The sequence below is a fragment of the Felis catus genome, chromosome C2 (genome assembly GCF_018350175.1).
Source record: "Felis catus isolate Fca126 chromosome C2, F.catus_Fca126_mat1.0, whole genome shotgun sequence".
Lineage (NCBI taxonomy): Eukaryota > Metazoa > Chordata > Mammalia > Carnivora > Felidae > Felis > Felis catus.
In genome coordinates this window covers 99,852,608-99,924,696 of record NC_058376.1, presented here as the reverse complement: position 1 = coordinate 99,924,696, position 72,089 = coordinate 99,852,608, and the positions used below count along the sequence as shown (strand labels likewise).

The 72,089-nt window shown below is 36.1% G+C and overlaps 2 long non-coding RNA genes and 1 pseudogene across 2 annotated transcripts; 1 reads left to right on the top strand and 2 right to left on the bottom strand.

Annotated features, from left to right (window-relative positions):
- Positions 1 to 14,212: 14,212 nt before the first annotated feature.
- Positions 14,213 to 22,736, bottom strand: LOC123380046. Its single transcript, XR_006585287.1, has 3 exons — positions 22,580 to 22,736; positions 21,558 to 21,638; positions 14,213 to 14,791 (listed from the first exon to the last, which is right to left on the bottom strand). It is a non-coding gene; the product is annotated as an uncharacterized LOC123380046 (long non-coding RNA).
- Positions 22,737 to 26,963: 4,227 nt separating this feature from the next.
- LOC111556424 lies at positions 26,964 to 27,057 on the bottom strand (annotated as a pseudogene).
- A 9,817-nt stretch (positions 27,058 to 36,874) lies between these two features.
- On the top strand, positions 36,875 to 68,611 carry LOC109491403. Its single transcript, XR_002745370.2, has 3 exons — positions 36,875 to 37,753; positions 63,601 to 63,797; positions 68,019 to 68,611. It is a non-coding gene; the product is annotated as an uncharacterized LOC109491403 (long non-coding RNA).
- The last annotated feature ends 3,478 nt before the right edge of the window (positions 68,612 to 72,089 follow it).

Genomic DNA, 72,089 nt, shown 5'->3' with positions numbered 1-72,089 from the left:
AAATAAACTTAAGCTTTAAATTGTTTTTAATTTCAAAACGATGAGCTATAACTTGTTTTACGGAGAATTTATTCTATCACAAAAATATATAAACCGTCATCAGTATGACTTATTATTAAATATACTACAAAACAATTTTACTTCAGAAATTATGGCAAATGAGCTGATGAAGAAATAAAGTTTCAGGCCAGGATTCCAAATGCTTTGGTATATATTCAAGAATTCAATAAATGCTGAAAGACCTTCTAGAAGCCATATATAAAGAATATTTTTCAAGAAATTCTAACATTTTTATGGAGTCTTTACCACAACAGTTAAGGTGGAGAAGGTTGTCAGTTGCACACAGAGAAGTCCAAAGGGAAAGAAGCTTGTAGCAATACTGATATTGCCAAGAGGTTAAACCTTTGCAGTTATCCCCAGATGATGTATCTAAGTAAAAAGGATATAGGCAAAAGTAAAAAATGGATGAACATTTTCTTCTCGTGATTTCTACTTTGAAAAAGTGATCATACAATTTCCAGATTGTAAAGAAACAAAGCACGTTTAAAGACTTTAAAAAATACAAACGAGGGACGTCTGGGTGGCTCAGTCGGGCTCTGTGCTGAGTCGGGCTCTGTGCTGAAGTCTCAGAGCCTGAAGCCTGTTTTGGATTCTGTGTCTCCCTCTCTCTCTGCCCCTCCCCTGCTCCTGCACTGTCTCTCAAAAATAAATAAACATTTAAAAAAATTTTTTTAAGTACAAACAAAAAACAAACAGAACCCTTCAGCCAGAGACATATTGCCTTACCTTACACCAAAATCTTCTGAATAAGTGTATATTTAATATTGTGCATGCAAGCTATGAAATGAAAATGGAAAGGAACTAGTATCACAATTTTCAGACATTTTTATTGTTCACAGGCTTTTGAAGCTTGAATTTCTTTCAAATACTTTTTTCCTCTGATCCTTTGGTGTACTGACATGCACTTAGGCTTCAGTAGTAATTAATTATATGAACGTAATTTTGGTTAATACCTTTACCTGACATTGAAGGAGGCCATATGACCTGGACCAGTGGGTAAACTGCCATTACTTTCCAAATTTGCTCCCCACTACCTTCACTTTTGATCACTATGTTGCCTTCATTAAGTCCTTTGTCCTGAAAGTGAGAAGCAAGATTTGGCTATGGAGATGGGGTGATATCTTGAGGAACACTCTGACTAAAAGCAGATAGATATAAATATGGGAATTCAAGAAGTGGTATAATCTGGGAAATTAGGATACTTGGGACAACTGATCCAGTGGATCACCCTGGCTTTTAAATGAGGCAAACCTCAGGGCACCTGGGTGGCTCAGTCGGTTAAGCATCTGACTTCAGCTCAGGTCATGATCTCGCAGTCCATGAGTTTTAGCCCCGTGTCAGGCTCTGTTCTGACAGCTCAGAGCCTGAAGCCTGTTTCAGATTCTGTGTCTCCCTGTCTCTCCCTCTGCCCCTCCCCCACTCATGATCTGTCTCTGAAAAATGAATAAATCTTAAAAAAAATTTTTTTTAAATGAGGCAAACCTCAACTTCTAAATATCTGTGGTATTATTTTTCAGAGCAAAAGTTGTAGTAGGTGATAAAGTGATTCATCACTTCTAAGAAAGATACAAGACAAAAGGAGATTGCCACTAACGGTACATTTGTTCTTACACCGAAAGCTTTCTATTTGCACCTGTGCAATCACGTGCTGATATGCCTCCATAAATGCATTTTTTTTTTCAGGTTTTGAGTTGGGTTGGATATTGTAGTAATGAACAATACAGGACTTAGTTTCTTTAGTTTTGTTATTTGTTTTATTGTGGTAAAATATATAACAACCATTTTTAAGTGTATGATATCAACTATATGTGCATTGTTATGCAACAGGTCTCTAGAACTTTTTCATCTTACAAAACTGAAGCTCTTTATTCTGGAACAACGTCCCCTTCCCACCTCCCCTCATGGCCCTGGCAACTACCAACCTACTTTTTGTTCCTAAGAGTCTGACGACGCAAGTACCCTGTATATGTAGAATCATGCAGTACTTGTTTTTTTGCGATTGGCTTGCTTCATTGAACATAATGTCCTCAAATTTCATCCATGTTTTAACATATAAAGAATTTTCTCCCTTTTTAAGGCTGAATAATATTCTATTGTATGTATATGTCATATTCTCTTTATCCACTAATTCATTGATAAATATTTATTTGCTTCCACCTCTTGGCTAGTGTGAATAATGCTGCAATGAACATAGTGTACAATGTTTGTTGAAATGAATTTTCTCTTACTAATTATGTGTTTTTTGAGGTAAGCTCACAATGTTGGGACATTATTTTTGACCTCAGTAAGAGACTTCAGTGAAATAATGTATGGGTATACAAGTAAAAAGGAGCAGTTATTAATAATTTTACTGGAAAAACAGATTATCAGAAAAAAACAGAACATTAAATGGTATAATCGAGGAAGGAAAATTTTATAGAAGATGAAAGAATATATAGTGTAAGACAAAGTTTGGGACTTAGGCTCGGATTGAAAGAGAGAAACTTCTTCAAAATTTGAGGCAAAGAAGTGCAGTTGAGTAGATATCTTCTTATTTAAGGATTTTATGCCTAGAATCCTCAATTTTCTTTCTTTAGAAGGCTAAATTATGTGTTTAAAATAAGGGTCATAGACTGTTGAAGAACATAAAAGAAATGAAGCAAATTTTCACTGAGCAGAATTGGAGAGGGAGCAGTTAAGAGACAGTTAAATCAAGCAATTTTATGACTCCATGGAAGTTAGAGACTGTGTGTGTGTGTGTGTGTGTGTGTCTATGTGTATTTGCTGTATACTGAGCTGTATGATTTTCTCCAAGGTTTCTCAGTGGTCAAGTTGCTGACAGAAATCTTGACTGTTCCATTTTTTTTTTTCATTTTTATGTATTTAAAAGTGTACTGACTACATATTATTTGTCAGGAACTGGATTTCACACAACATGCATACCAAAAAATGTAGTTCCTGTGTGTATCAGTTATGGTTCAACCAGAGAAGCAGGACCAATAAGAAAGACAACAAGTACAATTAAACTTCATGGGCATAGGTTGAAGCTTTTGTCTACAGGGGAATTTCTTCTCTTTCAGGGAAACCTCAGACCTCCTTTAAAGGCCTTCCAACTATTTCAGCCAAGTTCACCCAGCTTATCTAGGATAACCTCCCTTATTTAAATTCAACTGATTAGGAATTGCTTCACAGCAACACCTAGATTAGTGTTTAATTGAATCACTTGGGACTATAGCCTTGCCAAGTTGACATATCAAAAAACCAAAAACAACATTACACCACTTAAGTTTACTTTCTAGTTCAGAGTAAGATAGGTAGATAAATGATAATATTAGAGCATTCCATGTGGTCTTTGAACACAGACCATGGACATAAGGAAAGGAGGGGTCTGTTGATTAGGAGCTAGCTAGGAGAGGTTGGAAAGGGGGTGCAGGCAGACGAAGCACCTTATACAAAGATCCACAGAGAGCGTCTCTCATTCAGAGAGTAACAAGTAATGCAACTTATTTTAATTGTGACTGTAAGATGGGAATAGATGAGGAAGTCAGTAAGAAGCAGTTGAAGTAATATTATAAAGAACAATATATACTACACTAAGACCTTTGGATATTATCTTCAAAGTTATGCGAAGCATTCTGGTTTGTTATCTGATATAATGCACTTGGATTGTCAATGACAATGCTCTTTAAAGATTATATCCTCAATGGAACAGGTATTTTCTTTTTAAATGGTTTTAGAAACAAATTTGACATGATCAAATTAGCAACAACTTGGAGAAAAGAAAACAAATGTGGACAAGAATGAGGCCATTGGAAGTTATAATATTTCCAGTTAGAAATGATGTGGGAGTTTAAATACTATGAGAATGTTGAGACACAACAGGAACTGGTGAGTGATTGAATGTGGGGGCAAAAGAGAGAAAGAGGATAATTATATCCTCATTTCTGGCTCAGTTCAGTAGGTAAATAACTGTACCACTCACCAAAATAAAGGTATAGCAGGAGGAAAACTGAGGGGTGGGGGAAAGGTAAACGGGATGATAAATTTAGCATTAGACATGTGGAATTTGATCTGCTTGAGATGTATCCTAATGTCATGAATAGTCAGTTGAATATTTGAGTGAAAGCTCAGAAAAGAGGTCAGATATGAAGACATAGATCAGTATTTCTTTAACTGTGTTGTGCATAAAAGCACTAGATCTTGTTAAAATGGTGCTTCAGAGCCATATTCCCTAAATCACTGATTCTAGAGGCCCATGTCCAATGATTAAAAAGCAGCTTATAGACCAGTTTGAGTCATGTTTATGCAAATTTTACCGAAGATATCAACATACAGAAATATAACATTGCCAAAACTGTGGGAATTAGATGAATTCAGCTAGACAGAGTAGGAAATGATGAAGTAGTTAAGAATAGAACTTTAAAGAAGATGATTGAACAGAATAGCTAAAAAAGTTGATCCCTTGATGGCAACTGAGAATGGTAGGTAAGAGAAAGTTATGAGGAACATCAGAAACATGAGAAGGAGAGACTTTCAAGAATGAAAAAATCAAAGCCAGTGCCGAATGACACAGAGCATTCAAGAATTATATGTACCTATCAAATTTCATTTATCAACAAGCTCCTCAGAAAACCAATTTTTAATTAAGGCAAGTAATGGAGATAGTCTTTTAAAATAGCAATTTATTCATTCATTCAACAGTTATTTATTAGGTTCCTAATTTATTGAGGCTCTATTCTGAGCACTGGGATTGTAACAGAGAATAGGACATCTGAGCCTAATGTGGGAAATTAAAAAAAAAAATCAATAAATGTATGGTAGCCTAGATGGTGAGAAATGTTATAGAAAATAATAAAAGAGGGAGAAATATAGTGCCAAGAGAGGGAGGGGTACTATTTTATGTAGGATAGTTAAGGTAGCATCCCTAGTAAGGTGACATTTGAACAATGAGCCAAAGGAAGTGTAAAAACAAGTATCCAGATATCTGGATACAAAATATTACAGGAAAAAGAAACAGCAAATGTCAAGGCCCTTTGTTGTGTTCATGTGTAGAATGTTTCCGCATCAGCAAGGAGACCAGGATGGAGGAGAAAGAGAGTGGTAGGGGGACAGGATAGAGAGAAAGTAGGGTTCTCAAGAACATAAGGTCTTGCAGGCCTTTGCCAGTTATTTAAGTTTTGTTCTGAAGGAGATAGGTTACCACTGGGGAGTCTTGAAAATAGGAATAAAATTATATGACTTATGTCCTAATGAGATTACTCTGGCTATTGGTTGAGAAAAGACTATAAATGAGTAAGAGTGAATAAAGGGAGCCCCACTGGAAGTTAGTGTAATAATTCAATTTAAAAATGGTGGTTTGGGCTTAGGGTAGCAGTGGAAGTAGTAAAAAGTGATTGGAATTGCTTTCTATACTGAATATAGCACTGAATGCATTCACTGGTGACTTGAAGAAAGGTTATAAAAGAAAATCTTCCAGATAAGTTTAAGTATGTAAGCCTAAACAACTGAAAGGATTGAATGATTATTTGCTTAAATAATGGGGAAGAAGACTGTGGAGGGTGCAGCTTGGTCAGGGATTGTCCTGGATGGGGATGCATTAGGTGTTCAGTAAGACATGCTTATGTTTGAGGTGTTTGTTTAAACATCTAAGTAGTGGTGTTGAAAACAAAATTCTGTATGAGCCTAGGGTTAAGTGAAGAGATTGAGTTGGAGATAACCAGTTTGGGAGCCACCATCGTGTAGATAATATGAATCTGGAGCAAATCGCCTAGGAAGTTAGTGAAAGGGGAAAAGAAAAGAGCCTTGCGTCACTCCAATATTTAGAAGTCATAGAATTGAGTAGGAAACAGAAAAGGAGACTGTGAAGACAAGGGTGGAGATGTAGGAAGAAGATCTTGACCTACTGGCCTATTTCTATTGGCATACAAATGTTTTGGTATTTCTTCTTTTAAAAAACCTACACTCTTGGGGCACCTGGATGGGTTAGTCGGTTGAGCATTTGACTTCAGCTCAGGTCATGATCTCGCATTTGACAGAATTCAAGCCCTGCATCGGGCTCTGTGCTGACAGCTCAGAGCCTGGAGCCTGCTTCAGATTCTGTGTCTCCCTCTCTCTCTGTCTGTGCCCTGCTCATGCTGTGTCTCTCTCTGTCTCAAAAATAAAGATAAACATTAAAAAAAATTTAAGCCTACACTCTTTACTCATTTTCCTCCACCTCTCACTATAATTTTTTTTCTCATTTCTTTAAAGCAAAACTTTTTTTTTTAATTTTAGTTTGTTGATATTCAGTGCCATATTGGTTTCAGGAATAGAGTTCTGTGATTCATCATTTACATACAGCACCCAGTGCTCATCACAAGTGCCCTCCTTAATGCCCATCATCCATTTAGCCTATCCCCCACCCACCTCCCTCCAGCAACCCTAAGTTTGTTCTCTATCATTAAGAGTCTGTTGTGGTTTGTTTCCCTCTCTCCTCCTTTTCTCCCCTTCCCATATGTTCACCTGTTTTGTTTCTTAAACTCCATATATGAATGACATCATATAGTATTTGTCCTTCTCTGACTGACTTATTTTGCTTGGCATAATATATTCTAGCTCCATCCATGTCATTACAAATGGCAAGATTTCATCCTTTTTGATGGCTGAGCAATATTCCATTGTATATACTTAACATATCTTCTTTATCCATCCATTCATCAGTCGTTGGACATTTGCTCTCTCTTCATAGTTTCGTTATTGTTGATAATGCTGCTATAAACATTAGGGCACACGTGTCCCTTCACATCTGTATTTTTGTATCCTTTGGGTAAATACCTAATAGTACAATTTCTGGATCATAGGGTAGTTCTATTTTTAGTTTTTTGAGGCACCTGTATACTATTCTCCAGAGTGGCTGCACTATTTGCATTCCCACCAATAGTTAAGCAACGCTTCTTGAAAGAGTAATCTTTTCTCAATGTTCCAGTTTTTCTCTTACAATTCTCTCTTGAAATCACTCCAGTCAGGCATTTGTTCCCACAAACTAGCATAAATGCTCTTTTCAAGGTCACCAATGGCATCCTAATTGCTAAAATCAATGCTCAATTTTCTGTTCTCATTTAACTTTGCCCATCAGCAGCATTTGACACAATTACAAACTTTCCTTTTGAAATGTTGGCTTTACTTGGCACCTTGTCTACTCACCCTGCACAACTGACCAAACCTTTACTTGGTTTCCAAGATATCACTCTCTTCATATTTTCCTCATACTTCTCTAATAACTCATTTTCAGTCTCATTTATTGATTCATCTTCATTTTATATATCTAGATATATCTATATATACCTATATATAGATATAGATGTATCTATATAGATATAGCTATATATATATCTATATACATAGATATACATACATACATATCTATCTAGATCTATCTATCTATAGATATAGATCTATATCTATATAGATAGATAGATCTAGATAGATATCCAGATATCTATATAGATATAGATATATCTAGGTATCTAGATATATAGATATAGATATATCAATAGATACCTATCTAGATACCAATATATAGATATCTATATAGATATATATATAATATATTATGTTCCTCGGGACTTAGGCCTTGGAGTATTTTTTAATATCTCCATTCACTCACTACAGATGTAGTTTCACAGATCTTTCTGCTAATCACATCAGAATGTATATATCCATACTAGACATTTTCTTTGGACTATAAAATTCTTTATACAACTGCCTAATCAGTACTTCCACTTAAATTACTAATGGGCATCTTATCATAGTATATTCAATACTGATCTCATGATATCTGTCCCAAGTACATCCACCCTCAATCTTTCATATCTCAGTGACAACTCCGTTCTCTTGGTACTCAATAAAAAATCCAGACATCATACTTGACTCCTTTTCTCTCACTTCCTATATCTGAGATATTTAGTAACTCTCAAAATATCTTAAAATTAGGCCATTGTTCTGCTTAACATACTCATGGTTTCCCTTATATTCTGAATAGAATCTAAAATATTTAAATGATCTTATTAAGCCCACAAGGTCTGGCTTCCTACCATCTCCTTGCTCTCATTTACTCAACCTCAGCTCCGTTGACCTTGCTCTTCATCAAACATATAAGGCATGCTTAGGACCTTTGCCCTTGCTTTTCTAGGAAGTTCTTCCTTCAGATATCTACGTGATGTAGTTCCTAACTTTTTTTCAGACCTTTACTCAAGTATTTTCTGAAGAAGACCTTACCTGGTCACCCTGTCTAAAATTTCCTACGTTATTTTTCTCTTCAGTAAACTGATACATCATATGTTTTACTTAATACTCCTTGTTTATTACATTTTTATACAAACTAGAAGATCAGTTTCATATCTCCTGGATTTGGAACAGTGCCTGATGTGTAATAGTCAATAAATAGTTGCTGAAAAATGAAAATGAACTTGACCTCTTTTGCATCATCAGCACTTCCCTGTTTTCTAGATCATTCCATTAGCATATAAACATGATCTTAATATCTCTCATCTTGAAAAAAATATCTCTCACCTTGAATCTCTAACTTCCCCTAATTATCACCCACTTTTTCTGCTCCTTTAATAACAAAAACTTAATATAAAAATCTCTTTATAGTTACTATTTTCTCTTCCTAACATCTCATCTATGCCACACCTTGTTCAAATAAGGCTTCTAATGACACCTGTCCCCTTGCCTCTGATGACTTTTTTGTTGCCAAAAGAACATTCACATCTTTTGTATTCAAAACGCCTGGTAGCATTCAACAGAGTTGAACATTTCTCACATCTGGACATACACTCTTCTCTGGACTTATTGGATGATATGTTTGTAATTTTTATCTCATTTTTTGCTCCTCTGTAACAATCTGTTCTTTGATCTAATTTGCAGAACCTGCTTCACATGCCGGGCCTTCACCTCCAAAGAGTTCCTTCTTACCATTCAGTTCCCATCTCCAAAGTACGTCCTCAGATAAATTTTCCTAATTAAAATATTAGCCCCTCATTCTGTTAGCCAGCTTATTTCCTATCACTCTATTTTATTTTTTTTCTTTATGCTACTTATATTGTTGGCTTCTGATTTTTGTTGTTGTTGTTGTTCTTTCCTCTCTCTAGAATGAAAGCTATACTTGTCTCTACCATTTTACTAAAGCCTGAACATGGCACATAGTAGACTCTCAATAAATTAGGCAAATTTTCTATTTCAACTCTAGGATACAATTTAATTGAGGAGTGGAACAAGAACTCAGTTTTTAGAACATGGATTTGATCGGCAACCTCCAGGGTGACCCCCAATGATCCCGCCTCCTGGTATTTGTGCTCTGTGTAGTTCCCTCTGCTTGAGTGTGGCTGATTGATTGACTTGCTTTTAGTGAATGAGAGAAGGCAAAAGTAAAAAGTTGGTGCTTCTGAGATTAGGTTACAAACAGACTGTGACTTCTGTTTTGTGTTTCCTCTATTGCACATTCACTCACTTGCTCTGAGGGAATCTAGCTGCCATGTGTGAGAAGCACATATGGCAGAGAACTGATGTTTTCAGCCAAGAGTCGCTTAGGATATGAAGACTGACAACAGCCATATGAATGAGTTCAGAAGGGATCTTGCCCCAGTTGAGCTTTGAGATATCTCCAGCTTTGGAGTGCAATTTCTTGAGAGATGCTGATCCAGAACCACTGAACTAAGTAGTACACAAATTTCTGACCTCAAAGAACTGTGCAATAATAAATACACTTTGTTTTAAACAATGAAATTTTAGGAAATTTATTATACATATATAGTTAACAAATACAATGAGAAACACTTTAAGTATGGTGGGTTTGGGTACGATTTTTAGTTGGAGATATTCTGTAGTCACAAAACAGAATAAGGGAAGGAGATTAAAAACTCAGTTCAAAGAAGGTCACAGGATAAAAAATTGTTAAGGACACACTGTGTCTATTTTATTTACTTCTAAATATTGTCTTTTCACCACTTTTTAGATGTCAAGTTATTTTAAAAATTTTTTAAAGTTTAAAAAGTTTTTTTTTTTGTATTTATTTTTGAGAGAGGGAGAGACAGAGTGCAAGTGGGAGAGGGGCAGAGAGAGAGGGAGACACAGAATCCAAAGCAGGCTACATGCTCAGAGCTGTCAGCACACAGCTCAACACAAAGCTCATACTCAGGAAGCATGAGATCTTGACTTGAGCTCAAGTTGCACTCTCAATTGACTGAGCCACACAAAAAAAATAACGTTTATTTTTGAGAGACAGAGAGAGACAGAGCATGAGCAGGGGAGGGGCAGAGAGAGAGAGGGAGACACAGAATCTGAAGCAGGGTCCAGGCTCTGAGCTGACAGCACAGAGCAACGGGGCTTGAACCCACAAACTGTGAGATCATGACCTGAGATCATGACCTGAGCTGAAGTCAGACGCTTACCCAACTGAGCCACCCACGCACCCTGATGCCAAGGTATTTTTAAAAATACCTTTCAGGTTCTCTTTTCCCAGACCCTTACTTAGCTGTTAGTGTGATAGAAGGACAAGGACACTGGGAATGGAGCATCACTCTGAAGAAACAACAAATATTTATCAGATTGGCCAATAAATAGTATTGTACTTTATTTTTAATTAATTTTTATTGATGTGTAATTGACATACAATATCCTAGCAGTTCCAGGTATATATCATAGCAATTTGATATTTTTCTACATTACCAAATGATCCCCATAAGTCAAATTACCATCTGGCACCATACAAGATTAATTAGTGATACACTTTAACAAAACCTAAGGATTTCGAAAGCCTATCTTGTATAACGTAGTTTGTCTATATTAGGGTCCTGATAACAATATATATAAGTCTGATTCACAAACAGATATTATCATGGGATCTGAGTTAATTACAGTGTTTGGTTTCTGGTCAGAATAGATGAGATATTTCAACTGGTCTTCCAGTGTTCCTATAAACTTCATGTTTATGCAGGAAAATAAGCAGTTTGATTATACTTTGCCAAGATTACTGTTTGCAAAGTTAGCTTTCTGAAGGTATTGATACGTGTATATTTCAAGAATGTTAAATTATGAAAGTGAAAATTACATGACTTGTCAGTTCATTATGCTAGGAAGATTTGAAGGGTGAATTAGATTTTATAAAACATACTGAACACACTATTTTTATATTCACCATATCTTTAAGATACTTCGAATGTATTAAGAGAAAAAATCATTTTAATTTTGTCTCCAAAATGCAATTTTATTCTTGGGCTGATTCAGCAGAGTAGAAATAATTTTGACATCTGTAGGTTCTAGATGTAGTTTAATATAAGAATAAAAGCCCGTGTGGAAAATTTGTGTTTGAGGATTTCAAAGTTTATTGAAAGTATGAGGACTACTTTTACGACTGAGAAAGAGGCAGACATTTGGAACTGAACTGAAAGAATCAACAGAATAGGAATCCTCTACTCATATTGTTAATAGAGACTTGCCTGTGATATTACTCTTAAACACAGAGATAACATCACATCACCTAATCTAAGAAACTTCACTATGGTCACTGCTGAGATTGGATAATTAGTGGGATGGCAATTGTGGTAGTAGGGCTGGCAGAATTTTGAGATTTGCTCTTTTTCAACAACTCTTAAAGGGGCAACTCCTATGAATGTCAAATATCATTAAGTTGTTTATATTAAAAATAGAGGTTTCGTCAATAGTGGTAATCATGAAGGTATCTTGATTTTAAAAAACGATATAACCTCTTCTTGTGAAATGTGTAAGTTGTTCATGATTATGTCAGATATTAGCATTCATAGTAAAGTAGTTCTGTTCAGTTGAGGATTACATTAGAATTGATGCTCCATAGGGGTGCCTGGGTGGCTCAGTCGGTTGGGCGTCCGACTTCAGCTGAGGTCGTGATATCATGGTTCTTGGGTTCAAGCTCCGTGTCTGGCTCTGTGCCAACAGCTCGGAGCCCAGAGCCTGCTTTGGATTCTGTGTCCCCTCTCTCTCTGCCTCTTCCCGTTCATGCTCTGTCTCTCTCTCTCAAGAATAAACATTAAAAAAAAATTGATGCTATATAATAAACATTTGACTCCATCATTCTTTATGACTAGACCAGAAAGGTTATGCCTAGGGGTATAAATTTAAGACCCTCATTTAGTAGTGTGAAAATCCTAGGATAAGCATGGTAGGGCAAATGTGAATATCAGTTTTGCTAATATGAATTAGTTATTGCAAATTAACTGAGGTTCAGAACATATTAAGTTTTAAGAATATGAACTATTACATAAGAAGAAATAATATTTATATATTTATATTATGTACTTTTAAATACTTAGAATTTATTTTGATGATGGTGATCAAAATTTTATATATTTTCAGTATTAGGGTATATCTAGAAGCTAACAATACAATCTATCATAAAGTGCAGTAAGTGCATAGAGTGGTTATGACATTAAAAATCTCGGGGCGCCTGGGTGGCTCAGTCGGTTGAGCGTCCGACTTTGCTCAGGTCATGATCTCACGGTCTGTGAGTTCGAGCCCCGCATCAGGCTCTGTGCTGACAGCTCAGAGCCTGGAGCCTGCTTCAGATTCTGTGTCTCCCTCTCTCTCTGGCCCTCCCCCCATTCATGCTCTGTCTCTCTCTGTCTCAAAAATAAATAAATGTTAAAAAAATTAAAAAAAAATAAAAAAATCTAACTGAATATGGTATGCATACTGTGTTTCACAGTTGATACTTTGTTCATAATTACATTTACTTTTAAAACACTTTTGGCATTTCTCTTTTTGTAATTTTTGTTATTGTTGTTCTTGTTGCTGGGGTAGAATTTTTGGTAGATCTGAGTTAAACTCACCATTCGGGAATTGAATGTTGCATAGAAAGATTAAAGCAGCACTTTGAGCCATTGAGAGATACTCTAATATTATTAAGACAAAATATTTTAAGAGATGAAAGGATTATATAAAGTAAAATCATATCTATAGTTAGAGGAGAGTAAGAACTGTGGTTCCAGGGATTACTGTATAAACTTTAGTAGAAAAGGAATTTCCCTGTGGTTTAGAATTATTAAATTGTGTGAGTTATGGAGCGTCTGCATTTTCTTTGGAGTCATCTATCATTGGCCATGTCACGTATGGAATTTAATGATACCATGAGCCAAGTGGTGTAGTGTGTTCCTTAGGCCCGTTTTTCTACATTGTGGGACTCACAAGAATCAGATCACACTTAGAGATTTCTAATATAAAAATAATCTTTTTAAAAGCATTCCTTTAAATACATAAGTTTTTTTTTTTTCTATCATCTTCCTTGACTATGTGAAATGTCCTGTTTGAGCTGCCACTAATTTTGAAGGTGAGTCAGTCTTCTCTGAAGATTTACGTTTAATAATTTCCCACAACCCTGCACTAACTGAATCCGGAATGTTTAATGGAAAACATTTCATCTAAGATTTTATGACTTTGTACTGAACCACTAATTACTGGATCTATTTAGTACCGTATGCACTAAAGAATACAACTTAGGAAAGGCAAGATATATATATACAGATAATACATCAAAACTCTGGTATCAGAATTTGCCACCCACCTACAAGTTTGCCTCACAGAGTGGGAAAGACCTCCATCTGGCTTTTACAGTGCTCTTTTTCTTTCTTATTGAAACATCATCACAAATAACACTTCATTATATAATTATTTCTGGGTTCATATTTATTAAACAAGTGTTATTTTTTAAAAGTCCCAGGGAGGGGCGCCTGGGTGGCGCAGTCGGTTAAGTGTCCGACTTCAGCCAGGTCATGATCTCGCGGTCTGTGAGTTCGAGCCCCGCGTCAGGCTCTGGGCTGATGGCTCGGACCCTGGAGCCTGCTTCCGATTCTGTGTCTCCCTCTCTCTCTGCCCCTCCCCCGTTCATGCTCTCTCTCTCTCTCTCTCTCTCTCTCTCTCTGTCCCAAAAATAAATTAAAAAGTTGAAAAAAAATTAAAAAAAAAAAAAAAGTCCCAGGGATAATCAACAATGAATACAGAATTTCAGTTTTTAGGGGTCCTTCATATAAATCTCATCCTTTTTTTCTAATTTTTTAAAGTTTATTCATTTTTTGATAGACAGAGCATGAGTGGGGGAGAGGCAGAGACGGAGGGAGACACAGAATCCAAAGCAGGCTCCAGGCTCTGAACTGACAGCACAGAGCCCGACGTGGGGCTCGAACTCACGGACCGTGAGATCATGACCTGAGCTGAAGTTGGGCGCTTAACCGACTGAGCCACCCAGGCGCCCCACATATAAATCTCATCCTTAATTGTATCCCCACAAACACATATATTCAGTATGGAGTTCCCCCCACTTGATGAGTTTACCAGGAGGTCTACCTTTTAGAGATAGCTTTAGGATTTTGATAGAATGTTTCCAGGAAATTACCATATCTATAGATCCTTTTACCAGATGTAGGGATACCTGTGTAAGGTGATCATTTCTATTTTGTGTGTGGTCTGAAAATTGTGCTTATCTGGTTGGCATTTTCTGATGCTGCCACACCAATTCTTGATGCACAGTCTCGTAATTAGTTTCTATCCCTTGGGTTCAGGATGTCTTGTTGATGTCCTCTCGTCTGGTGACAGCAGCTACACAATGTCTCTTTGCATAAGAATACAGTTGTATAATAGGTTTTGTTGAAAATTTTCAACAGAAATGCTTTGCACATATCTGTCTTGCAAACTTTATTATTCACTCATTTTCTTTCTTCATAATCTGTTTCCATAAAGTGATCGCCTGTTACAATTGAAATCATTATTGTAATTATCACTGTTTTGAATCATCATAAGATATTCTGCAGCTACCAGATATTTAACTCATGATTATGCTAACAGTCACAAATTAGTATTAACATTATAGCATTTTTTATCTACTACCAGATAAGTAATTAACTACCAGTGTGACCTCAAACTAAACACTTCATTGTGCTTTTTATTTTATGGCCCCTGTTTTCAGCTTTTCCTTTTCTTTCATTTTTTTTTCCAGTCAGCTTTCCAAGAATGTGTCTTTATTTCCAATGCTGTCTTATCGAATATGTGAAATATTATCCTTGTGGAGAGTTTAGAAATGGAAATATCTGCACTTATTTTTCTCATTATTATATTTTCATTACTACTGAGAACTATAACATACCAAGAATCCATCAAATGCTTTCCTATTCTAGATTTTAGCAACCAAGTAAGGATGCTTCATATCATAATATTTTATTTCTCTTTTATTATATTTTATATACCCTATTGTATTATCATATTGAGGCTTATAGTTGTTGGATATATTTGAATTAGTTCTACTCTTAACAGACAACTCAGAGGAACAGCTACACACAAATATAAACAGAAACAAAACTTCTGAAATCTAAATTAAAAAGGTAGTTTATCTTAATAGTCACTTAAAATTTTTTTAATGTTTTATTTATTTTTGAGACAAAAGTGACAGAGCATGAGCAGGAGAGGGGCAGAGAGAGAGGGAGACACGGAATCTGAAGCAGGCTCCAGGCTCTGAGCTGTCAGCACAGAGCTCGAACTCACAAACCACGAAAACATGACCTGAGCTCAACTCAGGTGGGGCTGATGTGGGGCTCGAACTCACAAACCACGAAAACATGACCTGAGCCAAAGTCGGAGGCTTAACCAACTGAGCCACCCAGGCGCCCCTTTGGTAGTCATTTTTATTGCTAATAGTATTTTAAGAAGATGAATTGTTTTTAAAATTTGGGTTGTATGACTACAATTCTGACTGGAAAAGGTAAACTTCTAAAATATTCTGTGAATATATTGATGCATCTGCAAAAGTCATGCGGAAATAACTTACATAATCAATGATTACCATCCGTTAGTGAATAACTACCAAAGCATTTGATATAAAACTTCTTTGTGTGGCAAAACAATAGTACTGTACATACTTTCCCAAAGGGTATCATGTTTATTATTCTTAAATTTAATAAGAAATATTACTTTGAAGAATAAGTTGACTTTAAGTTTACATCAAATTAAGGCATCTGTCTTGTTTTGCAAAATCTGCATCTTTGTTTTTTCCAATTTCACTTATAATAGCTCCATATAAATTTACTATGAACTGGATAGTAACAGAGCAAAAGAAGTTTGATATTACACAAGGTGATTTTTTAAAAGTCAGCTTGCTAAACATTTAATTTAAAATGACCTGAAATATTCCAGGGATAAAAGGGGTCTTTACGGGTCATTAAATAGTTTCCAGACAGTACTGCAACTTAATCATCTTTAACAGATTGGTATCTTTTCTACTTTTATAGACCTCTTGAAAGAGAAGTTCTATATATTTAACAGTTCCCACTGTGAGAAATATTTAATTAATCCTAACCGAAAATGCTCATGTTTCAGTTTCAGGTGATGGTGATGATGATGAGTTTCAATCTTTTTATCATCTTATTACCATCTTCACTTTCCTATGAGAAATTGTTATCCTTTGCAGATTGACTTCTATTTTACAGATAGTATACATATGATATAAATTAATGTATATCATGTTTGTAAATTTCAGCCTGTTTATGGGTCATCGTCTTATTAGAAACCAGCTAAATATATTGTTACCACGTTTGAAGAGTATGTTTGGGATGGGCTGTTTTCAAAATGTTTAGCATACCTCAATTTTGTTTTTGGGAGCTCAAGGATACACTTAAAGAGAGAAAATCATCTTCCAACAGAATTGAAAAGTGAAGCTAAATTCTCTTCAAATTTAGTGAATATTTTCAGAGTTCTGTGAATTAAATTATGTGCATGTAATGTATACAAAATTTATTTGAAGGCTAAGTCTGGAAGCACCTCAAAATGCAGTCATTTGTTCACCTGAATATCTAAACATAAGGCACTGTAAGGAAACCTTTTATACTTAGAGAGAGACAGTGTCTATTAAAATGGTGTGACCATTGAGAGTGAAGTGGTGTTATTAACTGGAAAAGAGTGTGAAGGGACCTCCTGGGAAGCTGAAACTATTAAAAAGATGTGGTTTGTGGTTAATAAGGGCATATGAATAAACATGTAAAAATTCATTTAAATGTTCATGTGTGGTCTGTGCATCTTGCTAAAAATCATACCTTAATTAAAGAGAAGAAGAAATTAGGGACGGAAAAAATAAATAAGGGTTTGAAATCCAAGCTCCCAAAATCAAAGTCACAAAGGCAGAGGCTCAAAATTGCAGATGCTGATTTTTAACTGCACTGTGTATAATGGGAGGGCTCCCAGCAGTGCATTGTAAGCAGCCTCAGAGATTTGTTCATGTAATAATAGCTAATGATTTTTTAGAACAATAGCAATCCAGCTAGTGTGTGTGTGTGTGTCCACAAAAGTGTAGATATGTATATGCCTATTTTTATTGTGAAAATTATTGTACTTATTGCAAATAAAAAAGCACAGAGAAGCATAAAGTTTAGAACATTAAATTCAGTTCAAAATCATATTTCACAAAACATTACTCCAAAGTATTTCATCTCACTCTGTTTGCTTGAAAGCATCGATATATGCTCCAAATTACCTCACAGCTTCCACTTGGGAAATATTTAGTATATTGGATTATGAAATAAGTTACTTTTTTATTCATAACATTTTACAATATATAACCTATTACTTTTTTAGTGACCAGAGTTATTGTTCACATCATTAAAATCAAAAGGTAAAACAGGATTACATTTTATGGGTGAAATTTAGGGAATGTAGAGTAACTTATTAATATTTCAGCTTTCTTGAGGTATATTTGACAAAATTTTAAAGTGTACAATGTGATGATTGGTTATACATATACATTATGAAAAGATTCTCGCCATCGAGTTAACGAGCATATCTGTCACCTCACATATTTACCTTTTCATCCTTTTAGTGAGAATATTTAAGTTCTACTCTCTTCACAAATTTCTGGTACACGATACAGACTCTATTATCAACTAGATTCACTGTGATATATATCAGCTCCTCAGACCTTGTTTGTCTTATAACTGAAAGTTTGTAACTTTTTACAAACCACTCACAGTTTACCCCATGCTTCAGTTCCTTGGCAACCATCATTCTACTCTCTGTTTCTATGAATTTGACTTTTTTTTTTTTTTTAGATTCTACATACAAGTGATATAATGCAGCATTTGTATTTGTCTGGCTTATAGCACTTTGCATACTGCCTTCCAAGTTCATCCATTTTGTGTCAAATGCAAGATTTCCTTCTTTTTTAAGGCTGAATAATATTACATTATATATATGCGCCACATTTTCTTTATCAATTCCTCTGTTGGTGGACACTTAGCTTGTTTCCATACTGTGGCTATTGTGAATAATGTTGCAATGAAAGCGGATTATAAATACGGTCTTTGAGATAATATTTTTGGATATATTCCCAGAGGGGTATTGCTGGGTCATATGTTAATTCTATTTTTAATTTCTTGGTTAACCTCCCCATACTGTTTCCCATTTTGATAATACATCCCCACCAAGAGTATACAAGGGTTCCTTTTTCTCCACATCCTTGCTAGTATTTGTTAATTCATGCCTTTTTGATGAGACATTCTGACAGGTATGAGGGGATATCTCACTGTGGTTTTGAATTGCATTTCCCAGATAATTAGTGATGTTGGCCACCTTTTCATGTACCTGTTGGCCATTTGTATTTCTTGTTTGGAAAAATATCTATTAAGATCCTTTGCCTATTCTTTAATTAAGGTTTTGTTTGTTTGTTTGTTTGTTTGTTTTGCTATTGAGCTGTATAGCTCTTTGTATATTTTGGATATTAATTCCATAGTGAATATGTGGTTTGCAGATATTTCTTCCAGGAGTTTTATGGTTTCAGGTCTTACATTTAAGTACTCACTCCAACTTTGAGTTGTTTTTGTGTATGGTGTAAGATAGAGGTCCAATTTTATTCTTTTGCATATAGATATCCACTTTTCCCAATACCACTTACTGAAGAGACCGCTCTTTTCCTATTCTTGGCTCCTTTGTCAGAAATATGGGTTTATTCTTCAGATTCTGTGTCTTTCTCTCTCTCTCTCTGCCCCTCCCCCGCTCACACTCTGTCTCTCAAAAATAAATAAACATTAAAAAATTAAAAAAAAAAGAAATGTGGGTTTATTTCTGGGATTTTTATTCTGTTCCATTAATTTATGTGTCTGTTTTATGCCAATACCATATTGTTTTGATTACTTTTGTTTTGTAATAGTGTTTGAAATCAGGAAGTGTGATACCTCCAGCTTTATTCTTTCCAAGATTTATTTGGCTACCTAGGGTCTCTTGAGGTTCAATATGAATTTTAGGATCATTTTTTCTCATTCTATGAAGAATGCCATTGGAATTTCAATAGGGATTGAAATGAAACTGTAAGTCACTTTGTCGTATGGATAATATTAAGTCTTCCAATCCATGACCATGGACTATATTTCTAATTATTTGTGTGCTCCTCAATTTATTTTATCAATTTTTAAATAGTTCTCAGTGTACAGATATTTCACCTGCTTGAACTTATTCATAAGCATTTTATTCCTTTTGATGCTATAGTAGATAGGTAAATTCCTAGAAACACACAATCTATCAAGAATGAACATAAAGAAATAAAAAAATCTGAATAGACCTGTAACTAGTAAGAAGATCAAATCTGTAAACACAAATCTCCCCCCCAAAATAATCTTTTATATACTGAGATAATTTAATCCTTATATACCCTAACTGTGGGTATTATTTTAGGCTCCTGGTGAAACATAATTGGCAACCCAAACTAGTTTATACAAAGAAACACAAGCAAAATTTAAAAAAAAATAATAATTTTAAAAAACGTGTTCATTATAGAAATTGATTTTAAGTAAAACACTAAGAAATTCACCAATAATTTCACAAAATTCTTAGTGAAAAGGGAAGTAGTAGGGTGATGTACCTCAGAGCTTGAAAGTATCTTGGTGGAGATGGATGGAAAAAAATTCTGAGAGTATTCTCTCTGCATTACTACCTCTCATCTTTATTGATTTTGCTTTCTCCAAGAAGTCTTAGCATAACACCCAAAAATTAGAACCGATATAAACCTCCATCAACAGGTGAATGTAAGAACAAATTGACATAAATCCATACAAAAAAAAAAAACTACTCAGCAGTTAAAAAGGAACTAGCCACTGATAAATGCAATGTGGTAGGCTGAATAATGCCCTCCATCTTCCCAAAAGATGTCTAAGTCCAAATCTACTATGAATGTTTACTTATCTGTCAAAAGGGACCCTGAAGGTGTGATTAAGCCAAACCATAAGAGACTTAAAAACTGAGGGTTGATGGGGGTGGGAGGGAGGGGAGAGAGGGTGATGGGCATTGAGGAGGGCACCTGTTGGGATGAGCACTGGGTGTCATATGGAAACCAATTTGACAATAAATTTAATATTAAAAAAAAAAGACTCTTGAGAAGGTAAGATTACTCTGGATTATCTGGGTGGGACTGATATAGTCCCAGAAGTCCTTATTAGAGGGAAGCAGACCAGAGAAAGGAAGATAAAAAGAAAGATGTGACCACAAAAGCAGAGATTGGAGTGATGAGAGGCAAGAGATAGGAAATGTGGGCAGCCTCTAGTTTCTTAAAGCATTAAGGAGTAGATATTCCCCCTGGAAACTCTAAAAGGAACCTCTTATGCTAACAACTTGATTGTAGCCCCTTAAGACTGCTTTTGGACTTCTGACCTGCAGAACTGTAAAATAATAAATTTGTGTTGTTTAAAGCCAGTAAATTTGTGGTAATTTGTTACAACACCAATGGGATACTAATACATAAAACAAAATGGATGAACTTCAAAGGCATCATGTTAAGTGAGAGAGAACTTATAGATGGATCAAATAAATTTAGTGTTGGATTTTACATATGCATATGTCCATCCCTGTCATATCTAATCAAATGGATAGAGTAAGATCCATATCCATATGTTTCTGTTTGTTTTTTTTTCCTTTTTCCCCAAATGTGATTATCCCTGCCTTCTCCTTTGATTATAAAACTCATTTCCAATTTATATGCACCAATTTTACATTCTGAAGTTGAATGTTATATTGAGCCTGGTACTAAGAAAATGTCACCTGTATATTCAGGATAATTTTGTTTGTTTCTCTCTCTTTCTACTCAGCTCTTATTTTTTCTTCTCTAGTATATCTGCTTCCATTAGCCTGAAACTTTTTTTCTAATTCAGTGGTCTCTAAGACAATCCATTGGGTTAGATATAATACCTTACTATTTCTATTCATTTTTTTAAATAAAAATAAGAAGGATTGGGGCACCTGGGTGGCTCAGTTGGTTTAGCGCCGACTCTTGGTTTTGGCTCAGGTCATGATCTCGTGGTTTGTGGGTTCAAACCAGCTGCTGGTGTGGAGCCTGCTTGGGATTCTCTTTCTCCCTCACTCTCTGCCTGCCACTCCCCCACCCCTGCTCATTCTCTCTCTCTCTCCCTCTCTCTCTCTCTCTCTCTCTCTCTCTCTCTCAAAATAAATAAATAAAACTTAAAAGTATAAGAAACACTTATACTTACTGATATTTAATGCTACAAGATGGACACTGGTACTCTTTCTTGGACCATTTATCAGATGATCCAGCATGTTAGCCTGGATACCTGAAGGAAAAGTGAGCTGAGCATTCCATAGTAAAAGGCGGTTGATTTGCCTTTTGTGAATCTTGTCCACTAAATAGACGTAAGGATTTTATAATATTAAATAGTGAAATAATTCAAGAGGGATCGAGACCATAACAGCCCTCTGAACACATAGATATGTGTTCATATCTTGCAATTTTAGATGTTTAAAGGTTTGCTTGTATAAAGTATAAACAGGGGCGCTTGGGTGGCTCAGTCCGTTAAGCGTCCAAATTTGGCTCAGGTCATGATCTTGCTGTTCATGAGTTTGAGCCCCGCATCAGGATCTGTGCTGACAGCTGGGAGCCTGGAACCTGCTTCGGATTCTGTCTCCCTCTCTCTCTGCTCCTCCCCTGTTCATGCTCTCTCTCTCTCTCTCTCAAAAATAAACATGAAAAAAAGTTTTAAAAAGTATAAACATTTTTTTTCTAATTTAAAGATGAGCTAATAATTTACAAATGAAACTGTTTAAAATCTGCTGACATTTTATCACAGAAAGTAGCTTTGTTGTATAATAAGTAGAAAATATTTTCCATAAAATGAACACAACCTGCCATTTCAATATAAAAGTGAAATTTTAACAATGAGTGCAAAAGTAAATGGTTTTTGGAAACAAGTTATGTTAGACACAGTTTTAAATTTAAAATTTGGAGAGTTTTCTGTCATGATGAAATTTATTGGAAAAAGTGTAAGCTTGTTACCTAAACAAACAAACAATACCTGAGGATATATTTAAATTTAAAGCAAATCTTGCCATTCGTGATTTCTAGCTTGTTTAAAAATCATCCAAAAGAAAACTCCAAGTAGGTTTTAAGAAATATTTCTTAAAAATATTAAATAAAGCCCATTATTATACAAGAACAACTGACTGAATCATGGAGAATAAAAAGTTTCCAGCCAAATTACCAAAGATATTTGTATACCTGTTGGTTGATATTTAAAAACTAGCAGCATAATTCTTTAAAGTTTCCCCTTTTAAGAAGCTCTAGGGTTGCCTGGGTGGCTCCATTGGTTAAGCGTCCAACTTTGGCTTGGGTCATGATCTCACAGTTCGTGAGTTCCAGCCCCACATCGGGTTCTGTGCTGACACGACAACTCAGAGCCTCAAGACCGGTTCTGATTCTATGTCTCCCTCTCTCTCTGCTCCTCCCCCACTTGCACTCTGTCTCTCTCTCTCTCAAAAATAAATTAAAAAAAACATTAAAAATATTTTTAAAAAGAAGCTCTAAAACAGATATTGTTCATTTTCAGAGTATAAGAAATAGTTACTTAGAAATTCCTAAAAGAATGTCAGGAAGAAATTAAGAAAAATTAATACCTCTGTCTATCTTAGATGTGCAGTTTCTTTTTATATAACAATTAATTGTAATCATAACATATTTAAAGAATCTTTTTTAAATTTATATTTTTTCTTGAAGTATGTATAAGTTAAACATCACTTTGATGCCGTTAGACTCATAATTTATTGCTATTTATGTTACTTCTGTACAGGCCTACCTCAGAGATACTGCAGATTTAGTTTCAGACCACTGCAATAAAACAAATATTGCAATAAAACAAGTCAAATGATTTTTTTTTGTTTCCCAGGGCATATAAAAGTTACATTTTACACTCTACTGTAGTTGAGTGTGCAATAGCATTATGTCTAAAAACTGTTCATAGTTTAATTAAAAAATACTTTATTGCTAAAAAATGCTAATCATCGTGTGCGCTTTCCGTGAGTCATAATCACTGATCACAGATCACCATAAAAAAATATAATAATAATGAAAACATTTGAAATATTCCAAGAATTACCAAAATGTGACACAAAGTGGACAAATGCTGTTGGAAAAATGACACCAATAAATTTACCTCTACCACAGGGTTGCCACAAACCTTCAATTTGTTAAAAAAAAAAAAAAAAAAGGAAAGAAAAGAAAACAACCAGTATCTGTGAAGTGAAATAAAAAGAGGTATGCCTATATTTATAAACTACACTGTTATAAAATTGTATATGATTTTGCAAATCCTCCAATATGCATAGTGCCAGGCTAATATATGGAATAAATTAACATTAAATTATCTAGTTTCTGGCTGAGATCCATGTGCAAAGTAATTAAATAGAACCTCATCCTTTTCCTCCTCCAACAGTTCTGAGTTGTGGGCATAAATTAGACAAATACAAGATATTAGGAAAGGAATTAGAATGAAAAGAAGAGCTACTTATATTGCTCCAATAGTCTCAATATTGTATGTATTTTTGTTCCGTGCGAACTCTTCTGAGGGTCTATATACTGCTGAATTAAGCTATAGCTGTTTGTTTGTAGGGAGTAAAAAAAGTTGGTAATTCAAATAGAATTGTATCACTGCACTTCACAAAACGTCTATGTTTAAGAAGAGGACTTTGGCCAAGGACTTTCTCCTAGAATCGGGCAGTTATTTGTCTCATTCACAGTGGATGTCCTGTTATCTCCCTGTTCTAAAACACTGACATGCTTCTGAGGTTGGCAACTCTCTCCCCTATTTGTGTTTAGTTTCAGTAATTGTGCTTGTATCTTCTTATAAAACAAATCTCATTTGATTACTAGACCAAATCAGCCTATTTGTGCACAGAACCCCAAGGGACTCGAATTTAATCCCTTGAGTATTTAATGTTCTTGTGAGTCAGGAGCACAGCTAAAGTAAATTGATGATCACAGGCACCAATTCCTAAAATTGTGGGTAGAACTGACAGATACACTCCTTGTTCTACCTAAAGCTTGTAGACACATTGCTTTTCGTCAGTAATCTCCAAGAGGGGCTGAGAGTGAACACATCTCAAAATGACAGTAGAAACATTTTAACCACTAGCAAGAGTGCATTTTTGGTGTCTTATTAATTCTTTAAAATCCTAAATTTAAATGAACAGCAATCAGCTGCAATTTCTACTCACTTTGCTTATTTTGAAATAAAAAGACAGCATGAATGGTCTCTATGGCTGTCTTCACTGCATAATCTCATTTGTGTATTTTGCCGTTTTCTTAGATTCTCTCACTATCATCTGAAAGAGAGAAAAATGTCTTCTTTGCTAAACTACAGTTCCAATTCCAGTTTTTGTATTGTGCTTGGATTTTTAAATAAGTCTATATTCATATTTACTTTCTCTTCTCCCCTTCTTGGATCGATAAGGAGTCAGGACTGATGATGACCCAATAGAAGCAGCATGATAGAGAGTTGATATTTACTATATATGTGAAAGGTAAGGTAAATGCTGGTTACAAAATCCAGTGAATCTTGCAAGAAAATGGAGCTAAGAGGCAAAATCAGGCTTTTAGGAGACTTATGGGTGATTAGGGTTAAAACAGATTTTTAAAAAAAGGTAAGTTTGGAAGCATTCCATCAGCTTGGAAGTAAGTGGGTATAGATTCTTTTTATGCCATATCCACTATCCATGGGTTTGCCATCGTGAGACCGGTTCAGGGGCATTTGACGTTTATTTTCAACTGGCTTTTATCATACTCTTGAGAATTTTTTTTTCAAATCTCAAGCTTGAAGTCAAAGACGGTTCCTTTTGTTTTTATTTTTTAAATGATATGCAATCACTGGTATATGTTATAAATAACAGGTTGATGCTATTTCAGCTATTGCCCATAAGTGTGCACAGGTGTTTACTGGCAATGCTACCTCTTTTCAACAGATAAGTGAATCATAGTAGCTTAGTGCAATTCCAGATCCTCCTCTATCCTTTGCAGGTGGATTTGCTGTGTTGTTGCCAGGTAGAAATGAAAACAGGCTCCTGTCACTTGTATTTTAGAAATCTGTGGGCTTTTCCTTTGACCACCTCGTAACTAATATCTCAGGGAAGTGCTAACTGTGATCTCTTAATGCTACAGGGGCTGTATTGTCCTTTGCCATAATGCCCAGAATTCAGGATGTATGTGGTCCCTACTTTGAATTTCTGGATCCAAGTCCCAGTCTTGAATCTCCTGAACTACATCTTCCCAGGTCTTTACATTTGGCTAGTAATTAGACTTTTCAGCTTTATACCAGTTACTTTAGAACTGTCAGCTGCTTTTCCAGGAGTCTCAGCTTGTCTGATTTCATGCTGTATTAATCATGACTATGGCTGTGACAAGTGGCCAAATTCCAAAATAAACTCCCTTAAGCAAAAGTAAAGGGGAAACAGTGGTTTCTCACTGTGGTCAGCATGAAATAACCTAATGTGTTTTAAATACTTACAAGAGTACTGGATATAAACAAAGGGATATCACCATTATCAAAAATAAAACTCTGTGTATTAACACATTGCCATCATTACCCTCACTAAGCATATATTTTGTGTCTGCTGTGGGCTTCAGGACTTTACAGGAAAAAGAGAGAGAGAGAGAGAGAGAGAGAGAGAGAGAGAGAAGGCAAGATTTTCTAGTATTACGAGACTTGCAACCTAACAATGGAAGTTAAACATTCTACTGTATATAATATATTGTATGAGGTCAAAATATAAAGTATTGAAAAATATGAATTTAGTCTTAAATTTGCACCTTCTCTTAGAGTATAATAATTTAGACCAAAAGATGTTTTCAAAAATGTTAAACGTTTCCATTGTTTTATAAAATGCAAGATTTTTTTATATTAAGTATAATTTATTATCAAATTGGTTTCCATACAACACCCAGCGCTCACCCCAACAGGTGCCCTCCTCAATGCCCATCACCCACCCTCCCCTCTCCTCCAACCCCTATCAACCCTCAGTTTGTTCTCAGTATTTAAGAGGGTCTTATGGTTTGCCTTCTTCCCTCTCTGTAACTTTTTCCCCCTTTCCCTCCCCCATGGTCTTCTGTTAAGTTTCTCAGGATCCACATAGAAGTGAAAACATATGGTATCTGTCTTTCTTGTATGACTTAGTTCACTTAACATAACACTCTCCAGTTCCATCCACGTTGCTGCAAGTGACCAGATTTCATTCTTTCTCATTGCCAAGTAGTATTCCATTGTATATATAAACCACATCTTCTTTATCCATTCGTCAGTTGATGGACATTTAGGCTCTTCCCATAATTTGGTTATTGTTGAAAGTGCTGCTGTAAACATTGGGGTACAAGTGCCCCTATGCATCAGCACTCCTGTATCCCTTGGGTAAATTCCTAGCAGTTATTAAATTCTTTTAATAAAGATTAAAATCTTTTAATTTTTTGAGGAACCTACACACAGTTTTCCTGAGTGGCTGCACCAGTTTGCATTCCCACCAACAGTGCAAGAGGGTTCCCATTTCTCCACATCCTCACCAGCATCTATAGTCTCCTGATTTGTTCATTTTAGCCACTCTGACTGGCATGAGGTGGTATATAAAAATGTGGAAGCTTCACGAATTTGCGTGTCATCTGTGCTAATCTTCTTTGCATTGTTCCAATTTTAGTATCTGTGCTGCCGGAGGGAGGACAAATGCAAGATATTTTTACCATTATTAAAATGTAGCTTTAACATTCCATTTCAAAAGAAGAGACTTAAGATCAACAAAATTGAGTGGTCAACACTAACTAAATCAGTAGCAGGCTGAAGACTGAAATCTAATTTGGCTAATTCTCAGATAGTATTCCTTCAGCTAAAATTTTGCAAAAATGCAGGAAATACACAGAGTTAGTAGAGTGAAGATGAATTAAATTAGAGAAAAGTGGAGTTTCATTTCATATCATTAGAGAGAGAGGCATGATTAAGGTGAAGGAATAAGTGTATGACCTTATCTATGATGGCTCTTAACCTTAATTTTAAACTTAAAAATACATGAATCAAAATGATGTTGCTAATTTCTTAGGCTGGATTTTCTTCCACTATATTCACACAACCGTAATTTGTTTTCACTGAACTGGTAAATATTGAATCTTTACTTATCCTGTAACTTTCCTTCGGAGGTTATGGATAGAGTCCATTTTCCCTTGAAAGTCTCATTCCTTCAATTGTACTCCAAACCTCAGGCTCACTTTCCTTTTCAAAGACATTGTGCCCACCTTTTCACTCTTTACTTCCTCAATATCTTTCTAAATCATTTGAATCAGCATGCAAATCTATTCTGTCTTTTAAAAAGACTTCCTTTGAATATATGTGCCTTTCCAACTTTTGTATTTTGTCTCTCCCTTCAACAGCAAACTGTCTCAAACATGCTGTCTGTGGTCATTATTCTTTCTCTCTATCCCTCCTTTTTTTACTTTTCACTAGTCTGATTTTCATCCCTTGACCTCCTTTGCCATTGTTCATGCCAAGATCATCAGTGAAGTGACCTCTAAGGGTGACACATCCAGAACTCACTCTTATAGGCCCAGTTTATTAGATGCTTTAATGAAATCAAATATTGCTGACCTTACTTGATACACTTTACTTATTGTGACAGATTATATTTTCCAAAGATGACTGCATTAATATTTCTCATATGCTGTTCCAACAAAGTGGCATTGAGAGAGATACTCTGTATTTCCTCACTTCTATTGAGAAATAGGGTCTATGTTTCTTCTCCTTGAACTTCAATGGACTTTCGAAAGAGTGTTGACCAATAAAATGTGGTGGACTTAGTGTTGCAAGGCGTGTGAGGCTACATAAGAAAAGGTGATGTGGCTTTCATCTTGCTCTGTCTGTTGTGACACTCACTGGGAATCCTGAGCTGCTGTGTAAGAAGTCCTGCTACCCTGAAGCCATTCTGGAGTGATTGCATGAAGTTGCTACAGATGACAGAGAAAGATGTTCTAGGAAGCCCAGGTATTCCAGCTCCTGACTGTGAATCTTTACGTTGCAGACACCAGACACATGAGTGAGGAAACAAGCGTTCACATGATTTTAGCTTGTTGCCCCACACTTCCCCAGCTGATATTTAGTAAAATGAGAAATGGAGTAGAGTTCTGCTCAGGTAGCTGATTTATAGAAAATAAAATATGATTAGCAGCCTAAGTTTGGGAGTATTTTTATTACACAGGCATAGTAATTGAAACACTTGTTTTGACTTCTACAATAATAGGTGGTCTGGATTTCTCCACTTTCACTCATTGCTCCCTCTAATTCTCTTTCATTGGCTCTTATTTCCATGATTGGCATTCTAATTGGAATGCTCTTGGGGCGCCTGGGTGGCTCAGTCGGTTGAGCGTCCAACTTCAGCTCAGGTCACGATCTCACGGTTCGTGAGTTCAAGCCCCGCGTCAGGCTCTGGGCTGATGGCTCAGAGCCTGGAGCCTGCTTCCGATTCTGTGTCTCCCTCTCTCTCTGCCCTTCTCCCATTCATGCTCTGTCTCTCTCTGTCTCAAAAATAAACATTAAAAAAAAATTAAAAAAAAAAGAATGCTCTTGGCATGCCCATTATTTTCTATATACACTATCTAAATTATTTTATTTCATCATAGCCCATTTGTATGTGGATGGTTTCTTCCCCATCACATTGCATTTCTATCTCTGATGTCTCCTCTGGATCCTCTAAATTCTTTTTTTTTTTTCAACGTTTATTTATTTTTGGGACAGAGAGAGACAGAGCATGAACGGGGGAGGGGCAGAGAGAGAGGGAGACACAGAATCAGAAACAGGCTCCAGGCTCTGAGCCATCAGCCCAGAGCCTGACGCGGGGCTCGAACTCAGGGACCGCGAGATCGTGACCTGGCTGAAGTCGGATGCTTAACCGACTGCGCCACCCAGGCGCCCCTGGATCCTCTAAATTCTAAGCATATATATGAAATCGTCCCCTTCACGTCAACACTGAGATTTTTTTTTAATTTTTTTAATGTTTATTTTTGAGAGAGACAGAGTGCGAGTGGAAGAGGTGCAGAGAGAGAGAGAGGGAGACACAGAACTTCAAGCAGGCTCCAGGCTCTGAGCTGTCAGCACAGAGCCCAATACAGGGCTTGAACTCACGGAGTGTGAGATCATGACCTGAGCCGAAGTCAGTCGCCCAACCCACTGAGCCACCCTGGCACCCCAACACTGAGATATTTAATAACAATTCACACTTAACACATACAAAGTTGAGCCCTTGATCTTTTGTCCCTGTAAAACAGAAAATAAAATTTCCTCATTCCCTAGTCTTCCTTATTTCACTAAATATGATTACAATGTATACAATTTTTCAAGCACAAAATTCAAAAGTAAATTTTGATTCTCTCTTTTTCTTAACGACCACATCTAATCTATTTCCATTGATTATACCTCTATAATGGATCTCCAAACTTTTCTTCATTTCCACCTCTTCCCACTGCAAGCTGTCATCATATCTTTTTTAAACTATGGAAATACATCTTTAATAGTTTCCTTTCTTCCAGTCTTACTACACCATAGCCTATCTTCCTAGCATTAGCCAGATTGGTCTTTTTCCACAAAAAAATCAGATCACATTACTTATCTGACTCAAAGCCACTCAATGTCTTCTCATATGGGCAAATTTTATTTTCTAAAGATGGCCACCACATTTTGCTCTTCTAATGTGACTTGATACTTGTACCACTTAAAGGTGAAAGTCTAGGGGTGCCTGGGTGGTTCAGTCAGTTAAGCATCCAACTTCAGCTCAGGTCATGATCCTGCAGTTTGTGAATTCAAGCCCCACATTGGGCTCCGTGCTGACAGCTCCGAATTTGAAGGCTGCTTCAAATTCTGTGTCTCCTTCTGTCTTCATTCCTCCCCCTCTTTCACTCTGTCTCTCTGTCTCTCAAAACTAAACATTAAAATTTTTTAAGAAAATTTTAATGTTTATTCATTTTTGAGAGACAGAGAGACAGAGCATGAGCAAGGAAGGGGCAGAGAGAGGGAGACACAGAATCTGAAGCAGGCTCCAGGCTCTGAGCTGTCAGCACAGAGTCCGATGGGGGGCTCAAACTCACGAACTGTGACATCATGACCTGATGATGCTCAACTGAATGAGCCACCCAGGTGCCCTAACATTAAAATTTTTTTAAAGATAAAAGTCTATGTCCTCTCCCTGTAAGTCTGGATGGGCCTGTGAGTCCAGTGGAAGATACTCTATAGGTGATAAAATCAGACAAAACCATGCCTGGATCTCTTTGGACACTTGCTTTTGAACCTAGTCCCCATGCCTGAGTAAACCCAAGCAGCCCACAAAGAGACCAATATGGAGAGGAACTAAGGCCTCCCCAGCCTCAGCAAAGTTCTCAGCCAACTTCCAATTACTAATTTGCCAGCTATGTGAGTGAGTCATCTGGACATCTAGAACAGAGATGGACTGTCCACATCAAGTCCAGCTGAGATTACAGAATGATGAGCAAAGGAAATTGTTGTTGTTAAGTCATTAAGTTTTTGGATAGATTTTTGTTTGTTTTTTAATACTGTAATAGAAAATACTGTAACAGATTTTGGTACCTAAAAGTGGGATGCTACTGTAAAAATCCTAAACCATGTAGCATTGGCTTTGGGACAAGCCATAAGAGGAAGCTAGAAACCTTGATGAAATGTTAACAAAAGACTAAAATATTTGTTTCTGACAGCTCAAAGGAAAATAAAGAAAATGTGATTGGAAGATGTTTGTAGTAATGGAAATTCTGGCAACAGTATTACCTGAAGTAACATAGAAAATAGGAAATGTTCCAGTGAGCTCAATGATCAAGCTAAGGAAATTTTCAGGCAGAATATTCAAAGTGTCATCTAGAATTTTTTCATTATCTATGATATAATGTGAGAAGAGAGAAATAAGCTAAAAATGAACTCTTAAATATAATGGATCCAGAACTTTCCTACTTTCAAAATAAATCTTATTTCTCTTCTCAAATCTCTCTTGGTGGCAAATGATGCTCATATTAAGGACTGGTTTAAGAGAGAAGATTAATTGTACTATAAAATCCATTATTAAGATCTGAGAAAGATATGAGGTACTTCCTCATAGAGCCTTTCAAATAGATAAAAGCCCTTCTAAGGATCCTAGTACTGTAATTTACAGACCTGTCCATTATAGAGTAAAGCTTATAAGAATCTTAAGGATGTTATTCCACAGCAGTGTCATGGTGAGTTCAAGGAAGAGAATGGCTTATCTGGAAGAGACTGATGGTTAATTTATGGTTATAGTGTTTTGTCGGTGGAGTGAATTATAAATCAATACACAAAAAGCACACCGAAATTGTTAAGGGAATTGTATCATCTTGTAATAAAAGGAAAAGAAACAAAACAACTTGAGAAGGGCTTTGAACCCTCAAACCTTGAGAAGCAGGAAGTAAGCTTAAGAAGGCTTAGGGAAAAGGAAGGTAGATTGAGAAGGAAGGACCAAGAAACTTACTCAGTTGAGCCAAGAGCCATGAAGAATAAATTCCAGAGAGTAGGGCTAAACTCTAATCAAAGAACTGGCAACATGTGCCTGGTTGGATTTCAGAATCTATATAGACCAGTGACTACTGTGTTCCTTCCGTTTCCCTGCCATTTTCAATGGGAGTGTCTATAGCAGTTATCCAATGTCTGTCCTACCATATTACTTTGAGTATTTGGAGTCCTAGAAAAATTATCTGTTTAGGTCAAATGTGTCACATGTCATCACATCATAAGAAAGAGTGCTCAAAGAGCTGCATTAGAGTAACTGCACACAGTTAACATCCCCCATATCTAGATCTGATTTAGATATAAAATTCTTGACTTTGAGCTGATGCAATTATGGAATGAGACTTCATTCATGAGAAAGGAGATGAATATATTTCACATGTAAAAGGGATATAAATTATTGTAGCCTGAAGACAAAACTATGGCAGATTATATTTTTCAAAGATGGCTGTAACAAGACCTCCTGTCTCACTTTTTCTTCTTACATCTTTGATACACCTCCTATCAGGAGCTATGCATTTCTCTTGAACCTGGGCAAGATTGTGATAATGAACGCTATATGACTTTTGAGAACAGTCATAAAGTGTGATATATCTTTCTATATCACTGGAATGCTTGCTCCTAAATCCTAGCGATTATGTTTGTATAGTCCTTAGAGACCTGAGAGAACCATGTGAAGAACAGAGGCCTCTGGCCTACAGTCCTGCCTGAGCTCCCATCTAATGGTACCAACTCAGCAGTCATGTGCGTAAGTCATCTTGACTCTTTCAGCCCCCAACTGAATACCTTTCAGCAAATGCTGATGCTGCATGGAAAACTTGTTTTGTGAGCAAACTATATTAGTATTTTGGTTTAAGTCACTAAGTTTTAGATGCATAGTAGGTATTCCACAAATATTTTTGAGTGAAAAAAAAGGGTGGAAGTGAATGTTAATTCAGTTTTATATTATAGAGCAAAATAGAAATCCAGGACTTATTATAATATCGATTTCCTAGAAAAAATTCAGGAAATTCTTAAATTTTCCTTTTTAATGTCATGTTTGGAGTTTAGTGTTGAGCTGTTTAAAAACCCTTTTCCAGAGGAAAACATGTATAGGTTATCATTAGTAAAAGAGAAAGACTCCCATTTACAGAAATTTGGAATGCACATCCTTTGTATAATAGTGATATAGCTTTCCATCTAATCAATGTGTAAAATAGAAAAATGATTTTAATTTATTTACCTGGACTTTACTTCTTTGCACTATGAAGCCTGGATACCTGAGTGCACAAGTATAGTTAGAATAATCTTGCTCAACAAGAATTAGCCACCTCTTCAGAGTCTCAAAATAGCAAGAGGAATTACCCTAGGAATATTTTTCCCTGGGGAGGGGATTAGTGCCTAATCCTAAAAGAATCAGAGTATCTGTTTATATCATAACATGATGTTTTCAACTTTCTTCAATTTTCCTTGGGATTTGCTTCAGATATATCCTACTGAGAGAGGCATTACCAGGTCCTTCAGGTTTGAGAAGCATGGAGTGCAAGTCATTGCCTTAGGCCAGTAGACGATCTTCTACTTTGATCATCCATATCCCTGTTCTAAACAACCTCTACTGTTGGCCCTTATACAGAATCTCTTGGGATTAGTAATTGGTAGACTCTAAGTGGCTCTTATTTCTTGCTCATTTTCTTACTCCTTTTAATAAAAGTGGGAGGTTGGACCTTCAATATATGTTGTGCTTATGTCTTGACCCTGTTAGCTTAATCACAATGCAATTCCACTTAAGCACAGACAACAGCAACAGTAATAATTACTTAATTCTAATTCCTAACTCATTGTAAAGCCGGCCCACACTTTTACTAATCAATGTCTGAAGCACATAAATAATAACATATGTTTAGCTTATCACAGTGCCTAACTCTCTTTGATGAACAAAAAGATAATACTCACTTGTGCTTACGTTATAGTTTCATAAGATGTCCCATTAATTTCCATACTATTTCCTTAAGCATTATGTACAGTTACTTTCTCTATCACCTGCTTCCCACTGTTGATTCCTTATCTTTTTCTTTACACTCCTGCTTGGCCTTGTTTCTCTATCAGTGACAGCTCCTCTGGTGATCTAGCTTCCTCTGCTCTCCTTACCCTCAGATAGTCTCAGCATCTCCCATCATTCTCCACATATATTATTTGGCTTATGCCATAGTATATTTGTAAAATACATAAAAGATTGGTAGTATTTTTATTTTACAGATGATGAAACTGAAGTACGGAAGATAAATGACTCCCCAGAGGCCATGATTTGTGGGCCTTGTAGTGGGTTTAATGGGAGGAAAGCAGAGGTGAAATGCCAAAATAGAGAAGTTAGTGAGAGCTGAGATGAGTGATAGAGACCTAAGAAAGATGGAGTTAAATGGTCCAGGGCATGAAATGACCTGAGGAACAGTAGATATAAAAAGAGGGGAGACCTTAAAATTGATGACTCCTCTGTCCTGATAACTTCAAGGTGCATTTCAATTTGAAATCTCTATCACCTCATTGCATGGGGACAGATGAAAAAAACACATACAGAGCATTTATCTCTTCCTTGAAGCTTCTCAAATTCATAAAATTTCTAAGATATTGAGAGAAAAATATCATCAACATGTTTAGTTTTGTATCATTTATTGCCATTTCTCTTTATCTCTTCAAATACATTTTATACATTTATTTCAGGTATTATTTAATCTTATCTACCTAACATGATATTGTTTAGCTGACACATTGTATTTATTAAATATTAATCACACACATTTTAATGCCCTAAAATTTTGCATTTATTATACTTTACCTATTTAGGGGGAAAAGTGACTTCCTATCACTTCTGTTAAGACCAAGCCCCTCCTATTATCAACTGCATTATAATATCATCAACAGTGAACTTAAGGATGATATTACTCCATTTGCTTAAAATTTATCAGTTTCCCCTGGTCCTCGTTGTTAGCTTCAAGGTTAGGTCTCTGTCCAGTCATTTCGTCTTTCTTATTTACAGGGCCAATCTGAAGAGCTGCAGAATTTCTATGTGATACAAATCCAAGGGTGCCTCTGGCATTCTGAAGTGCACCAGCTGCAAACTATATCTGATGATTCTGCCTCAGTTCCATATAGCATAGTTTCTATTAGGGTCTTCAGCAGAACAAACTGTAATTACTACAAAGAGAAAATAAACCTATACTTGCTAAGGCACAGAAGATTCCTTTGATGAGTGTCTTCTGTGTTATAGACAAGGTAATGAGGCAAGCTGTGTTATAAATGTTGGGAACTAAAGAGTGAATAGTACAGCTGAAGCCTCTCTCTCATAGAGCTTATATTCTAGTATGAGGAGGAGCAGAAAATAGTAAAATAAAAACAGAGAGGACAAAACATTGGAGACTAATAAGTTCTATGAAAGAAAATAAAGGAGTATAATGAGATAGACAGAAATGGATGCTGTTTTAGAGAAAAACTTCTCTTAGGAGTGGAAATATAGGAAGAGAAGCTACTCTGTAAGAAGATACATAAACAGAAATCTGAATGAAGTGATTGAATTTACCTGCCATGCAAATATGTGGAGGAATGGTTTTTCAGGTTGGGGAATAGTAAATGCAAATTCCCTGAGACAAGAGTGTGCTCACATTACTTTAGAAATAGCAAGGGGACCGTTGTTGCTAGGGTGAAGTAGATAACTAGTAGAATGGGAGGAGATGAAGAACAGAGAAAATTAGAGGTAAGGCCAGGCAGTGGCTTATAAACAATAATAGGAACTGAGGAACTTACTCTAAGTGTGATGGGAAATCATTGAAAGCTTTTGAGCAGAAGAATAACATTATCTGATTTACCACTTAGAAGTATCATTCTTGCTGATGTGTGAATAGAATGAGGGATGAAAGGAAGTAAGCAATGGGGCAAGTTAGGAGACTACGGGGGTTGTCCATGTTAGACATGATGATGACTTCAATGGTTTGTTGGTGGTGGTGGCGGTAGAGGTGGTGAGAGGAGTGAAAATAAGAACATATGCTCAAGGTAGCTCTGGTTACCTTTGCTCTCTGGCTGCTATGGACTGAGGGATTAGATACAAGGTTATGCAGCATTTAAATCCTGAGCAACTAGGTAAGTGGTGGCACCATCTTCTTTCAGAGGGAATACTGGAAGACAACAAAGTTGAGGGCAGAAAATAATAGGAATTGATAGATTATGTTTGGAGATATTGAATTGAGATGCCTAAAGACATCCAATTAGAGGTTATTGTGGTTTATGTTGGATCAATTGAGCTAATCTGGAATTGTTTCTCCAAATTCCCTTCTCTCAATTATTGTAGATGGGTCATAAAAGATTATTTTGCATTACGTATGGAAAGCAGAAATGAACCAGTGGTCATACTGTTTTCATTCTCAGAAGGATAATGCAGGAGCTTTTGCAATGCACACATGTGGTCACTGATCTGCTGACTCACCTTGCTTGTGTGAGGCAGCAGTCACCTCTCAGATAGTTAAGTATAGAAAAGAAAATGAATATCTAGCACTAGTGACATATTTTCCACTGTTTACCTTTTAATGGATAGATGGAGAGTAAGAATGAAGCATATTATTAAATAATGTGACAAGGAATTTAAGTCATAATTAAAAAAACAGTCCTTGGTCAGAAAGGATAACAAATGCCTTTCTACAAAGCTCTCATCGGTCCTAGAGCCTGGCAGGGGCTGGCAGCACCTTTAAGAATCTACAGAGTGAAATCTGCCGCAGTTTTGCTGGGCCTGTTAAAAATAGCCCTAGGTCAGACACATACCATCCATCAGAATTAAGTGGATCACTCAGCACCTGCTTCCTGTACCCTGTCTTCTGTTATTCCATGTGCTTTCCCAGATACTGACAGGTCCTTGGCCCTTGCTTCTAGGTGTAACAGTGATCTCTGCCCAGGAGGAAGGTAATAATCCCTGGGACAAGATATGAGAGCCAGGCATATATTTATCATCTCAGGATTGAGCTTCTATTGCTAATAATAGCTGTCTTGTATTGAGTCCTCATTCTACGCCAAGCTCTTACAGAACACATTCCAGATCTTATCTCATTTGATCCTGGCAACAGTGGTATAAAGAAAGTTCTAGTATGATTCCCATTCTGTATTTAAATAAATTTAGTTGTAAACAAATTAAGAATTTTGTGCAAGATCTCACAGTGAATGACAGAAGAATAAGGACTTGACCAGATGCCACCTGCCTTTAATGACTGACCTCACTATATTAAATTGCTCTCATGGGCTTAAGGAGAAGTTTTGAGCAGGCTTCTTTCTTGAGAGACCTCTGAGAGTATATGACCAGTTGCTTTGAAATTGAACTCAATGGCCCTTAGATTCATTGAAACCTTAAAGGAGGGAGAACCTGTAATAACTCTTGTGATGTTTCAAAGGAAATGAAGAGTTTCTATTTTGAAATAGGACTACAGATACATCTTTATGACAGAATCTTTTATTCTAGAAAAATCGCTCAAATGAACCATATAATGAGATAAAAAAAAGTAGATTCTACCATCAGTGAAGTTATTCTGGACTCTTCAGTCGTAAAAAAATGTTCTGTGTAATAATGGAAAATATGGTCAATATCATACTTCTTTGCAGACTGACATTTCTGGGGTTTTTGTTGTTGTTGTTAATAGGATAAAACTTGACTGTTCCAGGAAACAACAGCTTGTCCTGTGGAGAATTCGGAGCACTCACCAATGGAAAATTAGAGGCTGCATACCAAAAGTCAAAGAAGCTGTTTTCCAGAGTCCTTCTGGGACCCTGGGTATAAGCCGTGGTGAGCTTGGTGGCAAAGGTGATTTATGGAGCTGGAAAACCAATAGCTGGGAAGGCAAAAGGTATGATTGGCCGGGAATATGTAGCCATCATGAGCATGTATGTATTGAAAAAAACATAACTGTAAATCATATACAGCAAAACTGTTAGAAACAGAACCTCGCAGGGGCGCCAGGGTGGCTCAGTCAGTTGACTGTCCGACTTCAGCTTAGGTCATGATCTCAGGGTTCATGAATTAGAGCCCTGCATCAGGCTCTGTGATGACAGCTCAGAGCCTGGAGCCTGCTTCAGATTGTGTGTCTCTTTGTCTCTCTGCCCCTCCCTCACGCTCTGCCTCTCTCTGTCTCTAAAAACTAAATAAACATAAAAGAAAAAGATAGAACTTCACAAAATAATAGATTGAAACATTTCTAGTAAACAAATAATATAGAAAATTTCCCTCAGATATTCATAGAATGTTAGTTTAAAAATCAATAAAATGCAAGAAAAATTCATAGAAGTCATAGACTGGAAGACAATAAAATTAAAATTTTAAAGCAAAGGGGCCAGAATTAAATACTGTTTTGAAAATAAAGATGAATACTTTTCTTTATTATTTGTGTTAAAAAGGAAATCAAAACTTAAATTATAGATTATTTAGAAACGAACCTCACTACATATCAAATCATATGTTAAAAATCATACTCAAAGTAAATTTTATAGCATTAAATACTTTTTTAAAAGCCTGATAATAAATGAAATTTACATTCATCTCAAGAATCCAGCAAAACAACAAAATAAACTATAAAAGAGAGAGAGAGAGAGAGAGAGAGAGAGAGAGAGAGAGAGACAGAACCAAAACTAACATAATGTGTAGTCATTATGTTAAATAAAACGATCTAAGCATACTTTCTTGTTTCCCTATCAAACAATATAGAGCACAAGCAAAAATAAGTCAGTCACTTGCTCTAGGAAATACATGCTCTTGGAAGATAAGACTGTGAACCAACTAAAATAGCTTTTTAATGGAGACTAATAGCTTGTTCATCAATACTCATTTCAAGACCCTCACTTCATGGTGGCCATCAATCCAAAATTATTATTTCTCAAATCCTGCCAAATTCAAGCTGGTTTCCCTCCCGGCAAGATTCACTTTAAAATCATCCAGTCCAGGCACTAAAATGTAATAAACATATCTCTTTCCTCTGACTCACTTTTTGAGACACTACACTAGTTTTCTGTCAAGGTAGTATTCTTCTTTACCACATTAGGTCTAAAAACTTAGTTTTGTTTAATTGATGTCATTTCTGGAGGCATTTTAGAAAGTTAACATTCAATGGGAGAAAAATCCATAAAATTAGAAAAAATTTGAATGAGGTAAAGTGACAAATATTTTTCACAGAATTCCAAATAATATATGGGGATACTCACTCTTCAGGATGTGGGACCTAATTCTCTTCTCTTCCCTGTATCTCCCCATTAAAGATGTGCTAGACTTGCTGATGTCTTTCAAAGGAGTATATAAGGAAAGGGAAAAAATGGTAAATTTACAGTGGAAGAATCTTAGCCAAATGATGAGGGTTAATGTCACCAGTGATGCCATGTGGGCATCGTTACCCCCTGATATGATGTGATAAAAAGAGTACTTTCTTCTGTGGTATTCCTTCCCCAAACCCAGAACCCCAATCCAAACTTGAGAAAAACAAGACATATTTATATTTGGGAATGTTCATCAAGATACCTGCCTAGTATACCTCAAGGCTTTCAAAGTCATTAAAATTTGGAAAGACTGGGAAACTCTCACAGATTGGAAGATCTTGTGGAAATAGAACAGTTTTAAATCTATAGATTTAATGCAACCCATCTCAAAATGCCAATGGCATTTTTCACAGAACTAGAGTCAACAATCCTAAAATTTATATGGGACCACAAAAGACCCTGAATAGCCAAAGCAATTTGAAAGAAAAGCAAAGCTGGAAGCATCACAATTCCAGACTTCAAAGTTATATTACAAAGCTGTTGTAATTAAAAGAGTATGGTACTGGCACAAAAATAGACACATAGATACATTGAACAGAATAGAAAACCCAGAAATTAATTAATGATTATATGGTCAATTAATCTTCAACAAAGCAGGAAAGAATATCCAATGGGCCAAACACAGTCTCTTCAACAAATGGTGTTGGGGAAACTGGTCAGCTACATGCAAAAGAATGAAACTACTACTTTCTTTTACCATACATGAAAATAAACTCAAAATGGATTGACGACCTAAATGGGAGGTCTGAAACCATAGAAATTCTAGAAGAGAGCACAGGCAGAAATGTCTCTGACATAAGTCATAGCAGCATTTTTAAGGGTGCCTGCATGGCTCAGTCAGTTAAGCGTTGGACTCTTGGTTTTGGGTCAAGTCATGATCTCATGGTTGGTGAGTTCGAGCTCTGCATTAGTCTCCATGCTGGCAGTGCAGAGCCTGCTTGGGATTCTCTGTCTCCCTCTCTCTCTCTGCCCTTTCCCTGTTTCCTCTCTCTCTCTCTCTGTCTCTGTCTCTCTGTCTCTCTCTCTCTCAAAATAAATAAACTTTTTTTAAAAAAAGAATGGAAATGTAAGGAAAGCCATGAATTTGTTTAAATGTTGGAAATGAATTATTTAGAGTGGTGGGATATCTCTGGCAGATAGCTAACACACTATACAGTTACATTAATTAAAACAATATAGAAGAAAAGTGTTGTTTATGGATAACTACAGCCATGATTAGTTGCTAAATGACAAAAAACATAGTAAAGTATGCATTAATAGCCATTATTTATTAATGAATTATGAAATCAGTGAGAAAATATTTAAACAACATACCAGAGCAGTGAACAAAGAAAGTGAAAGTGTGTCATAGAAGGAAAAATAAGTAAGAGTAACAATCATGAACAAGATAAACTGTTGATAAGGAAATGTATGTGAAAACAATGAAATACAGAATTTCTCTAGGAGGTTAACTTTAAAAAAAAAAAAGCAGTGATTGGTGAATGTGACAGTGTGGGGAAGCATACACAGTTGATGGAAAGTAAATTGAAGGACAAAGTACTTTCTCCTACCAACATTTGAAATGTGCAGATGCTTTGTCTCAAAATTTCCACTCGCAGAATGCAATCCTATAGAAATTCTCCCAGTTAGCTGTTAATGATTGCATCATTTTTAGGAAAGAAAGAAAATGAAGTCCTCTCATTTTTTATTAATATCAGGATGGTTTAATAAAGTGAGGCTTACTTGCAATTTGGAGTAGTTGGCTACTGTAAGAATGAGATGGTCTGGTGTGCAAGGAAGGCCATGGCACTTTCTTTGTGGGATTGAGAAAAAAAGCTGCAGAGCAGTATACATAGTCAAGTTTAATTTTGTGAAAGTAAATATATTCTTGTGTATTTTTCCTATCACCCAGTATGTACACATATACATACACATATATACTTGCATGTGCAAATTCTAAACTGTACACCTCGTGCACTCACAGATTATGACTAGTGTGTAAGCACTTCAAGGATAGGTATGACAAATTTACTTTGACTGTATACTTGTCATATTTTCAATAAGCAGTCACTTTTTTAAAGTTACTTGTTATATTTTTTATTTATTTTTAAAGTTTATTTATTTTGAAAGAGAGAGCACAAGTAGGGAAGGGGCAGAGAGAGAGAGAGGGAGAGAAAGAAAACTAAGCAGGCTCTTCACTACCAGGACAGAGTCCGACACGGAGCTCGAACCCACAAACTGTGAGATCATGACCTGAGCCAAAGTCAGACACTCAACTGACTGAGCCACCCAGATACCCCCCAAGGTTACTTATTTTAAATTGTTGGCCAGTGTTACTGGAAACCTGATACCCTCCGCTCCCTGCCTTAGTAAGATTGGATGCTCCTACTGTTATTGTAGTAGTTATCACTCTATACACTCTATACAGGAATTTCTATTTAAGCAATCAACTGCAGCATAGTAGGTATGTTATGACCACAAAATATTCTTAATGCTTAACTCAGTGTAAAATGATTTAAAAATGTTGAACAATGAAATGAATAAAAAAAGAATGAGTGAACAAATGATTCAACAGGAGAAAGAATGAATGGAAAAATAAAATAAGGTAACGGCAGAGGAAATAAAGAAAAATGAGTATGACATAATTAGAACGTTACAATCTTCTATAAAGGACAAAAAATTAAAAAAATAAGTAAGCTAAGCATCAAAATTTAATTGGGCAGGAGTAGTAACTATTTGAAAGTAGTGGAAATTATTTACTATTTTTGTTTATTTTGCAAGCAAAATAGAACCTGATCATGTACATTATGTAATGAAACAAATTAACTTTGCTCTAAAATTGATTAAATTGTAATAACATTTATTTCATTCATTGGATTTCTTGAAAGCATTAGGATTTTCTTATAATTACATAGATGTATCACGAGTAGAAAAATTACTATTTTGCTGAAATAATTGAATTATCAGTTTTTCATAACATCTGGACTAGTCAAATTTAATATGAAAACTTATTTTTGAAAATTATGCACTTCCCTTGGTTATTTGTGTATTGGTTTTCTATTAATAGCTTTCAGTTGGCAAGAAGGGTCAGTACCTGATATGTTACATTTATTCCTTCTCAGGGTAATCGTTGTTCAAAAGATGTGAAATGTGTGGTCCAGAAGCCAGAGTACTTAGAATGTATTACTAGATACATCCATGCTGACATGGGAAAGCTGATTTGCTCCCATTACTAAAATATGTTACCTTACGCATTTTTTTTCTTCCAAGAAAAGTAGGCACATTCCTAAAAATATAGCCCTGAAACTTTCTGAAAATTTATTTTTAAGAGAGTAAAATGAAACACTGGCTTTAGGAATGGTGATTGTTTCTTTTTCAGTATTTTATAAGCTGGTTAATGTAGGGCATTGTGAGTTCTTTGGGTTTTGTTGTTGTTGTTGTTGTTTTGATTTTGTTTTTTTTTTGTTTTACCTATACAAAGCCTGTCTTTTTTACTTCAGGTAGATTTTGTTCAACTTGTTTAAATACTAAACTGTTTCTGTACTGGAAATTTTTATTTGTCCTTTAAGTTTTTTGTTTTTTTTTTTTTGTTTTTTTTTTTTTTTTTGAGTAGTAAATTAGTGGCATTAGGTTCCCTTTTTTAGAAGTTGGAGTAATAGGCAACTTACTCTTGAAATAGTTTATTAATAACATTAACTCAGTCCACTGAGCTACTTCAGCGGTCAATAAACTACAGCTCATAAAGTCAGTCTGGCCCAGTGTTTATTTTTGTAAATCAAGTTTTATTAGGATGTGTTGGCCTTTTTTTACATATTATATGTCATGTATTTTTTGCTGTAATAGTAGAGTTGAGTAGCTGCAACAAAGACTAAATGGACTGCAAAGCCTAAAATATTTATTATCCAGACCTTTCCAGAAAACATTTGCTCACTCCTGATCTTAATTAATCAATTAATTAACTGTGTCTTCTCCATCACTGTAACAAACTAATACCTAGAAATCATAGGGAGTATACATAAACTACAGTGGCATTTCTTATACTTGAAATATGAAAATAATCTCTTTCAAGGATGAAAAATATTCTCTTAGACTATGAGTAATGACTTAAATGACTTTTATTACGTATCTGAATGAGCATATAACTAAGTATATAATTATATATATTACATGATTTTATTGTATATATTGCTAAATGAAGAGGAAAATTAAACTGTTCTCACTAAGAACTTGTAGATTGCTAACATTCTTTTGTTTCAGAAACACTGACCCACACCATAGTGAAAATATTTCAAAAGAAAGGAGTTGCAGGTTATTGGTTATTCAGAAAAATAAGGATGGAACATGCTATAATGTTACTTAATGCTGGAATAGCTTTTATTTCAGACTTCTAAGAGACTCAGAAGCAAGTCTCTGTATTTCAACAAAATCCACCTTCCTAGAAACAACCTAACAAATTTAATAAAATAAGCATATTAGTAGTCAACTCTGCATAATACAGAATTGTGAGGGAATTGAAGAGATTATGGAAGATATGCTTCCTGTACTGTAAATGTTTATAGCCAAACTAGAAAATAAACCAAAGTTACCACATTAAATGGCTCTCTAGTACAGGATTTCAACTCTATATATGACTAAGTGCCAAAACAAATGGTAAAAATAATCAATACTTTAAAATTCTGAGGGAGTTTGATTAATTAGAAGAAATGATACAAGGTAAAGGAATTTTCTATAGCAAAAGTTCTTATAATAATGAGCCACAGTAAAATTCGAATTACTATAATGTAATACAAATCCATTTAGTAAAAAAACTGGTCAAATTATTATATTTCATCAAAAAATGGATCAATATTAAATTTTAACTCACACTGAGACATATTTTGATGCTGCTTCACATCTTTAGAGATGATTAACTGAGATCATTATTTATACGATTATAGAATTACTAAAATAATTAGGATATTATGATTCTTCTGGATGATTCATCTCTGATTTGAACATGTTCCAGCTACCAACAATCTCCACAGTTTAACCAACTGTTCCAGAACAGACCATAGAATTTGTCTGGCGTGAGGATATCTAAGAATGATGAATTGAACTCAGTGCTAGCTTACTTTTACTTTTACTTTATCCAAAGCAGTAAATACACAGAGCGGCTAATGTAAATGAAATAAGAAAGGTGGATACAATGACATGATTTGCCTCTTGCACCTCACCAAGTTATTTCAAAGTTTGGGGGTCTTGGCAAACCACTAGGAATGAGATGTTGCCGAGACAGAGTGGAGATCTATGGGCTCACAGCCTTTTATTCTTTATTATACTAACAATAGTCATATTAGTACCCAGAAGCAAATTACATTATCTTGAAAAGCAGTAATTCCATTATTCAGGAAGTCACATCCCCAGCCATCTCTGCAGGGCCTGGGAGGTTCACTTTTATGCACACTTAGGCATAGTTGGGCCTATCATACCAATATATTCTGCATCTCTAATTACCAATAAATGGAAAAATTACATATTGAAACGAAAGGAAAATGCAGGCACAAGGAATAAGGACAACGAGAAAGAAAAACAATGGTACATTTTTAAATAAGTTCCTAATTATTTTGATAAAAAATATACCTTAGATTATTATCCCATCATAGATTACCCTGCAAATTTTTATTAATTTGTAATTCTCTTAATAATGTCCATAATGTACTCAGGAAATTTAGTACACAAATAAATTTATTATCCCAAATGCAATAATGGCCACATTCATATCAAGAAATGATATATGAACTCCATCTGATATGGTAGCATCTTTTACACTCCCTCTTCCTCTCAGAATAGACTGTGGCACATTATAAAATAGATTCCCTTTAGTTCATGACTTGTTCAGTTGCAAATTCATGTAAACTACAGGACCAGTTTGGCACCTGCTGTGATCATGAGTCTACTGCTGTTTCTCTAATCAGAAAACATTCCTATTAGATAAACCATCTGGCTTGAAAAGCATCCCCTTTGCATTCAAAATGGTTTTGGTAGAATTCAGCCAAAGTATATTTTAAAAGGAAAGATGTGTCAGCAAGACTAGTCTATTTACTAATGGAATAGTCCTCTATTACAATACCATTTGTGGAATAAAAACCATAGAATGAAAATACTACACAACCTGAATATATTCTAGTTACATGTGAAAATGCAGGTGGTGGCAACCTTTTGTCTAGGGCCGTCCACTGAAATTGTTGGAATTTAGTCAGTCATAGTCATCATCTGGTCAGAGCCAACTAAATTGCATATTATTCTGATTGCACCCATTCTCATTGAAGTGTGACATATGAAAGTTGCTTCATTACCAGTGGGTACTAGGTTACTACTTGGTTGCCAACTGAATCATGTTTATTCTTGTGGATATGTGTCATTTTCATTTATGGTCATATTCTTCAGGCTATATACATTTGATATCACTTAGTCAAATAGTAACAATGTAATTCCACTTTAGAAATAATTCATAGTGGGGTGCCTGGGTGGCTCAGTTGGTTAAGTGTCTGATTTCAGCTCAGGTCATGATCTCACAGTTCATGAATTTGAACCTTGTGTGGGGCTCTGTGCTGACAGGTCAGAGCCTGGAGCCTGCTTCCAGATTCTGTGTCTCCCTCTCTCTCTGCCCCTCCCCTGCTCACGCTCTGTCTCTCAAAATTGAATAAACACTTGAAAATATATTTAAAAAAATAAAGAATTCATAGGCACCTAAAATATCTAGCCTTAATATTTTGAGTGAATTTTGGGCACTACTAACAGGAGAAATAAAATATTGAGACATAAGACTCTTAAAGCTAATTTAAAGCTTAACAATTATGCTAAAAGAAATGCTGTTCTTCGATTTTTTCAATTAATGTGTTTATCAAGATCTTATTGTATGCACACACTTGGTAAGATATTCTTAGTTATAGTTCCAAAAACAGAGACCTGGTTTCTGCCTTCAAGAAGTTTGAATGAGGGGTGCCTGGGTCGTTCAGTTGGTTGAGCGACTGACTCCTGATTCCTGCTCAGGTCATGACCCCAGGGTTATGAGTTGAACTTTGCACTGAGTGTAGAGCCTGCTTTGTGTTTTTCCTCTCTCTGTTTCTCTCCTCTGCTTGCTCACTCTCTGTCTCTCTCTAAAAAGAAGTTTGCATGTTTTCAAAGAAAGCTAATATTACAATAACTGCCTAGTCATGACGGAGTTCCTGTGGATTTTTGAGATTCACTTGAATATATAAAGATCAGAAAAGGAGAAATAAGTATGGTGGACACAGAATTTAGATTGTTCTGATGATCAAGTTGGTGATGGAAGCACACAAAGCAAAAAGGCAAGACAACCTGGAGGGAGCACAAATAGGAGAGCAGAAATGTAGGATACAGGTATGATGATATTTTATAGAGCATAAAATGGGATTTGCATTTGGATACATCAAACTTAAGGTATTTTTTTCACACATAAGGTATTGATAGCTGTCTAGAATCCTTGAAATATGAGTCAAACAGTTTAACGTTTGCCCACACAAGTCAATACTTTCATTTTTTGTTTTATTTTCTCAATTGGACTGTAAGCTTCTTGCCCACAGGGCGCATATTATTATATTCTGGAGCATATCATAACTTATGATGCATTGAACACTGGGGCATTCACATGATATATTTTTCAAAGAATGAGTGTTTAAATGGGCACATAATAAATGCTGGTCGTGTGGGGTGTGTGTGTGTGTGTGTGTGTGTGTGATTAAAAGCACCTCTGTCATTTTCTGCTAAAGATCTAAAAACTTTTTATATTGACAATGCCTGAAGTGAGTATGATGTAACTTTGTTACATTAGTGTGAAGATATGGTTATTGCTAAAATGAAAGAAATTGTAAGGATGAAATTGGAGGATCCCTGAGAAACGCCTTTTTCATCCTACCTCGTTATCATTTCCTCTTTTTGCTGGCTTTAAATTCACACCATTGAAATCATTCTTTTGGAAACTATAACAGATTTGTCTCCAGGAGGCTACCAAGTACATGCTATATATATTTGGAACTGTTATATATTATCTGGATCTAGAAATAGGTGCTGGAATACATTGCCATCACATTATTAACAGGGATGTTTTCATCGTATTTAGTTAAGTAACAACTTTGCAAACAGAGAAAAGAGTTTTGTTTTGAAAGAAAATGTTGAAGTACAGTTAAATGTCAGTAGGCAAGGAAAAAAGTTATATTCCAGGACTTAGGAAGGGTGTGCCATAAGTAACTAAGCATAAGGAAAGAAACATCAAAACAGGTCTACCTGCATATTCAGTGTGTGTGTGTGTGTGTGTGTGTGTGTGTGTGTGTGTCTGTGTGTGTATGTGTGTACATATACACTGGTATGTGATATGCAAAAGTTTTGTCACCTATAAATAATTTAGCAAAGAACAAGAATAATAAATGAAATAGTAAATAAGAAATGAATGAATGAAAAATAATGAATGAAATATAATGAATATAATGAATATATATTATATGTAATGAAATATGATGAATGAAACAAAAAATGAAATAATAAATAAATAATAAATAAGAAAAATAAATGAAATAATAAATAAATAAATACATGAAATAATAATACATAATTACTTTAAATAATTGATACTTCTCTTCAATCTCAATATAAGAATCTTCTGTTTTCTAATAAAGAGTACCTTGATAGCTGGTACTCAATAAAATTAACCAAAAACCTGTTTCTGATAGACACATAGGTTTAATAAGACTGACATAAGCCATTTATCGATTGTTTACATATGTCAAATACTGTGCCAAGTATTTATGTTCATATTTTTAATTTACTTCTAATTTAGCATATTTATAATTTATTTCAAAGTAACTTATTTTGCTTAAGTGTAAAATTTATTTTATCTTCCTATGGCATTTTATAGATGAGGAAACTGTCACACAGAAGTGCAGGAGTCTCTGTAATGCGGTAGAATGGGGCCTATGAATTTAATTGCCCTGAATCTCAGATGCATATTGATGCAAGTCTAGAAGCAAAGGAGGAAGTGGGTGACTCCTAGGGTTGTTTTCTTTGTTAACGTTGAGGTTTTCCAGACCTAGTGGACTTCCAAATCAGGATACTGTTGAGCAAAATACAATCTGTGAAGTTACTGGAGTAAGCAGCAAGTAAGTGTTGCCACTTGAAGGATGAGAACCCAGGATGAGGCAAGCCTTCTTGGAAGTGATCAGTAAACCTGTAAGTGTGGACCTAACTCACAGCATCCAAATCAGAGTTATTATAGCTTCAGGGCCTTATTTAAATAGTCACAAGAATATAATGTTGGATTCTTCTGAGCTCACCTAAAAGAAATGGACTAAATAGGAAACTGTTCATGAATGAGCAGTTGAATAATGATATGTTTTAACCATGGTTATGTATTTGTATTTTATTTATTTATTTTTATTAAATTTTTTAATGTTTGTTTTCTTTTTGAGAGAGAGAGAAAGAGAGAGACAAAGTGTGATCAGGAGAGGGGCAGAGAGAGAGGGAGACACAGAATTTGAAGCAGGCTCAAACCCACGAACTGTGAGATTATGACCTGAGCTGAAGTCAGACACCTAAATGACTGAGCCACCCAGGCACCCCATGTATTTGTATTTTTAAATCATCATGGATTTCTATGCAGTCCCAAGCTGAATAGTATAGTGATTAACATCATGAGCTCTTCTGTCTGTGCTTCATTTTGAATTCCAGATCTGTCACTTTCTAGCGGTGACCTAAGATAAGTCATTTAATCCCTTTGTGCCTCAGTTTTCTCATCAAGGGTCAGTTTGAGGGTTAAATGAGTTAAGAACTTAAACACTTAGAACTGTACCTGACACATGATGAGCACTAAATATTGTTAGTCACTATTACTTTGGTTTTTATGTAGATACTCTTATGTGAGATAGATGGATACGTTGATTATATTAAATCACTGATTTTTGACTGGGTGAAAAGGTGACATATCTAAGGGAGGACCAGGAAAAGGTTTTTTCTCTATCTAAACCTCCCTGGATATTATAAGTCCTCTCTCTCCCAACTCCTACCCTGCCCCATGCCATGATCCTTATCCTCCATCCAGCAGAGAGTCATAAGTTCTAATGAGAGATCTTACTTGGAGGCCTTTCTAGCAAATGTGAATGGTACAGAGACAGGACAAGATTAGAAGCGTTGATTTAAGTAGGGCTGGATCATATGTTAGCTGCCTAAATAATAGTTTTTTCCACTCAGGTTTTTTACTTGCTTTATGAAACAAGCATTGAACCTTGCTGTGAAATGTAATCCTCAACAGTGAGTGTAATATCCACTTTAAGTGCCCTCAGTTTGAATCTCCAAGTGAGAAGCTGCTTACTTAGCAGCTCCAGAGGTAGAAAATGTATGTCTCTTGAAGAACAGGAATATTCTCTCCTCATTGGCAAGAGCTTCATATAACTGATTGTCTCCTTGTCTTTGACTTGCCTTTAATGATATGCAAAAATAGTGATTACACATATTTTAAAATATAATATGTCAGAGACATAAGTTACCAAGAGGTTGTAAGGAGCATAATCTCCTATAAAAGGAGTAAGCCCCCATGAGATAACAGTTACAGTATTCCTTTGTGATCACTTATTTTTTAACTTAGAGAAAAATATTTTTTGCATTATCACAAAAGAAAACTGTGAATATGTTTGTAAAGTTCTAGCCCCTGGTAGTTGTGAATGTGACCTTATTTGAAAATAGGGCCTTTGCAGATGGGATCAAGTTAAGATGTGGTCATAGTGGGTTAGAGAGGCCACTAAATCCAAAGACTGGTGTTCTTCCAAGCAGAGGTGGGTTTGGACACAGACACACACACACACACACACACAGAGGGAAGATGTATATGTGAAATGGAGATAGAAATTGAAGGGTTGCAGCTAGAGCCAAAGATGCCAAGGATTTCCCACCACCAGTACAAGCTAGGAAGAGGCAAGAAAAGATTGTCCCCTGGAACCTTCAGAGACAACATGACCAGGCTGACATCTGGGTTTCAGAATTTTTGGTCTCTGGAACTGCAAGGGAATAAGTTTCTTGTGCTTTAAGCCATCAGCTTGTGGTGATTGGTTGTAGCAGATCTAGGAAACTAATAACAGTTTGCATCCTCCACGACACTCCAACCACAATGGCCTTCTTTTAGATCCTCAAACACATGAAGTACTGTTGTGCCTTGAGGTGCACAGGCTGTTCACTCTGCCTCAAGTATCCTTCCCCAGGTACCTCCATGACTGGCTTTTGCTTTTCATTGAGGAATTACACAGACCAGAGACCTTCCCTGAGGACCTAATTTCAAGAAGCCATCATTTACTCTACACTGCATCAGTTTAATTCCTACATAGAAATTATTTTGGATATTTTTTCTTTTTTGTGTGTGTGTGTTTACTTAGCTTTTGTTCATACACCATTAGAATATAAATTATATGAGAACAATTTTATGCATTTGTTTAGTACCCAGAATAGAGTCTGTAGAATGCAGACACTCAATAGATATTCACTGAATGAATGAATGAAGTCATAATTTTTTACCCCTTGAAACACAGTATTGTGATGTTATAGGACAAGGCCCTGGAATATATTCATTGTCTTAGTTTTATAAACAACTATCGTATAGCTATTACACATCTCTATGAGCATGACATTTATGGTATTTTATTTTTATCTTAGTCAGTAAATATAGGCTTGCAAAAAATTATTTCATAGGTATTCTTTTACATCTGAATAACTAGCAGATATTGTCACTATGTCAGGAACTAAAAAGTACATTTTCTATTGTGTGGTTACTCTTATTTTTTCCAAGTTAGCTACTGACAAGAAAATAAGCTTTTAGTAAATTTTCCTTCTTTTATTTTTAATTAATAAAAAATTTAATGTGTATTTATTTTTGAGAGAGAGCGACAGAACCTGAGCAGGGGAGAGGCAGAGAAAGGAGACACAGAATCCAAAGCAGGTTCCAGGCTCTGAGCTGTCAGCACAGACCCCAATACAGAGATTGAATCTACAAACTCTAAGATCATGACCTGAGCCAAAGTCAGACGCTTAACCTACTGAGCCACCCAGGTGCCCCATAAAATATCCTTCTTTTAGCCAACATATTCCTAGAGATAGTCGTCGATATATTCTGTAGTGTTCACTTGTCATGAATATAGAGTAAAATCTGATTTGCTCTTTCTTGGTAACCTTAATGTAGTTAGGTATAATGTATGAATATGGAATAGAGTGCTTATGAATGAAGATGATGGGCTGGATGGACTGAGAGCTTCTCTAATTTCTTCTCCAGGCAATGTTTTTCAAAACTATTTCCAACTCTATTTATATATGTCAGATACGCTACGACTTCCTCTATTTGATAACTTTGGGTGAGTTCTTGCTTACAGCAAGAATTTTTAGAGTATGGTATTAACATCCTTCCTAGAATGTTCTGGGCATTTGAGATATTTTTAGTCTTGAAACGACCAATATAAGCTAGTGTCGTTAACTTTGACATTCATCAGAATTTGTGTGGGGATTATTTTAAAATGTAGTTAACTTAGAAACGTGTGTTATTTTGTCATGTTGCAAGTTTGATTTACATGAATAAGTATGTTAGTTCTTTTAAATGATACCTTGAGATCTTCCTCCAATATTTTCTTTTTTTCTTTTAGGTTATTTTTTGGGGGGACACATGGGTGGCTCAGTTGGTTAAGCTCAGGTCCTGATCTCACTGCTGGTGAGGTCAAGCCCCTCATCGGGCTCTCTGCTATCAGTGCAGAGCCTACTTTGGATTCTCTGTTCCCCTCTCTTTCTGCTCCCCACCCACTCCTCGCACATGTACGTGTACACACTTTCTCTCTCTTTCAAAAATAAACAAGCTTAAAAAATTTTCTTCTAAAAAATTAAAAAGTTTTTTTTTAGTTGAAAACTGGGCAGAAGACATGAACAGATATTTCACCAAAGAAGGCATCCAAATAGCCAACAGACACGTGAAGAGATGCTCAGCATCACTCATCATCAGGGAAATGCAAATCAAAACCACATGAGATATCACGTTCACCTGTCAGAATGGGTAAAATAGAAAATCCGTGAAACAAGTGTTAGTAAGGATGTGGAGAAAAAGGAACCTTCTTGCGCTATTGGCAGGAATGCCAACTGGTGCAGCCCCTGTGGAAAAGAGTATGGAGGTTCCTCAAAAAATTAAAAGTAGTCAATGTAAGTAAGGCCTTTCAGTTCTTCCTGCTTTGCCCAGATCTGCTGGTTGTCTTCCCAGTATTGGATTATAGCTCAAATATCACCTCCTCAGAAATACCAGTCTTTAACTTCTCATGTAAAATATTCCCCTTCACGGTCACTTTCTGTAACAGACAACTCTTCATCCTATTCATTTCTAACAATGCCCTGAGTTTTTTGACCCACTTTGCATAGCCACATGTTTCAGAGGATGGGGACTCCATTCCCACTAGTCTAAATCTTATGGTATTAGATCTTTATAAATGTAACCCAGTAATTTCCAACCAGGACAGAGTCCCATACACAGAGAAGTTGGTACCATTATTTTGAAGTTAAAAACCATTTTTTCTAAATCAGTTATGGTATTTTGAGTACATTTTTTTTTCAACGTTTATTTATTTTTGGGACAGAGAGAGACAGAGCATGAACGGGGGAGGGGCAGAGAGAGAGGGAGACACAGAATTGGAAACAGGCTCCAGGCTCTGAGCCATCAGCCCAGAGCCCGACGCGGGGCTCGAACTCACAGACCGCGAGATCTTGACCTGGCTGAAGTCGGACACTTAACCGACTGTGCCACCCAGGCGCCCCAAGTACATTTTAAGTGATCTGGTACAGGAATGGGCACAGACTGCAATTTGCTAAATGAAAAATGAAAGAAAAATTGCTTATGGGATTCTGAGAAACGCTCTTTGTCTTAAAAGGGGATGAGAGAAGATCTAAGTTCTCAACAATCAGCTGCATTTTATTGTGTAAGAATGTGAAGTACGGTACTATTGCAGCTTTCTTAGGCCTAGGAAGGTGAAAGCCTGAAGGATAAAAGCCAACATCAGGATGGCAGAGAAAAAAGACAGACAGAATCAGAATCTAAATGACATTGATGAGTTAGGTAACTCCCACACCACACCAACTCTAGGGGTTTTGTTTTCTTGTTTTTTGTTTGTTTGTTTTGTTTTTTAATGTGAGATAATAAATCCCGCTCTTACTTAAGCCATTTAAAGTTGGGCCTCGTATTTATTGCAGACCAAAGGAGCTTAATTGATATGTTTTCTAGTTCATTACACAGTCCAGTTGTCTTAGTGCAGGCAGTAAAATCTGAAATTACCTTGCTTATTTGTGCATTTCTTTTTTTTTCTTTCTTTCCCTACATTTTGAGAAAAAGAACATTGTTTTATACTCACTTCTGACCCAAGGCCTAGAATGTTGTTTGGCACATTGAATGAGTATGTAAAAATATATGATGAATACATTCAATCTATCAAATTTATTCCCTAAATCTCTAAAGGTAAGTTTTTCTGTGTTCATTTACTATCACAGCTTTAGTTTATTAATTTTTTCCAGAATGCTTTAATACTCTCTATTAAAATATGTTTTCCTACAGTCATGCTTCACAAATTCATCTTCCACACTGCTGTTAGAGCAGAAAATATCTTACCTGCTTAAAGTCTATCTGTGGTGCCCTATTAACTCCAGAGGCAAATTAATATTCTATTGCATGTATACATCAGGCCTCCACCTAGTTATCTGGAGCTTGTCTGCCTCTAGTTTGTACTACAATCATAACTAAGATTTCAAATCTCTTCCAACAAACCATATGTAGTAAGCAGAATTCTAAGATTGTTCATAAGATTTCTACTTCCCAGTGTCCACGCTTTGTATAATACTTCCCTTTGAGTGTAGGTAGATCTAACTCAATCAGGCGAGCTCTTTTAAAAGAGGACGTGGAAGTAAGAGACAGAAGAATCTAGAGATAGACAAAGCTGCAGCAGATGCCCTCCTGGCCACAGGAGACTTCAGTCCCATAATCACAAGGAATTGAATTCAGCCAACAACCTGAATAAATTTGGAAGCAGACCCAAAACCCCAGAGAAGAACTCCATCCTAGCTGACATTTTGATTGCAACTTTATGGGACACTAAACAGACAATTCAGCTAAGATATACCCAGAATTCTGACATACGTAACTGTGAGATAATATATGGGTGGTGTTGTTTTTGTTTTGAGCTAAGCTTGTGGTAATATGTTTTGCAGCAGTAAAACACTAATACATCATACGTTCTCATTTCTCCTTACCTTTCATTCATGGTTCTCTTTAATTTCAGTTCATGTCTTCCTGATATTTATCCTTCCTTATTTATCCTTCAAGATCCAATTCATCCATTACTTCATTTAGAAATCCTTCCTCTGCAAAAGACCTTTCTCCCAATGCTTGCTTCTTTTGCCATGCCTCGTTCTCCCCTTCCATGGTTTCTGTTCTAACATTTCCTCTCTCGCATGTCTATTATATTAGAAAAATAGCGCTCTCATTTTGAACTGAAGCTATAACCTCCTCTCTTGGCAAAACCAATGCCATACTGGAACCAGGTTATCAGGAGTATCCTAATAAAAACACACCCCAGGTATGCTGAAGATACTTGGTTGATTCAACAGCAATGCTTCAAGTTTTTGTGAGGGTGTGACAGCAGTGTTACTGTTACTCAGATTTCCCTCCACATTAACCGTCAGCAGACTAATGGACACAGAAGATGACTGAGTCCACAGATGACAATGGACATAGAAGAATGTAACGAAATTTTAGGAACTGACTTGTGTTTTACAAAGCATAATAATAACATCTGTATTGCCTTTGCCTCTTCTCTCTGAAATCATTCTAAAACAATGACAATTACAAGAAAGCATTAAGAAACACAGCTCCATCTTTGGTGAAACTAGAAACTATCTATAACCCTAAAAATACATGAAGAATGGCTACCAAATCCAGTGGCAATAATAATATGATCCAAGAAAACATTGAGAAAAGAAACTTAGAGCTGTACCATCAGGTAATGCTGGCATAGAGAAGTCTCCAATGTAGGTGGTCACCTGAGGAATAAAATATCATTATCAATTGCACTTTTATATGGTAGGATGAGCTGTGGGAACTTCTTTAGACTTTGTTTATCATCACAGAGAAATAAAGAGATGTTTGAAGAAGAAAGCACACAAATATGGCAAAAGTACAGAAAGCAATCTGCCAGGGAGACCAGATAAAGGAAAGCCTTTCAACTGTAAGCAGCCCTGAGACTGCTGATTTGTTTCAGTTGGAGAAGTAAACGCTAAACAACCACTCTCTGTTTCTGTATATTTCTATGTGTACACATGTGTTGGTGTAAATCATAATCACACACACACACACACACACACACACACACACACACGAGACTCAAAACCTTGTGTCATAAGAAATTTCTCCATAAGCCAGGAAGACATCCTGGTAATCTATAAACTTTTCACTCCTATAACACAGAAACCTACTACCAAGAGATGGTAGTATAGACAGAAGTCACCTTACTCACAGTTAATTTTAAAATATTCAATTAAGCATCCACAGATATTTCTACAAATTAAAAATTATGGAACAGACAAAAATTCAAGTGGCAAATTAGGAAGACCTAAGCAGAATAATGTCACCTTGGAGAAAAACAAAAATTTGACCAAACTATATGGAAAATATACAATTTAAAGTAAGAGCTCAAAGCAGAGAAATAAGAGAATGAGGAAGACATTGGATACACACATACCTACAATATACAAACATACATACATACACTTATTCATCCAAAGAGACAAGAATAAGAGGGGCGCCTGGGTGACTCAGTCGGTCGAACATCTGACTTTGGCTCAGGTCGTGATCTCACAGTTCATGGGTTCGAGCCCTGTGTTGGGCTCTGTGCTGACAGCTCAGAGCCTGGAGCCTGCTTTGGATTCTGTGTCTCCCTCTCTCTATGCCCCTCCCCCACTCACGCTCTGTCTCTCTCTCTCTCTCTCTCTCTCTCTCTCAAAAATAAACATTAAAAAAATTTAAAGAGACAAGAATAAGAGAAAACTAAACCTTCACAGAAAACATCTAAGGGAAAGAAATTGACTCTGCTGGAAAGAAAGTGAAAAGTCAGACTGGGAAAATGGAGCAAAATGGAATTAAAAAGAGAATTAAAAGAATTACAGAGCACTGGTTGATAAATAAGAAACCCAAAGCCTATCATCATTATATCACCAAAATAGATATAATTGGTATCCTTGAGTAATAAAACTGAAAGATTAAAAATTCAAGGTATAATTCAAAGAGTTTGTATAACTTTAAGTATTGATAAGAAAAACGTTAATGCATATATTGAATGAGAAAACGATGTCTCAGGTGAAACTGCTGCAATGCCTATTATATTTCCTGGAGTTAGAAGTTAAAATATAATCCTTCAGGCTTTGAGGCAAAAGGATAAAGATGCCTAGAGTGGGTAAAGAACAGAAGGCCTCACAGATCCCCAGCTCTTTTTAATTTCTCAAGCAAAGAGGAACCTGAGTATTTTATACTCAGTCAAAATTTCATTCCTGATACACAATTTCAAACACCTAACAACATAGGGATATATTCTTCATGAGTTCTGGGGAAGAAATTTCTAGGTGACAAATTGACCAATATAGTAGTGAGTATAGAGAGAAAGGCAAATGATTGGCAATTTAATTGCAGGACTAAAATTAATCCAATTGTGGAAATTATAGTTACAAATAGACTACCATAAACCATTCCAAGATAGAGAACACCATTGCTATTATCAAACCAACACTATTATCAAAAGTAAGTGGGAGCAGGGCATCTGGGTGGCTCAGTCGGTTGAATGTCCGACTTCAGCTCAGGTCATGATCTCACAATTCATGGGTTTGAGCCCCACATCAGGCTCTTTGCTGTCAGTGCAGATCCCACTTTGAACCCTCTGTCCCCCTCTGTCTCTGTCCCCCCCTATTGAAAATAAATAAACATTTTTTTAAATTTTTTTTCAACGTTTATTTATTTTTGGGACAGAGAGAGACAGAGCATGAATGGGGGAGGGGCAGAGAGAGAGGGAGACACAGAATCAGAAACAGGCTCCAGGCTCTGAGCCATCAGCCCAGAGCCTGACGCGGGGCTCGAACTCACGGACCGCGAGATCGTGACCTGGCTGAAGTCGGACGCTTAACCGACTGCACCACCCAGGCGCCCCATAAATAAACATTTTTTAAAAAGTAAGTGAGAGATAAGGGAGAAAGAAGTATTATAACTATGATAATGTCTTCTGGTTTTATAGCTGAGTCAAAAGATGTTTTTGAATCTGAAAAAAATCAAGGAATGAATGTAATGTGTTAATATTGTTTAAATGTTTATTTATTTATCTTGAGAGAGAGAGAGAGAGAGAGAGAGAGAGAGCATGAACAGGGAAGGGGCAGAAAGAGAGAGAGGGATAAAGAGAATATCAGGCAAGTTCCATGCCCAGTGCAGAGCCTGATGAGGGGCTCGATCTCACAGCCATGAGATCATGACCTGAGCTGAAATCAAGAGTCAGATGCTCAACCAACTGAGCCACCCAGGACACCCTAAGAAGGTAATTTTTTAAAAAATGTCTGGATGCCAAGGTAAAATCAAACAAGATGCTGTGAGATATGTTTAAAACTAAGTGATAGAGAAAGTAAAAGTCAAAAAGTTAAAAAAAAAGCATCAAATAGAGCAACAATCACAAAAAAATGGCCAGAGATATGTTGTTAATATGTTGATTCAAGGAAAATGCATCATATAATAAATATTTCAATTCAGGAAATTTTGTAGTCACATATAACAATGTATAAGTAAATATAACAACAAAATTCATGAAATAAAAACTGCAAGGAGATTTTCAGTAGCATTTTGGGAGTAGGACATTCTAATTAATTTATCTCTTGCTGGTGACATTTCAAGTAGATCAAAAATAAATACAGCTATAGCAGTCCAAAATTATGTAATATATAAAGTATATCCAATTGCTATATATCTTCTGAAATACACCTCAGATATTTATAGAGAATCATTTTCCTAGGAAATTGAGGTTCCTAACCCAAGGTTTTCAGTAAATACCCAGAAATATAGGCATGGGATGTTATCAGTTATATGCACATGATAAGCAGAGATATTCAAATCACAGTCACCAGGAGTTTGAAGGATTCAGGAAATTATAAAATCCTACTTGGGAAGTTAGGGAGGAAATATTTCTGAAGGACCTCACAATGTCCTCACTTTGAGCAGGCAGTATTATAAGCAACCTGCTCTTCCAACAGAAGGTATTGCTTCATGTGGACATGAGTAGATGAATTGCCTCCTTTGTTGGGGTCTCTTAGTCAATTTGGTCACTTTCTCCTTATGAAATCTATGCAATTATGTATCTTTTAATATAATTCCAAATAACTAAAAGAATTATTTATATCAACAGTTCAAAGATGATTGAATCAATATTAAGAAATCAATAACCACAATTTACTATAATATTAGAGAAAAGGTTTTATTCATTGATACTGAAAATTAATTTGATCAAAGGCTATGTTCATACTAGATAAGATTGCTAAAGGATGTACTTTCTTAATATGTTATACAGATAAAGGGAATTCTTCCTTATATGTGTATATTTTGCATGTGTATATGAGTGATATATATGTTATATGTAAACATTTGTAAGTGCATACATATGTGTATCTTTTATGAGATAAAAGAGAATTTGTATTAAAGTTGAGACTAAGGAAATTGTCTACCATCACTCGTATTTAATATTTTTGTTAATGTAATAGTTACTGGAATTTACATGATAAAGAAATGAAGTATAAAAATTGGAATGGAGGAGACAAAGTTGAAATCATTTATAATTATGCAGCAGAATATCTACAAAAGTCAAAAGAACCACATAAAAAATTCTCACAAGCGGTAAGAGATTTCAGTGAGGTGGTTGTGGGTAAGTCAATATGCCAAAATAATACATCTATTATAATTATATATATTAATGTTATTATATATATTATTTTTGAGAGAGAGAGAGAGCATGAGTCGGGGAGGGGCAGAGAGAGAGGGAGACACAGAAGCCAAAGCAGGCTCCAGGCTCCTAGCTGTCAGCACAGAGCCCGGCGCGGGGCTTGAGCTCACGAACTGTGAGATCATGCCCTGAGCTGAAGTTGGACACTCAACCTACTGAGCCACCCAGGCGCCCCTATAATTATATATATTTCATCCATAAAAAGTTTATTAGAAAGGATAATGAAGAAATGTTTTATTTACAGTAGTCACACAATCATACCTGTGAATAATCTAAACAAGAAATGTAGCAGCTTTTTGTGAAGAGATATTCATAATGTTACTAAAGGATCCAAAATGAAACTTGAATTATTAGAAAGGAATGCCTTCTTGTTGGATAGAGAGACTTAATATTAGAAGAATCTCAGGGCACCTGGGTGGCTCAGTCAGTTAAACATTTGACTCTTGATTTTGGCTCAGGTCATGATCTCACAGTTCATGGGATCCAGCCCCAAGTTGGGTTCTGTGCTGACAGCACATAGCCTGCTTGGGATTCTCTCTTCTCTTTCTGTCTCAAAATAAATAAATAAACATTTAAAAAATATATATCTTTTAAAAAAGAAGGAGAAGAATTTCAACAAATCCTAAATCGATATGCAAGGATGATTCCTGTAGTATACCAACAGGAAATGTTTTATTAGTGCTAGAAAAACTGATTCTAAAATTCATGTGGATAAACAAATGTTAAAAACTAGCTAAGAAATTTTTGGAAAGTAAGAGTAACCAGGTGAACTTTAATACCTAACAATACTCAAGTATATTATGAAACATTATAAATCTTAATATAGTAGTGATTCATAAATAGAATACTAACAAGAAAGAGTCCAGATATAAATACAAATATGTATGGGGATTTAGTACATCATAAAAATGGCATTTTTTTTATCAGTGGAGAAAATGTAGATTAATAATGGTGCTGGGGCAATTGGTCAGGCACATTAAAAAATAAATTTGTACAGCAACCTCATTTCTTATCATCAATTTTGTTGAAGCAAATTTTCAGTTGAAGCAAACAATTAAATTAGGAATATGGAAGACAGGGAGAAGGAAGAGAGGAAGAGAAAGAAAAACACTATAAAATTATTAGAAGAAAATTTGGTTTTCTTTTTTTTTTATATTTTAACAACAATTTTGAGATGGAAAAGATCTCTGTAAATATTATATAAAAAAAACACAAGAACTGAGACCACCTGCCTCATTATAATTAACTGTTAGCATTGAGAACTAAGACCACGTGTGTCAACATGAATTTACCTGTTCCATGAAAGTCTCACTCAAGAAGATAAGACTAAAAACCGATAAATAACTTCACTGTTTGCTGTTGGAAATTCTTGCAAATCAGTTCATCTGGGCAAGCAGTTTACTCACCTAGATGAACACCTTATTTAGTCAGGCAATAGTTTGCTCACCAAGACCTGCTTCACCATTCTCTTGCTTTGCTGTATACCACTTTAAACTTGGCCCAGTTCCGACCACTTCACCTCCTTGAAAAGCATGCCTTAAGTCATTTGAGCATAGACCCAAAACACCTTCTGAATATCATTTCCTGACCTCCTCCTTTTGAGATACCACTAAGGATTCTCAAGGTAGTGTTTTCCTTTTCTATAGTAAGCTTATTAAATTCAGCTTTGTTTGATCAGGGAGGTTTTTCTGCTAATCCATTGTAGATAGTAGAAGATCCAAAGCCATTTATTTTTTTTTAATTTTTTTAAATGTTTTTATTTGATTTTTGAGAGAGACAGACAGAGTGTGAGCAGGGGAAGGGCAGAGAGAGAGGGAGACACAGAATTCAAAGCAGGTTCCAGGCTCCGAGCTATCAGCACAGAGCCCGACACAGGGCTCGAACTCATGAATGGTGAGATCATGACCTGAGCCAACGTCAGACGCTTAACCAACCAAGCCACCCAGGCACCCCTATTCAATTTTAAATGTACATTGGCTTTGACTAAGGAATTCTACTTCCAGGACTCTATCTTCCAGATGTATTCCCATAAGTGCAAAAAAAAAAAAAAAAATATATATATATATATATATATATATATATATATATATATAGGTTATTTCTGGAAATAACAAAGGATTAAACCTTTAAAATATCCATTATATGGTATAATAAAAAGTGACATATTTGAAAGCAGCTATTGTAAATATTCACTAATAAAGACTTGTACTAATGCCCAAGTTATGTTAAATTAAAAAAAATATTGCACAGGAGTATGATTTTTATGCTATGACTTTAACAAGAAAGCATATAAATATGGTATTCAAAAGATCTCTGTAAAAGCTGTTGCTACTAAAATTAATTAAATGGTTTAGAGGCAGCAGTACCTTCCACTGCAAACTCTTTTGAACTCTTTGTCTGGAAATATGCATTTATTATTAACCCTGCCTTCATCCCAATGAAATTGAGAAAGGGAGCTTGTGTCACTACAAATTGTAAGGCACTGGAACTTTGAGTAGTATCACCTCAGAACCTTAATGGAATATGATACACTTAAAGGGGGATAAGAGATCCTTTTTCTTCTTCTGCATGGTGGACAGTGGGCACAGGCACACTGAGTGTGTAGAGAAGGGAGGCTCCTCCCACCTAGGGCATTCACAGGAGGGTGTCAGTACCCAGATGGAGACTAATGGACTAATATGGCTGGATGCACTGGTAGCTTTAGGTAGGGAGCAAAAAACTTATCAGTGGATAACACAAAAGAGATCTCAGCAGGAAAATCGTAGGAAGGTGAATTCACCTTGATGCTATCAAGACTGTTTACAAGCATGTGTGGAATCCCTCTATAACCTTACCTCTGGGTAACTCCGGCAATTGGGGAAGACTTGGCAGGAAACTGGAAGTTTCGCAAAAGCAAGTTGAAGTATGGTATTAATGCTTATGCTACTTGAGCATTAGTGTGTGGTCAGGGCATAGAGGATCATGGTAAGACACATAGAATAACAAATTACAATTACTTTATAGTAGCTTTTAGCAATAAAAAATGTATGTCAGAATTACCCAGGAGCTCATGTTTGGGGCCAAGTCCTCAGATATTAAGGTATTTTAATACAATTAATAAAACATGGCTCCTACAGGCAAAAGAAACACAAGATAAATTAAGCATATTATTTGCTCAGGACTGAGTTCCACACAAGTATTTCTGAATAGCTCCCCTTCACTGAGGAAGAATGGCTACTAGTGGGAGCGATAGGAAAAAAACAGATGGCATTTAAATATTTCATCAGTTCCCCACTCCTTCCTATTTACTCAACTTTATTTTACTTTTATCTTCGCTATTCCACCAACCCCAATGCTCCTTGCTTCAGTCAGACTATTCTTCTGAGTCCTTGTTCAAAGTCATTATGCCCTAGGAGCGTGGCTGCCCAGAGCTGCTGGAGCCCTTCTCCCAAGGAAGTGCCGTTTGCTGAAGGCCCAGAATAAGCAGCTGGAAGAGTGTCTTCAAAGCTGCCCAGCACCAAAGGAACAGCACGTTCCTCCACTGCCTTCGTGGTCCCTTTGCACCTCAAGTCTGAATAATGTTAGGGCTTAAAACAAACAGTACCTTAGGAGGATTATTAGTTTGGAAAATCAAACAATAACCAACTTGAAATTAATTAATTCCCCATCAGTTAAACACTGCATTAAGTTTGAAGTATAACGCAAAGAATTGGATGGAGTAACAGTTTCAGCCTATAGTTAGTTTTGTTTTTCTAAATTACTTTAGCATTTATTGCCTTTACCCCTCTTGAAACGAAAGACAAACAAGTGCTTTTGATTTTTTGTTATTTTGTATCTGCTCAATATGTGTTTGTGACTTATTTCAAATGCCAGTTTTCTGTGGAAACCTGAAAACCTTTTGAAATAACAAGATTAAAATTTTCTATTAAATTTCTAAAATGCCTGAATTTCTATTAATAACAAGATTAAATTTTTTTCTACTAAAATGCTTTTATGCAGGAAGTAGAAGGAGAATAATACAGTAAAACTTTGGTTTGTGAGCATAATTCATTCTGGAAACATGCTTATAATCCAAAGCACTCATATATCAAAGCAAATTTCAAGAACCATTGGCTCAGTTGTGATCATGTGACATTTGGCATCACGTATTACTCATATCGTAAGACATCACTCATTTATCAAGTTAAACTTAATTAGAAATGTTTGCTCATCTTGTGGAACACTCACATAACAAATTACTCTCAATCCAAGGTTTTACTGTATCTCTTACTGATAAATTCTGATCTAATCAATGATTTATGAAGTGGTCTTCATTCATTGTAGACACTACATTAACTGTGGATCTATGTCCTGATTTGAAGCACAAATCCCTTGAAATGGGCTGAATTGTGTCCCTGAGAATTCATCACCTGGAACCTCAGAGCTTGACCTTTTTTGGAAATGAGAAGGCTTTGTGAAGACCTACTGGCAGGAAGTCCATGTGAACATGGAGGCACAGATTGGAGGGAGATGTATATAAGACAGGGAATACAAGCAACCACGACATTCAAGGACAGAGGTATGAGATAGTTTCTGTCTCACAGTCTTCAGAAAAAACCAACCCTGTCAACACCTCAAATTCAGACTTCTAGCATCCAGAATTGTAAGAGAATAAACTTCTGTTGTAAGTGACCTGATTGTGGTACTTTGTTACAGCAGCCCTGAGAAACTAATACAGAGTTTGATACTATGGAGCTAGGTGTTGCTGTAACAAAATACCTAAAACTGTGGAAGTGGCTTTAGATTTGGGTAATGGGTAATGGAGCTTCGTAGAAAAAGCCCACGTTGTCTTGAGGGCAATGTTACAAGTATGGATGTTAAAAGTGATTCTGGTGAAGGCACAGATGAAAGTGGACAGAACGGTAAAGAAAATTTCTATTATCTTAGAGAATACATGAACAGAATGCTGGTAGAAATATGAATGTTGCAGGTGCTTTAGTGAGTTTTCAGAAACAAATGAGAAGCATGTCAGTGGACAATGAAGGGAAGGTGATTCTTGATTCTTATTATCAAGTGGCAGAAAGCTTCGTTGAATTGTATCCTAGTGTTGGGTGGAAAGTAGAACTGGTGAACAATGACCTTGGATACTTAGCTGAGATTTCTAAGCAAAATATGGAAAGTGTGGCTTCATGTCTTCTCACTGTATACTGTACAATGCAAGAGGATAGAGGTAAATTGAGAACCTATGGAGCAAAAAGGAACCAGAACCTGATTTGGAAAATCCTCAGCCTCTTAATATTGTAAAAAATGTAAAGTATTCACTGCAGAGAACTCTAAGACTGTGGCTGAACAACTCTCTGGTGAAGAAATTAGGTACGTGACTCATGGAGCCAATGGAATATCTCAGGAGAAGCCAGGAATAGAGACAGGATTATCCACAAAGAACCTGTGTAAAATTATCCTATCGGTGTGGATCCTCCTGGTGTACATGGAAGACTGACAACATTTTTGAGATTTTATTTTTACCAATAGAAACACTAACAATGAACTCAGAGGGACAAAAATAGGATGAAATTAAGGAAGAATGACTCTGAGCAGAGGCCATGACTAGTGGGAGACCTTCACTGCCACAGAGAGCAAAGCATCCAGCCACAGATCATTATTCTCAGGCCTTAAAACCTAATGGAACTTGCCCTGTTAAGTTGTGACCTTGTTTTGGACCCATAAGAACTTTATTCCTTCCATCTTCTCCCTTTCAGAATGAGAATGTCTGTTATATGCTTGTCCCACCATTGGATTTTGGAAGCAGACAACTTTTCTTCAGTTTTACATGCCCACAACTAGAAAGGAATTTTGCCCTAGAATAGATCATACCCAGAGTTTCAACCATACTTATACAGATTATTTAAATGGGATTTGGAACTTTTTGAGCTGATGTAGTGTTTATATAAGAATGGGCTAATAATTTCAGGGATGCTAGGGTGGGATCAATGTCTTACGTTGTGGAATAGATATGAATTTGTGGTCTGTGGTGGTGGGGGGGGAGACAGAGGGCACACTGTATATGGTCGAGTAATTTCCACCTCCAAAATTCATGTCTACATGAAACCTAAGAATGTGGCCACATTTGGAAATACGATTTTTGCAGATATAATTGGTTAACAAAATGAGGCCATATAGGATTAGCGCAGGCCCTAAATCCAGTGAGTGGAGTACTCGCAAGAAGATGTTGTGAAGACAGAGGCAGAATTTGGAGCAGTACATCTAGAAACCAAGGAACACCAACGATTGCCAGTAACCACCAGAAGCTGGAAGAGAAGCATGAGGCAGTTTCTCCATCAGTACTTTTAGAAGGAACCAACCTTACCAAGAGTTGAATTCACACTTCTAGCATCCAGAGCTGTGAGAGAATAAATTTCTGTTGTCTTAAGCCATCTAGTCCGTGGTACTTTGTAATGACATCCCCAGGAAGCTATTGTTCCCTCTCAAAGAAAATATGCCATATATGCACTTTTTATATTCAACTTAATTTTATTGTAATGCTAAAATTTTTGCCGCTGCTGACTACTATTATTGAAAGCAACTAACATTTACTGAACATTTCTGAATTTCCATTAATCCTCACAACTACTGAAACAGGCATTATTATCCCTAGTTTACAGATTTGGATATTCTAATCTGTATTAGGGGGAGGGACCTTACAGTATTAAGCAGAAAAGTCAGTATTTAAATTCATATCTGTTTAAGTCCACTGTTTATAGTCTACTTATTAATTTATAAAGAGAAAAACATGAATTATTCTAACATATAACAAGATTTTAACTCACACTGAGCAAAGAAAAGAGCACTCATCCTTTATCAGTGTCCAATCTATATGTATTTAATTTTCTTCTCCGACCCTGCAAGATGTTGCCCAATGTGTTATCAATCAGGATGAGCTTACAAATTCATTTAGAAGGGCAAGCACATTCAAGTGTGCCATATAGTCAATTCTTTTTTCAATGAGAGTTCTCTCTGACAACCACAAAGCTTTTATATTTAAGCAAGCCTAATGACAAGACCATTACTTCAAGTATTGACCAGAACTTGCAAACAGAAGAGCAATGGGGAAGTTCTCCTAAAGCTGTTATTCCAAAATGGGAGCAGGTGAATAAGTGCATTTCTCTCTTTTAAGTAGAATTTGCCTTTTGCTCTATATTAGTTCATATTTGTGAACTCTAATGAGGCTGATTTATAGCAAAGTTATTCTTACCTTTTAAAAGGTGCATCTGTTCTAGTGATGGTACCAACAATAATGCTGTGACATTCATTAAAAGTAAAATAAGAGTGTTTGGGTTGAGAAGAAAGATTGGCTCACCTCCAGTTTAAGCTGCCTCCAGCACTGGAATTCAGACCTGCTGGATATGTCAGGGGAACAGAGGACTGGAGAGACTTCTGAGGGAGAATTTATTTTAAGGAGTGATGAGGACACCCAAAATAGGGCTCCTCTATTAACAAAACTTTAGCTCTAAAATGGGAGATGTATTAGTTTGCTGACACTGCCATAACCAAGTAACAGACTCGGTGGCTTACCCGACAGTAATTTATTTTCTCAAAGTTTTGGTGGCTGAAAATGTGAGATCAGTATGCTGGCAAGGTTACTTTCTTCTAAGGCCTCTCTCCTTGACTTGTAAATGGCCATCTTCTCCCTTTGTCTTCACATGTTGTTCTGACTGTGTGCAACTGTGTCCAGATTTCCTCTTCCTATAAGGACATCCATCATTTTAGAATAGTGACCTCGTTTTACCTTGAGCCTCTTTAAAGGCTTAAGCCTCTTAAACACTCACATCCGAAGTACTTGGGGTTAGAACTTCAACATATAAATTTTGGAGAGATCCAAGCATAATAGGAGAGATGATTCTAAGTACACTATTGTACTTGTCAAAAAATTAGTCCCTGACCCAGATGCCCATGGATTTATGTGTAATTCCTTTGGAGGTTTGAGAGATGCAGACTATGAGGCACTACAATAACTCTGTGGTAAAACAGAATAGTAAGAGTGAATGAAGCATTTTTCACTTCTGCATTGACCGTAGTGCCTGTGGAGAATGCACTGGGTTCAGAATGTTAGAGATACTGAAGGAATAAAAAATTTTGCCTGACTGTAGCAAGACTTTGCTTTCAACTTTTGCTCCTCTACCTATTGCTAAACCCAGTGATTTGACGGATAGCTGTTAAACTGGATTCAGTCCTGTGGTCCCTACACGTTTTATGATTAACACAACTTCAATTTATTCATACTTTTCAAGAATTTGGACAGTGTAGGGCACCCTGGGTGGTTCAGTCGGTTCAGTGGCCTACTCTTGATTTCAGCTCACGTCGTGATCTCATGGTCCTGAGATTGAGCCCCTCTTCTGGTTCTGCACTGGGCATAGAGGCTGCTTAAGATTCTCTATTTCTTTCCCTCTTTTCTTCCCCCCCCCCCCCACACATGTGCCCTCTCTCTCTCTCTCTCTCTCTCAAAATAAATAAACTTTAAAGAAAAGAAAAAAGAAAAAGGTTCTGTCTCTCTCCTCTGCCCCTCCCCCACTCACACTCTCTCCCTTTCTCTCTCTCTCTATCTCTGCCTGCCACCCCCCCCCCAGATAATTTGGACAGTGGAAATTATCTTTAAAAAATGGATTTTGCCTAGCTATCCTCAAATATTCTTATAAAGTACTTAAACATCTTGCTATCCACAAAAGTCATGGCTGTTTCCATGTTTCTATATTTCAGTAAAATGCTTGAGCTAATGACTCTTTTTTTTTCTTCTTCCACAAAGAACCACATTGGCTCTCTGAGGTATCCATTTCAGCAGGGATAAGTTTCTGGCAGAGGAAGAAGCAACAATAATGCCCAGCAGAAGTGCCAGCAGCAGCAGTAGACATTGGTAAAAGGGATGCCAATGTCTGATGGAGACGGTTCAGCCATGGGGAACAGAGTGTAAGTCAAAGCATCTTCCTACAGTTTTCAAACAGAGTGGTCTTGACAGCAGACATCCCTGGGAGAAGCTGAATATGGAGATGAAAAAGAGGGCAGAATCCGTGTGGCTGGTTACAGGCTTTATCTATGAGTATATAAAGCAGCCTTTGGGAATATAGGATGTTTTAGGGTACTTTAACAGGGACTGACGTTTCACTGATAACAAAATGAGGGGACAGGTGTATAAATGGGCTATTATGATGTGACTTAGGACAACAACTTTGTATGATTACTCTGGATGATGCTTTCTAGAGTTGTGTTCTAGGGGGATTATTCTGCAGAATTCTACATTGTACCATAGTCTACATTCATACTGTATTCTACAGATATGGTTCTGCCTGGAACAGCGCAACTGCTCATGTACATGAAATATAAACCAATTTTGAGTCCTAATTTGGGTTGCCTTTAATAAATACCTTAGATGTACTCATTAATTTTTCTGGTTTACAATGCATTTTCACATATATAATTACATTTTTATCTTTTTAGCCTCACAAACTCTACTAGGTAAGCATTATATAATTCATATCCATTGGGAAATTAGAGTTATTTTGCTATTTGTACCATAATATATTGCAATAGCACAATTTCTAGCATATAGAAAGTGCTCAATAAATATTTGATAACCAGGCATAATATAAATTCATGCATAATATAAACCTATGAAAAATATATGTTCAAATAGAGATTTAATTATGATAAAATAGATGTTTTACATCTTAATGGATATGATAACTGTATTCATGGTCATCCACACAAGTAAGAAGACTAGAGAATATCTGTGTTTTTTAATTTCATGAAGATAAAAAAGATCCCCAAGATTTCCAAATTGCACCATACTCAATTGCAAATAAATGATATTGTATTTTATTTTCTTCTAGTAGGACTGACACAGGGGACCAAATTAGAAAATAGCTTTCCCATTTTTATTCTTTTTTTTAATGTTTATTTATTTTGAGAGAGAGAGAGAGAGAGAGAGAGAGCATGTGCGTGTGGGTGGGGGAGGAGCAGAGAGAGGGAGAGAGAGAATCCCAAGTAGGCTTTGCACTCTTAGTGCAAAGCCAGATTCCAGGGCTTGACCTTACAAATCATGAGGTCATGACCTGAGCCAAAATCAAGTGTTGGATGCTTAACTGTCTGAAGCCATGCAGGTGCCCCTAGCTTTCTCATTTTAAGATGAAAATCCATTCATTCATTCAACAAATATGTATTGAACATTTGCTATGTGTCAAGTGTTGTTCTTGATGCTGATGAATTGTCATTGGAAAAAAGATCCCTGTACTTAGAGACTTTAGATTTTGTATTTAATTACTTCCTCTTAGGGTTTGCATTATAGTGATTTCACTTTGGAAATCATCATGTAGTTACTTATATAATTTTATAGTTAGAGATAATATATGATTCATACTTGTCTTCTTGCACATGACAGAATTCCAACTCAAAGTGACTCTAAAGAAAAAAAAAATTATTGGGTACATGGCTGAATACATGAACTCATGTTGAATCAAGAGGTCTCTGGCTTCCCCAGTATTTACTATATTTTCGCTTGCATTGGCCTTGTTTGCTAGAAGCCTATCTACACAGGGGCTTCTAGACCTACAGGCTTACATTCTATCAGATAAGTAATTCAAGGGAACAGAACATCTCTATTCTAACGAAAGTCCCAGAAATTACTATTGCCAGTCATAGTTGGTTTCTATGTCTGTTCATGAATAAATCATTCCCATTGAGGCAATGGCTTCATCTCTTATGCCAATGGAGGGACTTGTCTCATCTGAACAACTTAAACTCTTAATAGATTGAAAACAAAATGGTGTTTTTTTTGTTTTTTTTTTTACATTTATTTATTTATTTATTTATTTATTTATTTATTTATTTTTTATTTTTTAAAATTTATATCCAAATTAACATATAGTGCAACAATGATTTCAGGAGTAGATTCCTTAGTGCCCCTTGCCCATTTAGCCCATCCCCCTTCCCACAACCCCTCCAGTAACCCTCAGTTTGTTTTCCATATTTATCAGTCTCTTCTGTTTTGTTCCCCTCCCTGTTTTTATATTATTTTTGTTTCCCTTCCATTATGTTCATCTGTTTTGTCTCTTAAAGTCCTCATATGAATGAACTCATATGATTTTTGTCTTTCTCTGACTAATTTCACTTAGCGAAATACCCTCCAGTTCCATCCACATAGTTGCAAATGTCAAGATTTCATTATTTTTGATTGATGAGTAATACTCCATTGTATATATATACCACATCTTCTTTATCCATTCATCCATAAATGGACATCTGGGCTCTTTCCATACTTTGGCTATTGTTGATAGTGCTGCTATTAACATGGGGTGCATGTGTCCCTTCGAAACACCACACCTGTATCCCGTGGATAAATGCCTAGTAGTGCAATTGCTGGGCCATAGGGTAGTTCTACTTTTAGTGTTTTGAGGAACCTCCATACTGTTTTCCAGAGTGGCTGCACCAGCTTGCATTCCCACCAACAAGGCAAAAAAGATCCTCTTTCTCCGCATCCTCGCCAACATCTGTTGTTGCCTGAGTTGTTAATGTTAGCCATTCTGACAGGTGTAAGGTGGTATCTCATTATGGTTTTTTGTATTTCCCTGATGATGAGTGATGTTGAGCATTTTTTCATGTGTCAGTTGGCCAACTGGATGTCTTCTTTGGAGAAGTGTCTATTCATGTCTTTTGCCCATTTTTTCACTGGACTATTTGTTTTTTGTGTGTTGAGTTTGATAAGTTCTTCATAGATTTTAGATACTAACTATTTACCTGATATGTCATTTGCAAATATCTTCTCCCATTCTGTCAGTTACCTTTTAGTTTTGCCGATTATTTCCTTCGCTGTGCAGAAGTTATTTTGATGAAGTCACAGTAGTTCATTTTTGCTTTTGTTTCCCTTGCCTCCAGAGATGTGTTGAGTAAGAAGTTGCTGCAGCCAAGATCAAAGAGGTTTTTGCCTGCTTTCTCCTCGAGAACTGTGATGGCTTCCTGTCTTACATGGCAGTCTTTCATCCATGTTGAGTTTATTTTTGTGTCTGCTGTAAGAAAGTGGTCCAGCATGTCGCTGTCCAGTTTTCCCAGCACCACTTGCTGAAGAGACTGTCTTTATTGCATTGGATATTCTTTCCTGCTTTGTCAAAGATTAGTTGGCCATACACTTGTGGGTCCATTTCTGGGTTCTCTATTCTGTTCCATTGATCTGAGTGTCTGTTCTTGTGCCAGTACCACTCTGTCTTGATGATTACAGCTTTGTACTATAGCTTGAAGTCCGGGATTGTGATGCCTCCTGCTTTGGTTTTCTTTTTCAAGATCGATTTGGCTGTTTGGGGTCTTTTCTGGTTCCATACAAATTTTAGGATTATTTGTTCTAGCTCTGTGAAGGATGCTGGTGTTACTTTGATAGGGATTGCACTGAATATGTAGATTGCTTTGGGTAGTATTGACATTTTCACAATATTTGTTCTTCCTATCCAGGAACATGGAATCGTTTTCCATTTTTTGTGGCTTCTTCAATTTCTTTCATAAGCTTTCTATAATTTTCAGTGTATAGATTTTTCACCTCTTTGGTTAGATTTATTCCTAGGTATTTTATGTTTTTTTGTGTGCAACTATAAATGGGCTCGATTCCTTGATTTCTCTTTCTGTCGCTTCATTGTTGGTGTATAGGAATGCAACCAATTTCTGTGCATTTATTTTATATCCTGCAATTTTGCTGAATTCATGAATCAATTCTCACAGTTTTTTGGTGGAATATTTGGGTTTTCCATATAAAGTATCATGTCATCTGCAAAGAGTGAAAGTTTGATTTCCTCCTGGCCGATTTGGATGCCTTTTATTTCTTTGTGTTGTCTGATTG